The following is a 60,948-nucleotide window of genomic DNA, read 5'->3' on the forward strand; positions in this document are numbered from 1 at the left end:
GCGCACCGTATCGTTGCTCGAAAATATTTAAGCAAGTCAATGCCCAGGATGTTATCTGGCGTATGGGGGGATAGCAAAAATTGGCCAAAACTGAAAAATTTGTCAAGGCAAAGTGCAAGGGGTTTTGACAATGGGCTAAGGGAGGTTGTGCCATCAAACCCTACACATGTTATCATTTCGCCAGACAGGGGAGCCCTCGGAACCATGTTTTTTGACAAAGCGCTACGAGTAGCTCCTGTGTCGACTAAAAATTGATCAGTAGAACCCAAAATGCCCGCTGATACATATGGACCTTTCTGATCTACCGGCACTTCAACTGATTCCGTACCCCATCCTACGCAGTCCTATGCATGCACATAATCCTGATGCTCCACATTCTCACCCTCCGATATCTGATATTGATTTCGTCTATCAAAAGTATTTCGTTCATCCTGGCCACGGCCCCTCTCTTCAGCCCTTCCACGATCACCTCCGCCACCTCTCGCCCCCGTATAACTGCCCCTCGACCTACCACCTCCTCGACCACGCTGGCTACGTTGTTCACGAAGTACCGGACAATCTTCAGCCCAATGCCCAAACTCTTTACAATAAGCACATTGATCCTCCGCTATATCCGTGCGACCATACGACGTATTGCCTCCACCTCGTCTACCTCTATCATTCCCTCTATTTTGCGTTCCACGAACCTGTGCCAACATCACCTTCGTTTTCAATTCTTTCGCTTTTTTATCAACACTTTCTTTAGCCTCCAACTCCTGCCGCTCATAATACTGAGCCATAGTTAACAAAGACGCAGGGGTCGCCGTGGCCCAGGAACTTTCACTCGATTTCAATCGTTTTGCAATCTCCGGTAGGATATTAGCCACATACTTATCTACAAACAAATGCCGACCCGTATCGTCTGTTAACGATTGACCACTGTAATCATGAAACGCCTCTTCGAAGCGTGTAAAGAAATCTGAAACCGTTTCATCTGACTTTTGTTTGCACGAAGCTAACATGGTCCAATCGATCTTTTTAGATGGGACGAGCGTTTTTAATTTAATCAAAATAGCCGCCGGGAGGTCTAAAATCAACTGACATGGCTTACATGCCGGTTCCCTCTCTAAATCCGCTTCGTTTATTTCTTTCCACATTCCCCCAAGTATTGTCTCATCATTAGTTTTACGAATTAATCTCCACATATCAGGCGGAAGAATTAACCCAAAAAACAAATCTATATCGACAAGGGTCATCACACAGGACGAAATAGCCCCTTCCACCCCTTCATAGAATGCTGCCGGATTTTTACGAAGATCAGGCAAAGAATTCTTCAACGCCATAACATCTGCCCTATTCCAGGGCGTATACACCCAATTGTATATAAAATACCCCTTCGCATCCTTCGATGTTTTATCATCGTCTGTGCCATCCCCCTTTGGTGGAACATACAAAGGTGCAGCTTCACGCATAGGAGAGAACACTCTTTAGACAGCCCAGAAGACTCCGGCCCAGACTCCTTGTTCTTTTTCCGCTCGTCCCGCAATCTGGAAGTCTCATCCCGCAGCTGGATCAGTTGCTTGAAAAACGTATCAACATCTGCAACAACAAATAAACCTTTATCTAGATTCTCATGGTGAACCGATACAGCCTTAGGTTCTAATGTATCCGAATATTTACGAAATGCAGTAACAACCTCATCAGCCAAAGTAGACAAAAAACACATCAATTCTAGTTCCGTCCAGTTAACCCTTTCAGTAACAACTTCAGCCACAGTTACAAAATTTGTATCGAATTTACGGGCCCAACTACGCAAATCCGCGGATCTTTCTGCAGATAACCTGACACTCGACTTGCTCCCTTTCCCCGACTTATCCTGTTCGTCATCCTCCGAGTCCGCAGTCGGAGCCGTGGGTGGAACGTACGGAGGCGGTGATCGATCTAGTAACAAAAAATCATCAATTTCATTATTAAGGACAGGATAAAGCGGTCGACGAATAGGGAATTGACCAGTCGTTTGCAATTTACGTTCCCGTTCCTCTCTCTCTCTCTCTTTTCCTGAGCCTCCTTTTCCTCAAGCTGTAAAGCCTTATCACGAGCAGCCTTGCGCTGCTCTTTATCCGCCAAGGCAACCTCACGTTTCATTCGCTCACGCACCGCTTTCTCCCACATTCGCACACAATCAAACATATTTTGTCTAGACCTTCGTTGAAACAAACATTGCTCCACAAACTGAACCTTACGCAAATCGAACGACCCATGTAGTGGCCATTGCAATTCAGGATCTGATTTGGTGTATTTATGCCATAGTTTACTGTACATTATAGGGGGAGGCCAAATTTAATGTACATTTCACGGTTTGCTGTTCCTTCTGGAGGAGCCGGCTGTGATTCCGCTAACCTAATTGTGGTACCATTCCCAAAACAACACATCCCTCGGAGTGTGCTTAAAACAGGCATGTTCAAAAAGTATCACGAAAGCGTGATACCGTATAAAATGGCACTTACAGTACTTCACACAAATGTGCCGCTCAGAGGAAAAAAAAACAAAATTAGAGAAACATCTCTACATGCCTGCCTATGTGAAGTGCACTACACATATAGATTCAAAGTTCACAAATTCACAAATGTTAGCTAACTCAAATCAAAGTCACAGATCATAGAACTTCGGCAAGCGTCCGAGGACTACCTTACCGATCACAAATCATAGAACTTCAGTAAGCGTCCGCAGACTACCTTACCGATCACAAATCTTACCCAAAGTCTCAAAGGTCCAGATTCCAACTGCCAAGGTCTTTTAATCGAATCAGCCAAACGGCACTTTATCCAGCAACGCAGACGATCAAGAACTCAGTCGGAGACCGGCGCCACCTGGAAGGTCAGATCAGAAGGAAAGGAAAAAACACCGCGGGTGCCAAGACTCGGGTCACTCGGTGGCAGCGTACGCGCCCATGGCGAGTTTCCAAACCTTCGTCACGACCTCTCCTTCGGGCATCCGAGTCGCCGATGAGTCCCTTCGTGGTCGCCAATTTGTAGTATCGGGTTCCCAAGGCCTACATGCTCCGAAGATAACCCACTTACATTGAAAGAACTGTTGGCACGGAAACTGAAAAGTAAAAAAGAACAAGTTTATTAAGACCCCATGGGGTGGTGGTACATTCCTACAGCACCCTTCGGTAATGCAAGAAGTATCACCCCGAACATCGGTGTGACCCGTTCTTTTATACAATTTGCAGGTAATAAAAAGATAGGCGGTACAGAGTTACAGAGCGTTATGTACATATATGGTCATTTTTGGAACACAGCCAGCTCATAGGAGGGGTTACAACCCCGCTGGTCAGTTTGGTGGCACATTCCTGAGGGGTGACTGGTCAGTTGGGACTGCGCATGTACAGGCTTGACCGTTACTAAAAATAGCCTGTTGCTGGGCAAACTGGAGTGGTCAGTGGTACGGACAACGGACTAAAGGGCACGCTAGCCACGAGGCCGCTCATGATCTAAGATGGCCGCCGTAACACGCAAGATGGCGTTTCCAAGTATAGCCAAGTTAAGCGGAAAAACGTGTAGCACAGCTAAGCGCTAACCCGGCCATTGTCAAATTACGACAAGAGTATCGACCAACACTGACGACACCCTCAGCACCGCTGAAAACATGCACTTCCAGATCCACACCGATCCAAACACCACCCTCAGAGGAACCCTCATCTAAAGACCCCCGGACGCCGACCACAGTTCAGCAACTCCATCGCCGACTTCGTCAGCACGCACGCCCTCGCCTTCACGGACTACATCCACCACCCTGCTCGACAACCTCGCCAGCCTCGGACTCAGACAGCTCGTAACAACACCCACCCACACCACGGGCCACATGCTCGACCCCATCTTCACCGCAAGTCCCCATGTCTCCTTCAACCACACCACCGAACCCCACTGGACCGACCACCACTGCATCCACTTCACCTTCAGGAAGCCCACCACGCACCACAGCACCAAACTGCTGCCTCGACGATGCTGGAGCAAAGTCACTGAGGACCAGCTCACTACCACCCTCGCCCAGAACCCACCCGCCGACTCCACTGACCCCAACACCGCCGCCCGCAACCTCAGACAATGGATCGACAACTGCTCCAGCACCCTCACCCCGCTCAAGACACCCTCCAACAGCCACACCAGCAAGAAAGCCACCTGGTTCACCGAAGACCTCCAGGCCTCCAAAAGAATATGCCGAAAACTGGAGAAGAACTGGCTCCGCAAACGATCACCGGACAGCTACACAGCCCACAAGAACGCCACCCGCAGCCATCACCAACTCATCAGAGCCGCCAAAAGGGCCTCATTCAAAGACCGCCTTGACAACAACGCACACAATAGTAAGGAGCTCTTCAACATCGTGAAGGAACTCTCCAACCCCAACGACATCCCGCCTTCGCAAGACCTATGTGTCTCACTGGCTACCTTCTTCCACCGCTAGATCACCGACATCCACGACACCTTCAAAGCCACGACCGCACCCACCCCCACCACCACACGCACCAACCATCTACTCTCCTGGACAAGCATCAAGGACACCAGCGAGATCATGAAGACCATCCACTCCGGCTCACAGCTAGACACATGCCCCCACATCTTCAACAAAGCCAGCGCATCCATCGCACCCCATCTGAGCAAGGCCGTCAACATCTCCTTCGAGACAGCAACCTTTCCGGAAAGTTGAAATCACGCCAGGATCAACACCTTGCTCAAGAAACCAAAGGTGGACACCAAGGACCTCAAAAACTTCCGGCCCATCTCCCTGCTTCCATTTCCGGCTAAGGTCACCGAGAAAATTGTCAACAAACAGCTGACCCGCTACCTCGAAGACAACAACATTCTGGACCCATCCCTGTCCGGTTTCCGCAGCAACCACAGCACAGAGACAGCCCTCATCGCCGCCTCAGATGACATCAGGACCCTACTAGACAACGGAGAAACAGCAGCCCTCATCGACACGGTCTGCCACCGCACCCTACGCACACGCCTACACGGCGCCGGAATCCGAGGGAAGGTCCTGGACTGGACCACATCCTTACTCTCCGGCAGAACTCAGTGTCCGCCTCCCTCCTTCCACTCCAAGGCCACCAAGATCATCTGCGGCGTACCCCAGGGCTCGTCCCTCAGCCCGACGCTGTTGAATATCTACAAGGTACCCCTCGCCCACGTCGCCCATCAACATGACCTCATCATCAGCTCCTACGCCGACGACACCCAGCTGATCATCTCCCTCATCAACGACCCACACACAGCCAAAACCAACCTCCACAAAGGAATGAAGGCTGTCGCCGACTGCATGAGGAACAGCTGACTGAAATTGAACTCGGACAAGACGGAGGTCCTCATCCTTGGGTCCATATCTTTGGCCTGGGATTACTACTGGTAGCCGACCACACTGGGAACTGCTCCGACACCCACAGACCACGCACGCAACCTGGGGGTCATCCGCGACTCCACCCTCACCATGACTAAGCAGGTCAACACCGTCTCCTGATTCAACATCCTTCGAATGCTACGTAGGATCTTCAAGTGGATCCCCACTGAAACAAGAACAGTCACCAAGGCCCTCGTCACCAACAGGCTGGACTACGGTAATGCCCTCTACGCAGGAGCATTGGCCAAGCTCCTGAGACGGCTGCAACGCATCCAGAACACCTCAGCACGTCTGATCCTCAACATCCCCCGCCACAGTCACATCACTCCCCACCTGAGAGACCTACACTGGCTCACCGTCAACAAGAGGATAACCTTCAAGCTCCTCATCAACGCACACAAAGCCCTCCACGACAATAGACCGGAGTACCTCAACAGACGGCTCAGCTTCTACACCCCCCCCCCGCAAGCTCCGCTCTGCCGACCTCGTCCTCGCCGCTGTTCTCACCATCCAAAGAACGACAGCCGGAGGCAGATCCTTCTCCCATCTCGACGCCAAGACCTGGAACTCCCTCCCCACCAACCTACGGCAGACCCAAGACCTACTGGCCTTCAGAAGACTACTCAAGACTTGGCTCTTTGATCAGTAGCAGCACCCCGTCCACCACCTTGAGACCCTCACGGGTATGTAGTGCACTACAAGTGTCCTGATTGATTGATTGATTGATTGATTGTGTGGAAGTACACCCACCCAGTTCGGACATGAACTGATTTTAGTGTGTGAAGTAATAGGTGCATGGTGAACATCAAGCATAACCTTGGCAGGAATTGTAACCATTGTGGAGGTGAAGGGAGTAGGTAGTACAGTCACTCTGTGGAAAGACTAAATGGGAAAGAGAAAAACGACAAGCCTGATGTGAAAGGGGAGAGCCACTCACCTCGGGTGAGCGGCACCTGAACGAGGAGACCATGAACACTAACCCTCCTGCGTCCCTGACGAGCAGGACTCCACCTTTCTTTTTCTCCCTGCAGGAACCAGAACGACCAACAGGACAGAGCGCTAACCCGGATGCGGCTTTCCACGGATCCAGAGGCTTCGGAAGTGACAACCCGGAAGCGACTCGACGTGAACCCGGAAGTCCCGCCCCCAACAACAGACCGAGAAGCAGAAAAGCCGGCGACGAAGAGAGGAGAGCGTTCCAGGTAGCCGACTCGTGACAGGAGACAGCGCGTAGTGGACCCGTGAAGGAGAGTAGACGGACTGAGAGGAGTGACGACGAGGAAGCAGAGGACGTCTGGACCGAGGAGTGGTGGAGTCCTCTGGAGGTGGCTGGAGAGCGGCCGTGACTCACTGGAGAGTCACGGCGGGGCACGCGAGTACCTTGTTACTGTCTCCGTGTTCCCCCCCTTTGTAGATATATGTAAATAATTGTACAGAAACAGACCTCACGAATAGATCACCCTTGCACTATGTAAATAATTGTACAGAAACAGACCTCACGAATAGATCACCCTTGCACTATGTAAATAATTGTACAGAAACAGACCTCACGAATAGATCACCCTTGCACTGTGTATATATATTTAGTAGTCACTACACCTCTATCTTGTACCATAACCCTACACCCCACCCCTCACTTGAGCACCCTTCTTATCCCCGTTCCCCCGTCTCTTCCCTTCCGTCTGAAACCCTCCCTTCCGTTTCCGTCCTCACGGTCATTCTTATCCCCACAAGCCCCGGTGCTGGTGCTAGTACTCCACAAGTCCGTGCTGAAAAGAACTAAACCCCATTACATCTCTGTTTCCCTCCGAGGTTACACCGGAGCTCCCCCGGAAGACCAGAAGACAAGCCTCGGGAAGATCCATTTGCCGGCTGACGCAAGAACAGATTCTACGGCTTCCCGTCTCCAACCCTCTCCCTACCCCGATTGTTAATTCCACAATAAAAACAGCTACCATAGACAAGTATATACGGCCTCCACGTCTGTTATTCCGGTCCGCACCAACCCCCAGTCCACACCTCCCGAATAAAAAGCAGGCCAATACAGGGTCACCCCCACACCAGTCATTGCTTAGCTATCTAACTGGAGCAGTGGGTGCAATTGAGCACCAGATTATTACTGTTGAAGAGGCCTTAAACCCTGGTCAGACAGGATTAGGGGAGGGAGCTGAATCGGTTAACATACCAAGTGAAGGGCCTGTATTACCCATAGTTGCACCAAAGAGCCTGCAGGGAACAAACGGTTGTGTCATAAATACACCAGATAATATATCAGGGAGTGATCTAGAATCTGATAGTCAACCACCGACGAAGAGAGCTAGAAATCCCGATATCTCGACTTATATACAAGGGGATAAAGTTATAACAGACACAGCGATAACCCCTAAGGCACGAAAAAAGGTCACTAGGAAGGACAAACCACCACTGACTGGATGTTTGTTTTCCCCCATTTACAACATTCTGTGTTAATTTACGCACACAGAAGGAGGTGTTAATGTTAAAACTCAAATTGGATACTTAGGCTACCCAGGCTTTCCCTGAGAAAGGAATCCAAATACATAAAATGGGTTTGATGGAAGAAGTGCTATCTAATTGCGTAGCTAAACTTCAGTCCACCAGTAAAGAGACAACAGCAAAAATGGGGAGCCAGTCAGGCAAAATATAACAATAAGAAAGGTAATAATATTACTCCTGTTCTTTGCTCCCCAAAATACCTCCCAAAACGCCCTTAATGTGATACCCTTTGTATTCTCACCCACTACCTCGACCGCTCCAATTATGTTTAAACATTCGGTAGAGACTATTGGTAGTATTGCCTCTAGCCAGTGGTATGGATATGTGGAGGAGAGAAATACAGCACGCTAATAAGGGGGTATGTGGCATAGCATATGAGAAAGATTTTGGTTACCCCCATTTTCCCCATAGCCTGTATGGGGATTTTTTTAAATGACATTATGTTCTCAATTGACATAGGTTTTGCTAATAACCTATGTTCTTCCCTCTGTCCCTTATCAACCTACTTTCATGGGCAGAGGTATTTTCTCAACCATAGACTTTGATACCGGGGAAATCTCTGCATGATACTAATACAAAGAGTTTACCACACATGAGATCGCACTAAGCAACGATTTTCCTATTGGCATTGACGTGACCCTGCATGATAATATAAACACTAGAGGCACTTCCACGTACTTTGCGGAAAATATCACAATGAATAGACCAAATGGCTATGCACTAAAATGGGCAAATGTGAACCCAGAATTATTTACTCATAAAGTGGTCGTGAAATGTAAAGAAATGCTTTTATCGTGTTTAGATGAGAAGTCATCCCACCAGGAAATCATAGAAAATGTTTCCGTCATCACAAGCGTTATTAAGTAAACATTGTATGTGAAAGTAAGAAATAATACAAAATGTAAGCAAGGATGATTTGACAATAACTGTACAAAAGCATATTCTGAGCTTAAAAATTCTTTACATGCAACAGAAAAAAATCGGAAACAGATCAGTCTGGCTAGAAGTGATTATAAGAGGGCAATAAAAGAAAGGAAAAAGGCCCTAAAAGAGGAAGCCTGGCAGGCCTTACATGAAGCTTCCGTTAATCGCGATTCCTTTTCTTTTTGGAAGGCGGTTAACGCGCCGTTCTTAGCCGAAGGTGACAGCTACCGTAGATTGCCATCCCCGAACACGAAGTTATATAATAACTCAAAGTCAAAGGAACAGGGATCGTCACCAACTGCGGGCGAAATAGAGAACCTTGTAAGGCATACAGGTTTATCTTTCAGTTTTACTTTAAGTGAAGTCAACACGGGGGGAAGGCGGATGGGCCAGACGGCATTCCGGTAGACCTTTTTAAATCAAACTTATCTCTATGGGGTCCACTCTTGACACAGGTTTTTAGGTCTCGCCTGGAAATCGCATCCGAAGGATGCGTCCAGGCTGGAGACTTATAGCTAGCTGACACGGGGGAATGAAGGACAAGAAACTGTCACAAGCTTATCCTTGGCTGGATTGAGCTGCGTGCACGAGCTTTTTGCCTTCAGTTTCTTTTACAATGTTTCTTTTTCTTTGTGTGAGCTTGCCTTCACTTGACAATGTTTCTTTCTTGGTGTGATCGTGCTTTCACTTTCGTTTCCCGTGTTAGACCCTTTTGTTTCTCGTCTCAGACCAGAGTGTGTTTGTTCTGACTGTTAGCTTTTACTTAGGGCCATTCTTCGAACAATAAATCAATATAATGTTATGTTTCTTTCTGCCTTCATTTTCGTTTCCTTTCTTACAGCATAGCGTGTTTGTTGTTACTGACCGTGTAATAATGGGCAGTGTCACAAACACGAAATAAATAGAAGTACTGTCGTGTTTCTTTTAACACGAAATAAATAGTAGTAATATTGTGTTTCTTTCTCTGTGTGACGGCTGTTTGATAATGGGCAGTGTCACGAACACGAAATATGGGGCACAAGGCACACATTCACTTGACACGCAGCAATCAAACAGCACCAACAAGCACATTTTAAACACAGCCGTCCGACTGCGTGAAAGCAGCACCCAAGAAGGGTGGGAGTTAATGTTAGAATACAGGCGCCATTATGTGTCACAAACACGAAATAAATAGAAGTACTGTCGTGTTTCTTTGAACACGAAATAAATAGTAGTAATATTGTGTTTCTTTCTCTGTGTGACGGCTGTTTGAATAATGGGCAGTGTCATGAACACGAAATATGGGGTACAAGGCACCCATTCACTTGACACGCAGCAATCAAACAGCACCAACGAGCACATTTTAAATACAGCCGTCCGACTGCGTGAAAGCAGCACCCAAGAAGGGCGGGAGCTAATGTTAGAATACAGGCGCCATTATGGCGGGGCTCAATGCAAAGTGAGCCCATGCATATGCAGGATGTTAAAAGCAACAATGAGCGCATGTTGTTTTCGACCAGAGCGCCATTATGGCGGGGCTTAATGCAAAGTGAGGCCATGCACATGCAGCAAGTTAAAAGCAACAACGAGCTTATGTCGTTTTAGACCACAGTGTGTTTGTTTCACTGTTCACTTTCATCCAGGGCCATTCTTTGAACACGAAATAAATACAATATCATGTGTCTTTCTACCTTCACTTTCGTTTCCTGTCTTAGAGCTGAACGTGTTTATTTTTACTGACCGTTTAACAATGGGCATTTTCCAACATAAAATACATACAAGTATTATCGTGTTTCTTTCTCTGTGCGATCGTGTTTTATTTTACAAATATAAAATGTGGCATACAAGGCACACGTTTACTTTACATGCAAGAACATTAAATAAAGTAATCAGTTGCTTTTTTATTTAGCGCGGACTTCACTCGAGTGCGTAAAAGGAGCAGGCAACAGTAAGGCGATGTAACCTGTATCGTTGACTTTACTTATGGTTGTTTCTGCGTGTAATTGTGCTTTCTAGAGCGCGGGAGCCTATGTTACAACAAAGCCGCCATTATGGCGGGGCTCCAAACAAAGTGAGTGGATGTACACGCAGCAATTTAAAAGCGACAAGGACACCATGTATATGCAGCCGCTCGTTGTTTGTCTTAGAGTGCGTTTACTTTCAGTACAATATTCAAAAAAATAAAAAAACACTTTTGATGTACTGCTTCTGTCTACACTAACATTCTTTTGATTTTCTTGCCGTAAGCAGTTTGCTACAGACTTTCTTAAGCCTGCAGGTATCTACTTGCATGAATTCGTTTACACATTCTTTTCTCGCCCCTACAGTTATCGACATGGTGTTATTTATTAGATGTAAACAGTCGGAAATAACAACAGCACTTCAAAACGTGCTTTGCGGCGGCACTATGTCTGCGGCGGTGCTATGTCTGCTTGTTGTAATGAGATTTAGAAATGTTGTGCTTTGGCTTTATATTCAAAGCAAAACATTACAGTATTTAAAGTGTTCCATTATATATTAAAGGTACTGCCATTATACATAATGCAAAATAAAATAGCGCTTTTTAAATACGTCGTTGGCACCCACTTTAGAGGCCCTGATTCATATGTAAAAGAAAATGCTTTACAGTTACATGCTGCAAAATGAAATAGTACGTTTTAAAAACGTCGTCTTTACCCCCTTAAAGGCTCGTGTTTACATGTAAAAACAAAATGCTTTACAGATATAAAATACACAGCAACTAATAATTTCTGCGGCCTGTTCCTCGAAGGCCTACTTTCAAATGTCAAAGTAAATGCATGCGGCACCGGCGGACCATAGTGAGCACTTTTTGTTGTCTCTTTTATGTGTTGTAAAAAAAATGTTTCACACACAAGGTACACGTTCACTTTCAGAAAAAGTTATCATTCCTGCAGCAGGTGCTCTGACACAGAAGTGCAAGGTGGCATTGACCCACTGTATTACAGTTAAAGGTCTATATAATTATATTTAATTACATTATGTGGGTAATTTTTTTTGCTTGTATTCGGGCCATTGCACACAAGCTATTTCACACCACTATTTGTTACATGTGCCACATTGCAACGCATTTGTTAATTCTGGAGTCTAACATTTCTGAGATGGCGCCTGTACTTTCGCGTGTAATAAGTGCAAAATGTTCGGGATAGTTTTCACTGAATACAAAGCCCGTTTCAAAAACGTCGGCGTCATACTCCTTAAAGGCTCGTGTTTACATGGTAAAGAAAATGCTTTACAGATCTACGTGGCACACGTTTACTTTACACGCAGCAATTATAAATCTCGGCGGTATGTTCCTCGGAGGTCTAGTTTCAAATGTTGAAGTAAATGCATACTTGCATTAGGGCCATAACACCCAGGCTATGTCACACCACTTATGGTTCCATGTGCCACATGGCATCGCCTTCTTTGATTTTGGAGTTTAACATTTCTGAGATGGCGCTTCTACTTATGCGTGTAATGAGTGAAAAATGTTTGAAACAGTTTTCGCTGAATACAAAGCTCTATAAAACATAAGGAGGAACATTCTTAGAATAAGGCACACGTTCACTTTACATACAGCGATTAAATAACTCGGCGGGATGTTCCTGAAAGGCCTTCTCTCAAAAGTTAAAGTAAATGCATGTGGCCCATATTAAAAGCATCACAACAAAAAAATGCCGACAGCATTTTACCAAAATGTTTTACATCTATACATTTGCAATTTCATTTTGTATTATATTTTCGCATGCACTACTTTAAAAATATATCCATTTACAGAAAGCATCCTAAGACTTATAGCTAAATGAATGTATATTAGTTGTTTACTACATGTTACAAATACGAACTGAAACTCACAGCATGTATTAAAAGAAACAAAACTGTTTAAAACTGAAACTCACGGCATGCATTAAAAGAAACGAAACTGTTTAAAAAGAACAGTCACCTTTGCCCTTTTACTTTACATTGAAAAGAGCCAGACATGTTTTTTCGCACTTAGCCAACTTTCTCACTATCCTGAAGTATTTGTTAGTCCTGTGAGCCTTGCATTTTATTGCTTTTAACCTTTGCCATCTGATCACAGCCGATACTTACGTCGGGACTTTACCAGTTGCTACACAGACCCTTACTTGCTGAGAACAACAACGTACGTTCGGATACCTATTTGCTTCCTACTCGACTTCGCTACTGATCTACCAATTATTTGCATTCAAAGGTAAGCTTTTTTTTGCGTATTTCATTTAATATTATTCGCTGCTATTAATGTACAAGCATTCAATAATTTATTAAACTCGTTACTTTATTTAGTGGCCCGCAGTTTTAGTCTGACCTGATTGATATCCCGATATTTTGCATGCAGGTTTTATTTACGGGGAGGTAGTAGAGCCCTATATCAAAAACAGATACAAGGAGTGTGCTTTGTACTGTTAAATCATGTATGCGCGCTTGCAGGACTAAACGCCATGTTCAATAATATACTGATATGTTTGTGAGTGCTTCGAGAAGCTACAGTTCATTGCAAGCCATTTTTTCAGTTACATGATTGTGGGTCAATGTGGCACTATTGAGCAAAGTATTTCCGTAATGTTACTTGCATTTGTATAGGTTTGATATAATGAAGACGGAAAGGGGGTTTTCTATTGCGCAAAATATAGTAGCTTTTAAGCCTTGCCTCCATTTACTCTACCTTCTACCGTACCTAAATACTCGATGTTTTGCCTGCAAATATTATATTCGGCAAAACTGTTGTGCGGAATTATAAAATATTACACAGGGAGTGTGCTTATAATTAAGCTCATGCACACGCAGTGATTTAAAAGCAACAACGAGCCCGTTTTAAAATATAACCGCTCCTTGCCTGTCTTACAGCACCTTTCCTTAGACTACCGTATTTAAATAAAGTAATCAGTTGCATTTTTATTTAGCACGGACTTCACTCTAGTGAGTAAAAGCTGCATGCAACAGTGAGACCATGTCACCTGTAGGGCTAACTTACTCATGCTTATTTTTCTGTATTATTGTGCTTTCGATATTTTGCATGCAGGTTTTATTTACGGGGAGGTAGTAGAGCCCTATATCAAAAACAGATACAAAGAGTGTGCTTTGTACTGTTAAATCATGTATGCGCGCTTGCACGACTAAACGCCATGTTCAATAATATACTGATATGTTTGTGAGTGCTTCGAGAAGCTACAGTTCATTGCAAGCCATTTTTTCAGTTACATGATTGTGGGTCAATGTGGCACTATTGAGCAAAGTATTTCCGTAATGTTACTTGCATTTGTATAGGTTTGATATAATGAAGACGGAAAGGGGGTTTTCTATTGCGCAAAATATACTAGCTTTTAAGCCTTGCCTCCATTTACTCTACCTTCTACCGTACCTAAATACTCGATGTTTTGCCTGCAAATATTATATTCGGCAAAACTGTTGTGCGGAATTATAAAGTATTACACAGGGAGTGTGCTTATAATTAAGCCCATGCACACGCAGTGATTTAAAAGCAACAACGAGCCCGTTTTAAAATATAACCGCTCCTTGCCTGTCTTACAGCACCTTTCCTTAGACTACCGTATTTAAATAAAGTAATCAGTTGCATTTTTATTTAGCACGGACTTCACTCTAGTGCGTAAAAGCTGCATGCAACAGTGAGGCCATGTCACCTGTAGCGCCAACTTACTCATGCTTCTTTTTCTGTATTATTGTGCTTTCTACAATGCGGAAGCCCATATTAACACAGGCGCCAGTATGGCGGTGCTCAATGCAAAATAAGGCAGCAGCACGCAGCAATTAATAAGCAAGAACGAGCCCATTTTAAAAAATACAGCCGCTCGTTGTCTGTTTTATAGCGCCTTTGCTTACACCACCGTATTTAAATAAAGTAATCTGTAGCACTTTTAAATAGCGCGGGCTTCACCCAAGTGCGTGCAAGCAGCATGCAACAGTGCAGCCATGTCACCCGTAGCGTCGACTTACTAATAAACAACAACGAGCCCATTTTAAAAAATACAGCCGCTCGTTGTTTTTTTTACAGCGCCTTTACTTAGACAACCGTATTTAAATAAAGTAATCTGTAACACTTTTAGATAGTGCGGACTTCACCCAGCATTCAATAATTTATTAAACTCGTTACTCTATTTAGTGGCCCGCAGTTTTGGTCTGACCTAATTGATATCCCGATATTTTGCATGCAGGTTTTATTTACGGGGAGGTAGTAGAGCCCTATATCAAAAACAGATACAAAGAGTGTGCTTTGTACTGTTAAATCATGTATGCGCGCTTGCACGACTAAACGCCATGTTCAATAATATACTGATATGTTTGTGAGTGCTTCGAGAAGTTACAATTCATTGCAAGCCATTTTTTCAGTTACATAATTGTGGGTCAATGTAGAGTATTGAGCAAATTATTTCCGTAATGTTACTTGCATTTGTATACGTTTGATATAATGAAGACGGAAAGCGGGTTTTCTATTGCGCAAAATATAGTAGCTTTTAAGCCTTGCCTCCATTTCCTCTACCTTCTACTGTACCTAAATACTCGATGTTTTGCCTGCAAATATTATATTCGGCAAAACTGTTGTGCGGAATTATAAAGTATTACACAGGGAGTGTGCATTATTAAGCCCATGCACACGCAGTAATTTAAAAGCAACAACGAGCCCGTTTTAAAATATAACCGCTCCTTGCCTGTCTCACAGCACCTTTCCTTAGACTACCGTATTTAAATAAAGTAATCTGTAGCACTTTTAGATAGCGCGGACTTCACCTAGGTGCGTGCAAGCCGCATGCAACACTGCGGCCATGTCACCCGTAGCGTTGACTTAAACATGGTTCTTTCTGTATATTATTGTGCTCTTTGCAGCGTGGGAGCCCATATACACAGGTCGCTTGGCAAGGCTAAATGCAAAATGAGCCGATGTACACGCAGCAATCAATAAGCAATAACGAGCCCATTTTAAAATACAGCTGCTCGTTGCCTGTCTTAAAGCGCCTTTGCTTAGACCACCGTAATTAAATAAAGTAATCTGTAGCATTTTTATATAGTGCTGACTTTACTCGAGTGCGTGAAACCAGTATGCAACAGTGAGGCAATATTACAACATAGCCGGCAGTATGGCAGGACTGAAATAGATGTCAGTCTTTCTTTCAGGCCCATATAATTGCCTTTGAAATTATTAAAAATGTGCTAAGAAGAAGAAAGGAAATTCAATTAAACGCCCAATAATGGCACCTTACTCTGTAAATAAAAATACATGAAGTTTGCATATACTTTCTCCATATAACATAAGTAAACGCACGTGCTGTTCTACTAATATATGCATAAAATAACTTTTTGCATTCAAAATTCTAATGCCCGGCAACTATTAACTTTTCTTATTTCTCAAAATTACTTCTACAAAAATGCTTCTAGTAGTCGCATCTGCTGGTTAAGGGATAAAGAAATGGAAAGCAGGTGTTTTATTATCTAAAAAACTAGCATAATAAGTACTTTACTCTATGAAGTCTTCTAATGGTTCATTTTCACCTACCTACTACCGGATGCCTTTCTGCCCTTTGCCGATCACGTACACATTTTAGTCCGGCCTTAATCGTCTGCTACAACCATTAGCAGCAAGTGTTCAGGGAAGGGCCCCGGGGTATTGCTAACTGCTGTAACAGTCTTTCAGTCTTTACTGTCCTATTCTGACGTTCGTCTAAAAGCTACTCGGCGCCATAAGGCTGGCGCCCGGGCTGATTTGTTTCAATGTAACATTTCAGCCACTCTGGAACACATTGCAAACAGTTAACTATTAAGTTACCGAGCACCGCTGTTACTTAATCCGGCCCTGCTTATTCACCCACTACCCACTTCCAGACCTCCTTTTCGAATGTAAAAAAGTTCCAGTAGACATAAAATGTACATGTCCATATTCATGCATACTATTTCGCGTATGTACAAAATAAAATGTGCATTACAAAAAAAACAATCAGCAATGCGTTCCCCCTCCTCCGAATAAATCTTTTAAAGGCATGCATACACTTTCTGTCAAACACACAACTGGACGCATGTATTACTACGCAAATATAGTTGTAACATGCATATCATTAATGGCTGTATTGCGCACAGCCATTCATATGTCTTTTTACAGGAAATTACTTCTTCAACAATGCTTACATTACTAGCTGTCGCTATATTAGCAATGTGAAATGAAACAGAATGTTATAATATTCAGGAGCCAGCAAAATAATTTTGAGATCACTATATAAAGTCCATAGTTGTTTTTATTTTCACTTACCTTACTTCTTGATTCTATCTTGTAACACGTAACAATACCCTTTAACAAACAGCTCCATCCTCAATTTCTAGTTTACTAGTTTGCCGCAGCTATTTCAATAACCACTGCTGAGCACAGGCTACAGTTCATTGCTAACATTTGTATTACAATGCTAGACTTCGCTGCTCTGCTTCCTCGCTTTGCCTCTCTTCCCTCCCCCTCACTTCCTGTTATCCACTTAACTTAACCACCCCCACTTATTCTTCCCTTCTGGAATCCTTCTCCATGAAAGTGCACACAATATGCATATATACTAAAAAACGTCAATAGAAAGCCTTAGCCTGCTAAAAAATAATACATATATAACAAATTGGAATTAAAAAAGCAGTTAAACTTTCAAATTCGTACTTACCTTAGAAACGCAGCAATTTATGTATTTTGATTTTACAAATTAATTGTAATTAACATTCACACATGTTGCTTTTAATGCACCAGTAATAAAGGTGGATGAAGCAGATATTAATCAAGCGAGTATTATATTGCATGCTAAAGAATATTATTTATTATTTCGTTGCCTGCAACTCTCATTCATGAAATAAAAAAAAAAGGTGGATTGTATAACTGAGCACAAGCAGTGTGCTTAATTTTCTTTACTTATGCGTGTATGTTACTTGGCTACTAATTAATGTCATATTATATACTAATTATGTATATAGTTTTATATGTATATTGTAAATAAAATGTACGCAAGGGGTTTTATTTATTTTATTTATTGATACATCATTCAAACATCCATTAATCTTCAACCCACTTGCATTTATACATCATACTTTCATACACCATCCATTCATCTTTTCATCAATCCAACCATCCATTATGCAAACAGCCATAATGCATGCATCATGCATTTATCCATACATCTATTATGCAAACAGCCATAATGCATGCATCATGCATTTATCCATACATCTATCATGCATGTATTTATCATACATGCATCTATTTATACATCGTTAATGCACTTGCTAAACTATCCACCCACCTGCATCTATACATCATACTTACATGCTCCGTCCATTCATCTACTTATCCATCCATTAATCCATGCATTTATACATACATCATTAATGCATCCATCCATCAACTCATTCAATTATCATGCACCCATCTATCATACATGCATTCACCGATTCATGCATCTAACCATGCTGCACCATTACATTACCAATCAATTCACCCACCCATCTAATTATACAATTACCCATCTATTCTCAAGTATTTATCATACATGCATCTATTCATACATCATTCATGCATCCACTAATACATCCACCCACTTGCATTTACACATCATACTTTCATACACCATCCATTCATCTATTCATCAATCCATCCATCCATTATGCAAACAGCCATAATGCATGCATCATGCATTTATCCATACATCAATAATGCATCCACTTACGCATCCATTCATACAATCACCCATCTATCATGCATGTATTTATTATACATTTTTTTTTTTTTTTTTTAAGTAAACAAGGGGGACCCACTTAATGGCTTTGGACCATGGGTATCGGCTATTTCAAAAGAACAAAGGACCTAAGCTCAAAACAATTTCTAGAAAAATGAATAACATATGGACCACAATCGAACACCATGTACAGTTCTTCTTATACCCAGCCGGGCATAGAGTTTATTTTAGGAATGTTTGACAAGAAGTCAATTTGAATCTTTCAATGACATAACAAACATAATATTGTTTGAAGTAAGGCACAAGCCTGTACCGAACTCATCAGAATAAAGAAAAAGTTTGTGAAAAAGGGTGCAGAGGAAAGAATATTTTACATCAGGCAAAGGAAGAGTTGAGCAAAAAAGTGGTACTGCTTTAGAATTTAAATTGGCAGTATTCCCTATAGTAGAACATACACCAGTAAATCACAATAAATAACAATGTATGTCTACATAACAGTGTCGACGGCGTTTCGATCCTATGCTCTAAGATAAAAGGATCATCATCAGGACTTAATATATGCCTGGAATTAAACAATCAAGCCTGTAAAGGAAAACAGGAGAAAACAGAGAGACAAAGATATATTAGAGAACGCTACTCTGTCTTTTTTGCAAAGATATGGACAAGGAGTCAACTTCGTCACACACTACTTGGCATGCACTTTCGAAATCGCAGTGTGGTGGAGGGTGTTTGTCTTGAATGACGGCGACCAGAACAATGCGCAGTGGTTAGGATGTGCCTATTTTGTAAAAGATAGTCATTTCCGTGTGGGTGAGGAGATGACATCTTGTGATTACATGAACTGCTGGAATGACGGATACATCACAAGTCAGTGAGGCATTAGTGGAGGAGTGCAGGTCTTAAAATCATTGGACGTGAATTGTGCTAGATTAAAACAACACGGACGTACCCAGAGGTGGATTTGAAGACGCACTTTCATTTAATGTTTGGCCTCGAGGTTGCGGTACATTGACGATCGAGAGGCTGTGAAATAATGGTCATGGTTAACACTTTGGTAAAGCCCAAGCTGGTGCTCGTGAGCTATCGTGCGTCTAGCTGCAACCCTTACCTATATCTTTAACGGCCTGGAACGGCTACCCAATTCGGGCTGCCTCGTAAAGAGGAGATAAATGGAGGAACAATCTGTGGGCGAGAGGTTGTCCAATAATGTTGTCCTATAATGAGAAGGGGAGAGAAACACGGTTTCTCTCCCCTTCTCATTATAGCGGATTGTTGTATCCCCCGACCGCCGCTACAGAGCCCCTGGAACCCGAGTGAGAACGCCAAGCTAGGCGCTCATTCGACTTTAATCAGCCAATTAATGCTGCTACGGGATACAATTTTCCCTTGTCAAGGTGAGCAAGTACCCGCTCCTGCCCCTCAAGTTGAGTGTCCACATTCTGCCCAGTGCTTAATTTGGACAACCTCTCGCCCACAGATTGTTCCTCCATTTATCTCCTCTTTACGAGGCAGCCCGAATTGGGTAGCCGTTCCAGGCCGTTAAAGATATAGGTAAGGGTTGCAGCTAGACGCACGATAGCTCACGAGCACCAGCTTGGGCTTTACCAAAGTGTTAACCATGACCATTATTTCACAGCCTCTCGATCGTCAATGTACCGCAACCTCGAGGCCAAACATTAAATGAAAGTGCGTCTTCAAATCCACCTCTGGGTACGTCCGTGTTGTTTTAATCTAGCACAATTCACGTCCAATGATTTTAAGACCTGCACTCCTCCACTAATGCCTCACTGACTTGTGATGTATCCGTCATTCCAGCAGTTCATGTAATCACCCACACGGAAATGACTATCTTTTACAAAATAGGCACATCCCAACCACTGCGCATTGTTCTGGTCGCCGTCATTCAAGACAAACACCCTCCACCACACTGCGATTTCGAAAGTGCATGCCAAGTAGTGTGTGACGAAGTTGACTCCTTGTCCATATCTTTGCAAAAAAGACAGAGTAGCGTTCTCTAATATATCTTTGTCTCTCTGTTTTCTCCTGTTTTCCTTTACAGGCTTGATTGTTTAATTCCAGGCATATATTAAGTCCTGATGATGATCCTTTTATCTTAGAGCATAGGATCGAAACGCCGTCGACACTGTTATGTAGACATACATTGTTATTTATTGTGATTTACTGGTGTATGTTCTACTATAGGGAATACTGCCAATTTAAATTCTAAAGCAGTACCACTTTTTTGCTCAACTCTTCCTTTGCCTGATGTAAAATATTCTTTCCTCTGCACCCTTTTTCACAAACTTTTTCTTTATTCTGATGAGTTCGGTACAGGCTTGTGCCTTACTTCAAACAATATTATGTTTGTTATGTGATTGAAAGATTCAAATTGACTTCTTGTCAAACATTCCTAAAATAAACTCTATGCCCGGCTGGGTATAAGAAGAACTGTACATGGTGTCGGATTGTGGTCCATATGTTATTCATTTTTCTAGAAATTGTTTTGAGCTTAGGACCTTTGTTCTTTTGAAATGTATTTATTATACATGCATCTATTTATACATCGTTAATGCACTCACTAATCCATCCACCCACCTGCATCTATACATCATACTTACATGCTCCGTCCATTCATCTATTTATCCATCCATTAATCCATCATGCATACAGCCATCATGTATGCATTCATGCATTTATACATACATCATTAATGCATCCATCCATCAACTCATCCAATTATCATGCACCCATTTATCATACATGCATTCACCGATTCATGCATCTAACAATGCTGCACCATTACATTACTAATCAATTCACCCACCCATCTAATTATACAATTACCCATCTATTCTCAAGTATTTATCATACATGCATCTATTTATACATCATTCATGCATCCACTAATACATCCACCCACTTGCATTTACACATCATACTTCATGTGCCATCCATTCATCTATTCATCTGTCCATCCATCCATCATGCATATAGTTATAATGCATGCATTGATGCATTTATACATACATCAATAATGCATGCATCCATCAATCAATCCAATTATCATGCATCAATCTATCAAGCATGCATCCACCTACTATATACCCATCCTGCCTCCATACAACATTTATCAATTCCAAAAACTTACATTTTCACTGTAACTATTACTACTTGTGTTTTTAACTGGTTTTTATATATAATATAATTACATCTTCATGTAAAGTGCATCCTATATAATATAACAATAAATAAATACTTAAGAACATAATGTAGCACTATTACAGTCAACCCCAAATTTTATACGAAGCTTTTTATATACTGCATACTTTATATGAAGGCCGCTGAAATATTTCATACAACTGCTTTCAAAAGTACTAATACATTTGCATTATAAAGATTGTTACATTCTATTATTATGCTTAATGATACAGTATTATTTATAAAATGAACTTTTGTAAATTACCGACAAATAATGCTTTCTAATATTTCTTTACAGCATTTATTACGCCTACACTACACACCAAAAGAAAACAGAAGTAAAGTTCAACAATAAATACAACGTAAGTGCATTTGAATATTGTTTAATTGCTGCTTTACAACTACTTGTCATCCTAATGTATACATAAAATATTTTGCATATTACTAGAAATTCTGGTGAAAACTGTTTTCATTACTTGTACAAAAGTAGTTTATTAGGCAAATTGTTTACTGATTTCAGAAACAAATAATTTGCAACATAATTGAGTGGTCTTGTGGGGGATGGTAAGTAAATGGTGTTGTAGGCTTAAAAGTTGACTGCTACTGTAGCTATTCGGAGATGAGCACCATTAAAAGCAATGGAAATTGAGTGGTGATATAGGCATTAGGCATTGAGTGATGATATAGACAATGCAGATTGAATAGTGCTATATGCAATGTGATTGATTGATACTGTAAACATTGCAAGTTGAGTAATGATATAGTGGCAAATTAAGTGATACTGTATGCATTACATTTTTCAGCAAGCACACTCCTCCAGACATTACTGCATGCTTTCATCAGGCACACATCTTTATTTGTCACTGCATGCTTTACCAAATATACATAACACCAGTTCTCAGTACATGCTTTACCAGCCACATATACTACCAACAGTTAGTGCCTTTTTTACCAAACACAAACACCACCAGCTGGCAGTACACATTTTCACCAGGAACACACATTATTAGTTGTTAGTACATGCTTTTACCAGGCACACATCAACAAATGGCAATGCCCACTTCCAACAAGCACACACACCACCAGCCATCACAAAATGCTTTCATCAGGTATATACCAACAGCTGGCAGTGCACACTTCCACCATGCACAAACACCACTAGCCATCAGTACATGCTTTCACCAAGCAAAAACCACCAGCTGACAGTACACACTTCCACCAGACACACACACACCAGCCATCAGTATACAATTTTTACATGCACACACACCACCAAACATAAATGTATACATCATTTGTTGACATATTCAGAATTAACTATGGTAGCAATCGCAGTATGGTGCACCTTACTTTTAAATATATTTATCTAAAATGCAGCATGCCACTTTTGCAACAAAAATAAATACACATCTTTTGTGGCTTCTATTTATACACTTTTTTGGCATTTGGTGTTCAAATATTTAGCAATGCCAGTAGCTAACATATTAATGAACATGACACATATTGTATTATAAATGCAAGTATTTTGAGCTGTCAGGCGTTTTTTCATGCTATGAATAATGACCACTGACATGTTTTATTGTGTTAGAAGATGACACTGCACTCTTCCACTAGGCATACAGCACCATCTGTCATGCATGCTTTCACGAAAAAAAACATCAACAGCCTTCAGTACATGCTTTCACCAGGCACACATCAACAACTGAAACTGCATATTTCAACTAAACAGACAAACACCCAGCCATCAATGCACGATTTCTACAGGCACACAAATCACCAACTACCCATGCATGCATTATTTAAACACATTCATAATTTACTAATATAGCAATTGCAATATGGCACACCTTACTTTTACACTTATTCATGTAAAGCGCAGCATGCCACCGTTGCTACAAAAACATAAATACACATTTTTGGGCCTGCTATTTGTATACTTTTGTTGCAGTAGGTGTTCAAATATTTAGCAATGCAAATAGCTCAAACTTAATTAACATAAAACATATCGCATTCGAAATGCTAGTGTTTTAAACTGTTATGAAATTTCCATTAAAAAATAATAACCACCTATGTATGATTATTGTTTTATGGAAATGCAAAGCCTAACATTATAGTAGGAGAGAGTAATTGAAAAATATACAATTATGCTAAGGACTAATATGTAGGCAGCCTGAAAGCACCAGCATAGCTATATAGACAATAGGATGCTACTTATATATAGTTCTAAATGATACAGAATGTATTATTAATGCTGTATATAATAAAGTTTGTGCAATTGTGAACAGCAATGATCTCCAAGTAGATCTTCAAGATGCTTGATATATCATTATATAAAAAATCATCCAAAAGTTTATTATAACATCTTGGTATCATCCTGTTAAACATGTTTCTTAAAATATATGTTCTTTGACCTACATATTGTTTTAATGCTATTGTATAACAAATAAATCATATGTACATATTATTAATTATATATAACATATTACTTTGTATTACAGGTCCTGCAAAAGAAGAAGAAATCAATAAGGTAAAGATCTATTCTTCTATTGTTATTATCATTTAAAAGCCGACCTATAAATCAGAATACTATTGTTATTATTTGTACAAAATTGTAAATATACAATATATCTAGTAAGTACACACAATTTGTAAAATATTAACATACAAATAACCTTTTGTAAATATAAAATAATGCATAATAGCATACAAGCTCAATACCATCAAGGCCATGAAAAGTTTTCTATACATTCAAGAGGCAAACAATGCCTTCCAAATAGTACCTTCGCTATTATTCACAACCAAAATAAAATAGCAAATATATGGGATGCAGAAGATTTACATAATATAATGGATCTTGGAAATGCATTATATTTAGAGATGCATTCAATCAATAAACAGGATTATATGCATCCTGATGATCTGCCTAAATATATTACACATGGAAATGATATTTATGCAATTAAATTAGGAGAAGTTTACTATGGTAATATATTTACACGTTTTGATTTGATATATCCAGACATACAAGAAGCATTAAATTTAACAATAACAGCTTCTGGAGTATTGCTTTGTATGGATGTCTATGTTATATCTATTTTTAAAAATGAAGATAGCTATTTTGTATTTGATTCACATAGCCGGAATGAGACTGGAATGCCACAACATGATGGCACATGTGTACTACTTAAAAAAAAACTTTTCAAGAAGTAATTCATTATATTAAAAATTTAGCAAATAGCATAAAACCATTTAATGCAGTAGATGTCCAACTTGAATTAACGCCAATAAATATTCGAAAAATACTAAAGACATCATTTGAACGTGCTTTAAAAATAGAAGAAAAAAATTCACAGATTTTTTTGTACATAGAGCAGACATTTATGTACAACAAAATAGCAATAACAACGAAAATGTTGAAGCATCAACATCTACGTTGCAAAAAAAACATACAGAAAATACTACAAATACAGAAGTAGCAAAATCATCCTTAAATACATTATCTGAAATGGCTACTTTCATAAAAACAGCAACAAAAAGACCTTTCACCAAAAATAAAAATAGTAAACGTTGTAAGAAACAGAAAATAACTATTCTTAGCAAAGAGATAGAACTTACTGAACACTTGCAAAATATTAAAAAAGATAAAAAGAAAATCTCAAAAAATAAAACTAGTGAACAAGAGTTAATTTTAAAAGAGCAATTACTATCAAATATAACATTAGATACTAGCAAAAGTAAAGTCAGTAATGTTACTGCAAAAAAATCTGAAAATAGTCATATACAACAACTCTCTAACAAAGCATTAGATGTTAATAATATAAGCATTGTCAATAATGAGCATACAGATAGTAGCAAGCTAATAGAAGTAAATAATAGCATTTTAAATACAAAATTTCAAGAAAATGAACTACATAGCTTATATATTTGCAATATTATATTTGCTGTACTTTACAACAAATTAACATTTATGAAAAACTGGTCCATACAAGAGATACATAATATAATGCAACTTGGGGAAAAAATGTATGAAGACATGCTGATGTTTTATAATAGACAAAATATAGACATAAATGACATACCTAAATACATTAAATATAATAATACAACATATTCAATTCAGCTTAAAAAAAACAAATACATATAATTTTACAGAATGATACTTTACAAAAAAACATAACATTCGCTTTACAAAATACATTAACTACATATAATTCTGTCATAATGTTTTGTAATAACAAATACTATTGTATTCAAGTACAAGATAACAACTACTTTACTTACTATTCGAATACAACATCACAGAGTAAGGAAACGCATAATTGCACAACTATACTTTTACATACTACAACAATAACACATTTAGTGCAGCATATAACAATGCTTTCAAATAACATTTTACCCCTAAATTATGAATCAATATCACTAACTATTATACCAATTACTATTAATGCAATACTTAAAAGTTCTTTTCAAAAAGGTCAGAGGAGACTAATTACACAAAATAAAAAAGGACTTACACATATGATAATACATTATAGTGTTACATTAGCATCTGAAGCTATACCTATTATTCCTATAGATATTGAACTAAATGTTACTACCAAGAAGGATAATATTAGTTTACAGGAAACAAATAAAATAGAACATATTATAAGGCCTAATATTTTTAATGAATACTCTGAAATACAAGAACTTACTATTAGCCAAACAAAAATTAATGTTACTTCCGTTGAAAATGTGGCATTACATGTAACACAAAATACAAATATTAATCAATCAATTAGAAAGTCTATTATAGATAACTTTATTAATCAAATCCATTATGGACCTGAATATATATGCACTATTTGTAACCAAATGTGGCATAAAGAAACAGTTAGAAATATCTGCAATATAATACACAACAAGACTTTTATATTATGTAATATCAGTAACCAGCAAAGTAATTATATATGTAATACATGCTATAAGTACATTATTCAAAATAAAAGTCCACCATGTTCAGTTTATAATGGCATGAGTTTCCCTGATATACCACCTGAATTACATTTGTATGACTTAGAAGAAAGATTAATATCTCCAAGAATACCTTTTTTACAAATTAAAACACTGCCACATGGATTTCAAAAATCCTTAACAGGTGCTGTAGTAAACGTTCCAGCCGATGTTATGACCACTATTACAATATTACCAAGGCAAATAAGTGATACTATGACAATACCAATAAAATTAAAAAGAAAATTACAGTATAAATCATACACACATTATGAAAATGTAAGACCAAATATAGTTAAAAGAGCAGCTTCATGGTTAGCATACAATAGTGATTTGTTTAAAGAATATGGAGTAACTATAAATTCAGATTGGGAATATGTTCCAATTGAAACAAATAGTATACAAACATCTGATAGTAGTAATGATTCAAGTAGTACAGATAACATGCCTGTAGGCAATTTAGATACATTATTAACTAATGAAACAATAACAGACGATAACATAAATGTATTAAACTTGGCACCCGCTGAACATAATACACCACGTGGATTATATGAGGATAAAGATTCTGAATATTTAGCATTTCCTACAATATTTTGTGGGAAACGTAGAACAGCTAATGAAGATAGACATGTATCAGTACATTATAGTACAATATGTAAAGTAGAATTAAGAAGTTATGATAAGAGAGTAGCTAATAATATAACAAATCTGTTTTTCAAATTGAAAAAATTGCAAATTAAACAAATACAAGATAAAATATTTATATCACTTAGAAAACATTTTACTGATGGCAAAATATTTACAGTAAAAGACATAAAAGAAAATGTACAAACTATATTGCACTTTAATGAGGGATACAAAATATTAAAAACAATACGGAGTTCTCCTCCTTACTGGGAAAATTGCAAACGTGATTTGTTTGCTATGATAAGACAATTGGGCATTCCAACTTTTTTTTGACTTTGTCTGCAGCAGAAACAAAATGGTATCACTTAATTAATATACTGTTACGTATAAAGAAACTTAAAGAATGCACCAGAGAAGAGTTCAAAAGTATGTCTTGGGAAAGTAAATGTAGTTTAATACAACAAGATCCTATAACATGTGCACGACACTTTGATTATCAAGTAAAGAAATTATTTAACTGCATTTTATTGGACAAGAGTAATCCAATAGGTAAAATATCAGATTATTTTTACAGAGTTGAATTTCAACAAAGAGGATCACCACATATACATGCTTTACTTTGGGTAAATAATGCACCACAGTATGGCATAGACAAAGATGACAAAGTTATATCTTTTATTAACAAACATATAACTTGTCACAAAACAGAAGAAATGTCCTTTGAATGTTTACTTCCATTGCAGAAACATGGACATACTAAAAATTGTCGTATAAAACATAAAAAAATTTGCAAATATCAATACCCAAAATATCCTATGCCATGTACTAAAATATTAAAGCCATTACAATTAGATAAAAAAGATACAATTGCAAAGCAACAAATTGATATTATCTATTCTACTATGTCCTCAGAAAGCTTTCCACATTACACATATGAAGAGTTTCTACACAAAATAGAATTAACAGAAGAGCAATATATAAAATGCATACGCTTACAAATTAACAAAACAACTATATTTTTGCAAAGAACACCAGCTGAATCTTTTATTAATAATTACAATAGAATAATATTACAGGCATGGCAAGCTAACATAGATATACAATATGTCTTAGATGCATATGCTTGTGCAGTATATATTGTATCATATTTGAGTAAATCTCAGCGAGGATTAAGCAAAATAATAGCACAAGCCGCAAAAGAAGTGTCTCATAATGTAAACATTAAAGAGCAATTAAAGCATATTGGAAACAAATTTTTGAATTGCACTGAAATTAGTGCACAAGAAGCTGCTTATCTAATACTACAAATGCCATTACGGAAAAGCTCTAGATCATTTTTATTTATCAATACAAGTTTACCAGACAAACGAACTTACTTAATGAAAGACATGCATACAATTAACATGATGCCAGAAACATCAACAAAAGTACAACTTGATAATATAATTAATAAGTATAGCAAACGACCAATAACATTAGAAAAATGTACTTTGGCTGATTATGCATCTAAATATAATACGGTACCAAAGAGTAAAATAAAAAAAGTACAACGCAGTTATGATAATTTACTGTTAGAAACAAACTTTTATAGTTCTGATGATGAAGAACTTGAAATAAATGAATTAATTGCCAATGAAACTACTAAAAAATACACTTGCCGTAAAAAAAACAAAATAATACGATATCGCAAATGTAATAAAATTAATGAGCCTGAAGACTATTACAGGGAATTATTAATGCTTTTTTACCCCTGGAGAATAGAAAGTAATATAATTTCAGACAAAGATACATACTACGAAAGATACCTGGAGTTACAAATAGAAATTGATAATAATTATTCCTTATATAACAAGCAACATATAATACCCTTTGATGATGAAGAACATAATAATGACAATATACTGATATCACCAGCATCACCAGCAGAACAAATACCAATAGATGACCGTGAAATACATGCACATAATAATCATGATGTAAACTATGACTTGTCACTAGATTTAGGAGTTAGAAGTACAACAGAAGAAGATTTACTGGTAAATAATTTATTACCTGAAGAGGAATACAATTACATAATGCAAAATTTAACATCTGAGCAACTAAATTTTGTATATCACCATTTAAATTGGCTGAAAACTCAAACAACAAATTTCTTTACTTTTTGTACTGGCGGTGCAGGAGTAGGTAAAAGTTTTCCTATAACTGCACTTTTGGAAAGGGGCGACCATTCGGTCCCCCCGAACGTATGGTGGAGTACCACGATCCCCCCGGGAAGCCATCTTGGGCGGGAGGCGAGTCTCGGCTGGTATGCCCGAAGCGGCGTAGCCGGGGCGCGCCTTTTCCTGCCCTGGAGTGGGTTGTACTAGACACTGACGCGACCGGCCACGCCCTCGGAGGCAGGCGGGGGCGGGTTTACGCCCGCCCTGAAGACGGATAAAAGGAGCAACGAGCAAAGAAAGCATCCTCTTGTTCCTGTGCTCTGAAGCTGCACCTCCTCGCTGCACGTGAGCTCGAGACGGAACGAAGAGCAATTCTGAGCGTTGTAATCTTTCTTTTTGTCTTACAGAGATTCCGTCTGAGAATGCCCAAGAAAGTCGGAAAGCGGGTCAGCACTGATCAGATGCTCCGCATGCTCATGAAGGAAGTAGCCGATTTGAAGAAGCAGATGGCGGCTAAGGACGGGGAGGGAGGACCGAAACGGCCTTTGCCGGGAGCAGTCCCGGGTGGGAGAGGCAAGAGGTCCAGAAGAGGGGCACTCGGGGGGGAGACCCCGGTCCCCGAGAGCCCACGTGAGGAGCCAACCCCGGTGCCGAGAGAGGGAAATCCGATCCCCGTGGTGGTCACCCCTGTGAGCGGGGAAGATATGCCGCCCGAGTTAGCGGCACAATTGGCAGCGTGGTTGGGAAAGGATAACGAGGGCACCACGGCTGACGACGCCAGGGCAGTGATGAGGAAAATGCGGGAAGCTAGGGAGGCTGCGAAGGCATCGTCTCCTGTTATCCCGCCAGTTCCATCGGGGGAAAATGCGTCTGGTTCAGGTAAGCGGCCATTGCCGATCGCGGGGGAAGGGTCTGTACCTTCGCGGAGGGAAAAAGTGGCTCAGCATGTCCCAATGGAAATTAAGGAAAAGATTTGGGCGAATAAGTATGTGAACATTTTTTCCTTGCTTACCGATCATTATGAGATGGAGCATGTTAAGAGCCAAAAGGAGCTCATGCATCCGAGTGTTTGGCGCGCAAAAATGGCCGCCTTCAAGATTGACGAAAACATTGGTACTTGGGGCAGAGCGTGGGGCATTTTTACCTCCATTATGGGCGAGCGCAGGCCCGAGTTGCTGACCGAGTTGCCTATTTATCAATCACGTATCATGGAGTATTCCGGGGCATATGGGGGCAATCAGTGGTTTTGCTATGACAACCTGTTCAGGAAAGCTAAAGAACACGACCCAATGTTAACTTGGGATTGTTATGACTCCGTGTCTTGGCAAAAGATGGAGAGTACAGGAATGTTGAAAGTACCATTGTTAGGGAGTAACGGGGGTGAATCTTCCCGCCAATACTCGGGGACGCCCTTTCGGACAGGTACAGGTAACGAGTACCACTCGAAGCAAAATGGTAACACAGGTAAAAGGGGGATTTGTTGGAATTTCAACAGAGGGAAATGTACGAGGCCCCAGGGGTCATGCAAATTCAGACATGAGTGTGGGGGGTGTGGGCAGCCATCCCATCCTGAGTCCATGTGCAGAGCCAAAACGGGTGATAACGGTGGTAAGGGAGGCGCCAAACAGGTCTAATATAGTCCGAGGGGCGCCTTTACCTACCCCGATTGATACCATGGCAATGATTCCTTGGCTCAACGAATACCCGGATCATGCTTCCGCTGGGGTGTTGCGGAACGGGTTTTCATATGGTTTCCGCATCCCAGTGGGGGATTTTCAGGGTGCAGCACAATGTAAGAATCAACTGTCGGTCTTGCAGCATACGGCGGTGGTACAGGTGAAGATTGGGAAAGAGGTGACTCGAGGCCGTGTCGCCGGCCCATTTGATTTGCCACCGGTTGCTAACTTTGTTTGTTCCCCTTTAGGGGTGGTCCCCAAGAAGGACCCGGGTGAGTTTCGGCTGATACATAACTTATCAGCCCCACGTGGTCTTTCCGTGAATGATGCGATAGACCCGGAAGTATGTTCGGTGCGGTACGCATCTTTCGATGAGGCCGTCGCCATGTTGAATCGCCTGGGGCCCGGGGCGCTGATGGCAAAATCAGACATCGAGTCAGCGTTCCGGTTGCTCCCGGTACACCCAGACGATCAGCGTCTCCTTGGTTTCATGTTTCAGGGTCGCTATTACATGGATAGATGTATGCCAATGGGATGCTCTATATCTTGTGCCTATTTTGAAAAGTTCAGTTGTTTTTTGCAATGGGTCTTCACAAGGAAGACGGGTTTTCAACATGTTATGCATTATCTCGATGACTTTCTGTTCCTGGGGGCAGCCGGGGATCCAGAATGTGGACAGGCCTTAAATGAATTTTGTGTTTTAATGAACCATTTTGGTGTGCCATTGGCGCCAGGTAAGACTGTGGGCCCCTCGACTTGCCTCGAGTTTCTGGGGATCGAGCTCGACTCGGAGGAAGGTTGTTTTCGATTACCGAGAGAAAAAGTGTTAAAATTCAGGGCATCCCTCGAAATGTGTATTAATGAGACTAAGGTAAAACTGCATCAATTGCAACAAATGGTGGGCCAGTTGAATTTTGCCCTGAGAGTAATGCCGATGGCCCGCCCCTTTTCCCGCTCGATTGCTCAAGCCATGGTCGGCCTGAAGGAGGGCCATCACCGCACGAGGCTCTCGGCTGAGGTTCGCCAGGACATGCGCATTTGGTTGGCATTTCTGGCGGATTTCAATGGTCGAATTGTCTGGAACAAACCAGCGGTGTCCTCCGATGAGCTGGGGCTGTGGACCGATTCGGCAGGGAGTATTGGTTTTGGGGCCATATTTGGCACACAATGGTCGGCCCAAAGATGGCCGTCATGGTGGCACGAGGACGGGCTGACGAGTAACATTGCTTTTCTCGAACTTTTCCCCATTCTGGTGGCCCTGAAAACTTGGCCTGAGGGGTTTCGTGATCACTCTGTGGTGTTCTGGTCTGATAACATGACCGTGGTTGAGTGTATCAATAGTCAGGCAGCACGATGCAAATGGATTCTGAGACTGCTCAAAGAAATTGTGTTATTGTGTATGCAATTGAATGTGCTATTTAAGGCAAGACATGTGCCGGGGGTAATGAACCAAGCGGCTGATGCGCTTTCTCGTTTCCGTATGCAGGCCTTCTGGGGTTTTCTGCCCACAGCGGACCCGGTGGCGGCACCCTTTCCCGAAGCTCTCTGGTCTCTCGGTGCCCCGAACTACAAAACCTCGTGGGAGAGAGTTTAGCACCCAGGACGAGGAAGGCATATGAAGGGGCGTTCCGTTCCTATTGGGCCTTTTTGGGGGCTGCTAGGGGGGAGCTTTGGGGCCAGGAAGAGTTTGTAGTAAAATTTCTGCTGTCCTTACATCAGGCAGGCAAATCAGTAGCTACGGCCCAGAGGCATCGGGCCGCCATCTCCTTTATGGCAAAGGCTCATGGGATCCAGGACCCAACAGCGTCTTTCGTGGTGCAGAAAGCGCTGCGTGGGTGGCAACGCCTTGAGGGTCGCAGAACAGATGTGAGGCACCCGATAGGTCTGGATAGGTTGGCCCTGTTATTATCCGTACTCCCTGCAACATGTTCATCCCGGTATGAAACCGTGTTATTCCGAGCCGCTTTTGCGCTAGCATTCCATGGGGCTATGCGGGTAAGCGAACTAGTGGCGAAGAACAAGCAGGATACGATGGGGGGACTGTGCCGAGAGCACATCCAAGTCAAAGGGGAGACGATATCTGTCTCGTTTGTCAGGTCCAAAACCGATCAGGGTGCAATTGGGGACTGTATAGTCATACAGAGGATTCCCGGGTCTTCCATGTGCCCGGTTCTTTGCGTGGAGGAATATTTAGCATTGAGGGTGGCATCATGGGGGGGGACTTTGTTGAGACACGCTGATACCACCCCACTGACGAGGTTTCAGTTCCAGCGGGTGCTTGCGATGTCGATTTCGGCCGCGGGCTTGAACCCCGGCGAGTTTGGGACCCATTCCTTTCGGATAGGGGCTGCCACAGAGGCGACAGCCAGGGGTCTGAGTGTAGAGGAGGTAAAACGTGTGGGGCGTTGGTCCTCGAACTGTTATAAAAGGTATGTGCGGTTGCACATGTTGTGAAGCTGTAATGATGTACTCACGCTTCTTGTTTTGTTTGGTTTTCAGTGCGCAAGCCTACGAGGCAAGTCGGACTGTGCAGTCGACCCGACACCTGGGGACCAGCGGTCAGACATCACCAGCTGTGAAAAAGGAGGTGTGGGTCGTGGGCCACTCATACGTGAGGCGTGCCGCGGACGTATTCAAAGCAGGTGACATGATTCACGTGGCTGGGGAATACGGGTACAGTGTGTCCTTCTACGGAAAGGGCGGGCTCTGTATTGACCAGTTTCAATCCTTCTTCGAGGGTTTATTAGGGCGGACAAGGTCACCGCCGTCTATAGTCATAGTCCATCTTGGGGGCAACGATTTGGTGGCCACTGGTAGACGACTTCTTCTTGAGGCAATGCTTTCCACAGTAAGTTGGTTGGCAAGAAGAGTTCCAGGGTGCACGATTGCATGGTCCCATATGATCCCACGAAAAGTGTGGCGGGGGGCTGTTTCGGTTTCTGCTCTAAATCATTCAGTAAGGAAAATAAATAACAAAGTGAGTAGATTGTTTCGTTCAAGTACACTGCATTCTGTTTCGCATGGTTGTATCAAAGGGGACGGTATGTATTTGGGGGATGGTGTTCATTTGTCCCGGGTGGGGAATGAGTTACTCATAGGAGACCTCATAGCTTGGTTAAAGAGTTTGAAACATGACCTTTAGGCAGGAGTTGTTGTGGGGGGTCCGGATAGCCGGTCAACTATCCGGCCTGTGGCGGTAAGGTCATGATCGGTGAGCAGTAATTGGAAGATCCCTATGGGGGGGGCGTCACCCATTACGGATGGGAGCGCTCGGGGGAGGTGGCCATTGGCCCCTCAACGGGGAGGCGGTCCCGTCTAAGGATAGGCCGCCGGAAGGAAAGGAAAGGTGGTCAAGGCCCCTTCCTGGATAGGAGGGGCTACGGGCCCTCCTGGGGAATTTCCTGGGGCCAGGACATCTGCGACGGCAGATGTGTAAGTTGTGTGGGGTTCGGGAGGGGGTTTACGCTACCTTTTAGACACCTCACACGAGTCCTCGGACGACCGTTAAATGGCGTCGAGTTCATTGGGGCCCCCGTCAAGTCAAAGGGAAATTGGTAGATGCACTTGAGGTACGCCTCTGTACGGTTGGTCCCCTCACAAGTGAGGGGGGTATTTCTGGTTTAGGGATCTGACACCGGTTACGACCTTGCCGTTGGCCCTTAACGTTAGGATGTACAATTTCAAGCAAATGTTTTCTAGGATGTTAGTTCGGCTAGGAGAACCTTTGTATTAGAGATCTGTTAAGGTTAGCCAAACATCGTAATGTGGAAATGAAATTGTACATAATATGAAACTGTTATTTTAATGTTTTGATTTTGTTTCATATTTTAATAAATACGGCCGGGAGGGTCACTCCCTCCCGCCTTCCAAAAGTTCAGAACCGTTTCCGGTTTCCCATCCTTGGGGATTGTGTTGAGAGGGGGTGGCGGGTATCTCAGCCATATGGAAAGGGGCGACCATTCGGTCCCCCCGAACGTATGGTGGAGTACCACGATCCCCCCGGGAAGCCATCTTGGGCGGGAGGCGAGTCTCGGCTGGTATGCCCGAAGCGGCGTAGCCGGGGCGCGCCTTTTCCTGCCCTGGAGTGGGTTGTACTAGACACTGACGCGACCGGCCACGCCCTCGGAGGCAGGCGGGGGCGGGTTTACGCCCGCCCTGAAGACGGATAAAAGGAGCAACGAGCCAAGAAAGCATCCTCTTGTTCCTGTGCTCTGAAGCTGCACCTCCTCGCTGCACGTGAGCTCGAGACGGAACGAAGAGCAATTCTGACCCGCCCACCAGCCCCTGAGGACAGCTAGTTGTTTCGAATAAAGTTTTGATGTGGTAACGCTATTTCTTGCAGGTTGGGATGATTGTCGTAATATTTTTGAATATGCAATAAAGATGATCACTTTCAGTATGTTTTGCAAATAAAGTGTTTTGCCTAATGTTGATCAGTAATCATGCTTGTGATAAGTCATAATTGTTTTGTAATTTAGTAATTTAGGTAGATTTGTCGTATTTATTGTCGGGCGGTAAGGTCATGATCGGTGAGCAGTAATTGGAAGATCCCTATGGGGGGGGCGTCACCCATTACGGATGGGAGCGCTCGGGGGAGGTGGCCATTGGCCCCTCAACGGGGAGGCGGTCCCGTCTAAGGATAGGCCGCCAGAAGGAAAGGAAAGGTGGTCAAGGCCCCTTCCTGGATAGGAGGGGCTAAGGGCCCTCCTGGGGAATTTCCTGGGGCCAGGACATCTGCGACGGCAGATGTGTAAGTTGTGTGGGGTTCGGGAGGGGGTTTACGCTACCTTTTAGACACCTCACACGAGTCCTCGGACGACCGTTAAATGGCGTCGAGTTCATTGGGGCCCCTGTCAAGTCAAAGGGAAATTGGTAGATGCACTTGAGGTACGCCTCTGTGCGGTTGGTCCCCTCACAAGTGAGGGGGGTATTTCTGGTTTAGGGATCTGACACCGGTTACGACCTTGCCGTTGGCCCTTAACGTTAGGATGTACAATTTCAAGCAAATGTTTTCTAGGATGTTAGTTCGGCTAGGAGTACCTTTGTATTAGAGATCTGTTAAGGTTAGCCAAACATCGTAATGTGGAAATGAAATTGTACATAATATGAAACTGTTATTTTAATGTTTTGATTTTGTTTCATATTTTAATAAATACGGCCGGGAGGGTCACTCCCTCCCGCCTTCCAAAAGTTCAGAACCGTTTCCGGTTTCCCATCCTTGGGGATTGTGTTGAGAGGGGGTGGCGGGTATCTCAGCCATAATCAAACATTACTGAGATACTACAATAGTAAAGCAGGAGAAAATCCAGACAATATTCATATCTTGCTTACTGCACCAACAGGACAAGCAGCACATAATATTAGTGGACAAACATTACATAGCACATTCAGAATTCCAATCTCACAAACTTTATCATATAAACAATTAACACATGAAAATAGAGCAGCACTACAAAGCAAACTAATGCATTTAAAAGTATTAGTAATAGATGAAATTTCAATGGTAGGAACAAATATGCTCACTTTCATACACAATAGAATGCAAGAAATAAAAGCCTCAAACAATCCTTTTGGAGGAATTTCTATAATAGCTATTGGAGACTTTTACCAATTGAAACCAGTTTTTGATTCATATATATTTGAAAATTCAAGACACATGTATGCACCATTGAGTACAAACTTGTGGCAAACAAATTTCAAATTATATGAACTTACTAAAATAATGCGACAAATAAATGATTTACCATTTGCAGAAATGCTTAATAGACTAAGAATAGGTGAACATACTAATGATGATATACAAACATTAAAGACTCGAGAAATACAACCTGACTTACATATAATAAAATCAATACCATATATCATGGGTACGAATAAAGAAGTAGATGAAATTAATGATACTGTTTTACAAGAACACATGAAACACTATCCTATGTACACAACAATAGCAATAGATACAGTAGCAGGAGACCTAAGTGCAATAGCAAAAGAAGCAATACTAGAAAGATTACCTACAAATGCAACACAAACAATGAATTTGTCAAAGACATTACATATTGCCATAAAATTACGGTATGATCTAACTTCAAACATTAATGTTAATGATGGTTTAACTAATGGTGCAACAGGCATAGTTGAGTATGTAGATTGTATAGATGATATCCCAATTATTATTTGGATATTTTTTGACAATCAGAAAATAGGTCACAGACAAGACAACAAAACAAGCATCTATATCATACAAATATTTCTAATGCTTGGACACCAATATTAAAAATTTCTCGTCAATTTCAATACAGCAAAAAATGTATAACTATTATACGAAAACAATTCCCAATACGACAATCATCAGCACGTACTATACATAGAACACAAGGACAGACAATAGAACCATTATATATACATTTTAATAACATCAAAACACATCACTTACATTATGTAGCAATTAGTCGAGCAAAATCATTGAAAAATATATATTTGAAAAATTTCAATGAAAATAAGATAGCACCACACTATAAAGTACATGAAGAAATGCTACGCTTAAAAACAGACATGATATTAGAGATATCTATAACACAAATAGCACAATATAGCAAATACTTTACAATAATAACACATAACATAAGATCATTACAAAAACATTTCAAATCAATGAAAGCTGATAATAACATATTAAGTGCTGACATATTATGCTTAACTGAAATTAATATAACACACAAAACACCTAGCAATACATATAATATAGATCATTATAATTGTGTAATATTTGACAGTTTTTCCAATAAACAAACAAAACATGGAATTGCAATCTATTCCAAAAAACAAATAATTATAAATCCAATATTTACTACAACACAACAAGTTGACATTCTGACAATAACACAAACAATAAACAACACAAATTACTTAATAGTATTTGTATACAAACAACCCAAAGTGCCAACAGAAACCTTTTTAGCAATATTGACAACTACAATGAATGCATACCCACACCATAAATATATAATAATGGGTGACTTTAATATTGATTTACTTCAAACAACACACAATGCTAAATTACTTTTAAGTCACATGCTAACACATTTCAATTGCGAACAAAGAATAACAACAGCTACAACAGACTACAATTCTTTATTAGACCACATTTTTACAAATACATGCTTTATAAATTGTGGCACATTAGAATCATATTACAGTGATCACAAACCAATATGGATAGCTATTTAAATAAATGCATTACATTAGTGTCTGTATATATACAACATTATCTACCATTCTAACTTAATGCATTATATTTTACAGATGATTTCTATTGAAGAACTCAAGAACGACAGACAAGTTGATGCCAAACCATATCAAAAAGGAGTTCGTGTCAACGTTATACAATGTTCATCCAAAACTTACTACAGAAACGCCAAAAATGAGAATAAAGTATTGTACCACATGTCATTAGCAGATGAAACTGGATGTATTAAATCAACTTGTTATAACGAAGAATACTATCATCAAACAAAAGAACAAAATGGACTAATGATTCGAAATTACATTTTAAAAGATGGTATAATATTGATAACAAAAAAAACAAAAATTGCAAGAATGCCTCCACTTTCTATTTCCCAATCTCTTATCCAGGAAGCACAGTATATTTTAAATCCAATGGCACCGCCAGTGTCTCCGATTAAGGCTGTACGCGAGGCTGCCGTGAAAACACTACTAAGTGTATCTGGAACAGTAACAGAGGTAAGATGCAGTAAATTATTTTGCTACTACTATAACATTTGACATTTTTTCTCCTTTGTAATGCAAAAAAAAACCTTTAACAAAATGCCTATATATAACTGTTTGCTATGCAAATGTACTTAGAATCCTGGTATGATACATATGTATGAATAATTTGCACTGTACATGCTATCCTATATGAAAATAATATATAATATTCAATGTTATTTTCAACTGTTTTTACCAAATATCCAGAAAAAATTTAGAAATAGAGCCAATTCATACTAATTATAAGGTAAGTAAAGCGCTTTACATATGTTTGTATTTCCTAAAAAAATACATTCTAGAGAAAAAATTGAATTAGTACTCTGCCCCAAAAAAATTCTTTAACATTCAATATAGCTATCACATTGCTTACTTGCAAACAATTTCCAGAACAAAATAAACGTCTTAAGAATAACAATTAACTACCAAGTATAAGGTAAGTAAAGCGCTTTATATATGCTTGCATCTCTAATAAATATTCATTCCTAAAAACAAATTGCATTTGCAGTATTCTACTACACAAATTCTTCTTTAACGCTTACTATAGCTATAACAATGCTTACTAGCAAACAATTCTAAACAAATTATACTATTTGAGAGTAACAATTAACTACCAAGTATAAGGTAAGTAAAGCATTTTACATTTGGTAGTAATTGCTGTTAGTATAAAATGCCAAAAAATACCAATATGCAAATGCTTTCTGCATACAATTATTTTATCAAGTACAAAATACATTTTAAAACTATTTTGTACTAAAAACTTTAATACAATGTTTACAAATATACAGCAACAATCAATTTAAATTATGAGGTAAGTAAAGCACTTTAAATATGATAGTAGCACATTTATTTCAATAGTAAGGTAAGTAAGGCACTCTAAGACAATGTTTACAAATATACAGCAACAATCAATTTAAATTATAAGGTAAGTAAAGCACTTTAAATATGATAGTAGCACATTTATTTCAATACTAAGGTAAGTAAAGCACTCTAAATATGATAGTCTTAATAATACAAATACAATAAAGGCAAAACAACAAATCGCAACTAAGTATAAGGTGAGTAAATAATTTACAGATAAATATTGATTGCTTAAACACAAATGCTATTCTTTTACAAAAGTTTAATATCAAACTAATAAAGATGTGTAAAACAGATTTATTCAATCAAAAGAATACATATATATGACTGCATTAACTCAATAATAAAAAAAAACATTTTTAATATTGCAGATTGAAGATACAAGAATTATAATCGTTAAAGGACAAGAAACAAAAATAAGGAGCATCACAATAAAAGATGCTACCGACTCCGTTAAGATAAGTCTGTGGAGAGAAGCAACAGACTTTATTTTTCATCTTGGAACATATGTACAGCTGACTCATATGACTGTACACGAATTTAACGGAGAAAAAATATTGAATACGACAAGACATACCATAATACAAGTAAGTGAAATTTGTAAACTATCCAACACAAAAATGCTTTTTTTTTAACCCTTTTTTCCACAGAATAATTTTTTTTCGGGCCAGGTGACAATATGTACAAATGTATTTTTTGGATAAACTACATAAAGTTTGTATTTACTATAAAAAACGAATATAACAAACAAAAACTTACTTTAGAGCAATAAATATTTACAAATTCACAAATACCAAATTACTAATGGCCATTCATTCCTATCAGCATTAAAGCTAATAAAAATGAAACGCCATTACCAATTCAGTATTATGAATTGCAAATACAAATTTCCAACCTGCAAGGAGTGTCACTTAAACATCCTGTAGCACCCCCATAAAAAACTAAAATGCAATAGCTCAAACATATATGCAATAACAGCAAGTTTGCATATCTTACCATAAGTCTACATGCACATAATGCATGCACACTATTTTGGTATTTTACAATTAAAGAAATTTAATAGTAAAATACCAATTCAATTAGACATCTGAAAACTAGAGGCATATACATCTAAATGCCTCAAAATATAAAATAACTTAATTGTTATTTTACTAAATCAATAAAATGTCAAATACATTTTTGGTGATTCAGTAAAATAATGCCCCCAACATACCTGTGACATGTATACCAATATATAAAGACTAAAAGATTGCCACTATGTCAATAACATAAAAAGGCAACCTACAAGTACCTCTATTTATAATATTAACTTTTCATTTAATGTATGCTGCAAAAGTATGTAAATGTTTTACTACAACTTAATGTACTGCATTTATAAGACTTGCATATATTATTAACAAATAATGCAAATGTAATACAATAATTGTTTTTTACAACAATTTTTCAATAGGTTGTACAACCTCCAAAGGAAACAATTTTCGTCACCTTATATGGAGTTGAAAAAACATTACAGGAAAATACTACGATGACAGCTCAAGTAGGAACAAACGAAACTTTACAGTCAATAGACATTGTGAATATTGCTTTGATGGACTACTTAGGAATAGAACCAGATACTGAAAACTTTGAGGATGCTTTGATGGCATATTTACCCATTAAGCTAAAAGTTTTGTTTTGCAATGGATGCATAACTGATGTCCTTGAAGAAATATAAGGAAACACCAACAACAACAAAAACTTTTCTTGAAGTGCTAAGAATTGTTTTCTTGCCTGGAAAACTTGACACATGTTTATTTTCATATTTGAAGTCATTCTTGAAAAGTAATTTAAAATGACACTAATACAAAGAAAACTATTTTTGCGCATAACTGTACTTTTATATAGTGCACTTTATTGAGAGTGTAATACTTTTACAATCGTTTCTTAAAAAACTATGTTCTGAAAAAAAAACAGTAATAGAGTACAACACCATTGCAATGTTTGCACAATATATTTGTGATGTTTACAATTATACTATAGTACTAATGTATGTTTACTAGCCATAACTGTACTGTTATATGTTACATTTTAATTAGAGTGTTTGCCTTTTACAATCATTTTCTTACAAACTACCTCGTAAAACAAAAATATTTATGGCTAAAATATTTTGCACTGTTTGCACAATATATTTGTGATGTTTACACTTACCTATTTGAAATTAAAATGTACAAATGAACATTTGGTCAATTACCATTAAAAAGTTTGACTTTTTAACTAAGATATTCTTGTACTCTTTTATGCAAACAAATTTAAATACTGCATAAATAATTTTAACAACAAATACTTTATATGTAGCTTTTTATGTAAATAACAAAACTATAGCATAAAGCAAAAAACATTGCCATTTACAATAATAATAGCTCAAACTTAAATAATGCGAGACCTATTGCATTGCAAATGCTTGTTAATGCATGTTGCTCACATGGTTTTGTGTCGACCTGGTTTGATTCAATAATTGTCCCCATTTTCAAAAAGGGTAACAGGTCAATCCCAGCCTGTTACCGTCGAATTTCATTACTGGACTCTACAGTTAAGATCGTGGGGCGAGTCTTGTTGGACAGGTTACAGGATCAAAACGTACTAAGCGATATACAATATGGATTTCGCAAAGGTTTGGGTACAATCGAACAAAGGCAATAGAGCATACTAAATCTTTCTCTTATCTAGGGATAATATTCGAGCAAACTGGCACATGGTGTCAAGCAATAAAAGCAAGAAGACTGCTTTTTATTAAATCTTTGATGGCCCTACTAAATTTTTGCAGAAAATTAGGAAGACGCCCGCCTGTAGAATTGTTACAGATTTATAGGCCAAAATGCGTGGCAACTGTTAACTATGGAGCTGGCATCTGGGGGTACGAAGGGGTAAACTTACTACAGTTTGCAGAAAAAAACGTTTTTCAGGTCCCTCTTGGCAGTACCAGACCGCACATCTACATACATATGCCACCAAGAACTAGGTATGCCATACCTGTAGGACTTTATTAAGATTCAGCCAGTCCTCCTCTGGCATAGAGTCAGGACTTCAGTGGAAGCAGATTTTAATTGCCTCATTCTGAAAGACGCATTGGCAACAGAGGGAGCGAATAACATAAGGTGGTTAGCATACGTTAAAATGTTCCTGCTCAAACTAGGCTATCCTGAATATTATAGTAATACAGACACCATGCGTAACGGGTCTAGGAAAGAGCTTAAAGCTAGCTGTATGTCTTATTTGGGCGAAATTAGAATTACAACTGAACTAAAGAAACCAACGGATCAAGCTCATTACGTAATCTTGGCAGCGCCACTCATGCAACTATACATTGTATTAGCAAGAACCTCTCATAATCATCAATTACTAATACAAACACGCTTTAGACTCAACATTCTTCATAGATCTTAAAACTCTGGACCAACTGTTTAATACGGAAAGCTTAAAGTAAATGCCCATGTGACGGTGCTGCTGATCAATCCACGATTCGTATTTTGTTCTTATGTAGATTTTATTCTACTTCGAGAAAAAGATGGATTGACTCTGTTTTAAAAAGATATAGCCTGAGACAATGTTGCCCTGCTTTTATGACTTTGCAACTACTAGACGCTGAATTTACAATTGCCTCCATTACAGCTTTAACATTTTTTTTTAAATGCCGCAAATCAATGTTGATGTAATTTTAAGAACTGTGGTCTGCCATACCTATAAGGTGATTTTCATTTTATCAATCTGTGTTCTGTGCTTTTATGGTTAACTTATATAGTTACCGAATAAAGACTTTTTGGCTTCACTGTCATTCTAGGATAAATGGACTGCATAAAGGGGATATGCTTTTTATTCACTACATCTCAATGTGGCTAGTGATAAGATGGTCTTTGCTATTCATTAATGTACAAGTTACTTTCCTTCGGTAACAATGTATCTGGTAGAGATGATTCTAGCTGCAGATTCCTTAATGTAGAATTATCCCCAGGCATGAGACTGGATCCGGAAAATATTTCTTTTCCCAGAATCTCTGCGCGCCGGGGAAGGAACCGCGTGATTCTGCCCTGACGTCGTCCGTGAGCGTGACGTCAGCAAGGTCACATAAGCCCCACCCCGGCGCGCTGACATCAGTTTTCTTCTGAGAACTTTTACGCGCCACAACGCGGGCCATCACAAACCAAAAACTGTGAGAACATCGGAACAGTGTGCGAAACAGCAGACAAACAAAAAGGAAGGAAGCGAATGGAGGGGAACAGCACATTCGGGAACATGCAAGGCACCATGGCATCAAAAGCCATAGAAGGGAAGAGCAGTCCCAGCTGCTGCAAAGCAACCCCACAAATAATACAACAGTCCCCTGGAGACAGGAAAAGCATATGAAAAACTGCAGCAGACGAAGAAGCCTGCAACCACAGTCCATTAACAAGGAAAGACAGAAGAGCAACGACAATTCACCCCAAGACAACACCACTAAGGGGAGTCACGTACCCTGAAAGGAGCCAAGGATGAGGCCCAGCCAGGAGACCAACGTAGAGGACTGCCCATGAGCCAGAAACTCCAAACAAGGAAAAAGGAGAAAGCCTACCACAGGAAGCACTAGAGAGTAGGGGTGCAAGATCACCCATGAACCTACCAGTTACGTAGCAGAAAGAAGGATTGGATGCAAACCCACCAAGAAGCATCCCGCTAGGGAGGAGTGAAAGAGGGCACTTGCAAAAGACAAGGTACCCAGAGGCAGGCGAGGACGAAAGAGCAAGCTAAAGGCCCTCGCAGAACCGGGAGGAAGGGTGGGTCTTGAAGGAATCTGCAGCTAGAATCGTCTCTACCAGACACATCGTTACCGAAGGTAAATAACTTGTACATCTGATAGAGACTACTAGCCGTAGATTCCTTAACGTAGAATAGATACCCTAGCCATACCCATGGGGAGGAGGGTATACGAGAGGGCCCCCCCAGCCTGGACATAACAGGGGTCCCATTGGGGATGAATCCAACGGACAGGGCAAGGAGCCCTGTCCCCCCAGGCAAGGGGAACCCCTACAGTCAGAACACCACCGATCCCAAGGGGGATGTGGAAAGAAGAAATGAAGAGGAAGCAGAGAAAACAGGGGCAAGGCAAGAGGAGGCCGAATCACCACACACCTACACCAGACAACAAAAACCTCCATCCAGGACCAAGGCAAGGAAGAGGAAGAAAAAGGCAAGTCCCACCTCACCTAAGTTGGCAGACGTGCTCACTTTGCCACTGGATTCAAGCTAGCCTGGCTGATGACGGCTGATTAGCCAGAAACCGGTCCCAGGATGCTTGTTTCCGGTCCAGGGAAGACATGGCTTGGCAGTTCGGGCTGGTCTGTTCCCATGAGGCACAGGGTCAGACTGATTTGCATATGGCCATGTCTGAACTGGGGTGGCGGAGTGAGCTTAGGAACGATGATGGAGTAAACCCAGATCAGTTGACTGGGGGCGAGTGCTTGCAATATTCAACACTCTGTCCATCATCCCCTTTGGTTTTGCTTTTTTACAACAATAAAGTAGGCGGAAGCAGAAAGAGCAGTCCGGGGACACCAAAGTAGACCGGGCAGGGTATGCCTGAAAGAGGGAGGAACAGAAATCCATCACAGCCCCCCCCCCCCAAGACAGAGGGCCAGCAGGCGAAAAAGGCCCCTGGATACACCTCAGGAAGGGGTCCGCACACAAGACACAAAAAGGCGTGGAACCGGAGCCATGATGCCAGGCCACAGACGGCAGGGCAGGCCAGACTACCAGCGCAGCGGCCCCAGAGAAGGGTACCCGGGGGCGCCGCCAAAGGCATACCGACCCCCTAGAAGGGAATTACACCTGCAACTTACCTAAACGCCAGGGAGAGCAGAGACCCAAAGGCGACCACGACTCCCAAGCACAGAACAAGCTATATAACAGCTACCGCTACCCTACCTGGGATATGTTAGTCCCAAGACATGGGAACCCTCTTAGGAAGAAACTTTTGCAGCAGAGGACAACAGAAAGAAGGAGTAGTTTCTGTCCTGTAACTCCAGTTCTGTAGTAGGGGTATTCCGGTTATACCATAATCTAGTGAATAGTCCCGCCCAAAATAATCTCTTAAATTGTCAAAAAATGCAGATCTGCATAGACACTTAAGAGAGAATTTAAAGACAGATAATGCAGCCTATCCACAGGCTACACTGTCCAGTACTTCAACTAGAAATTCCACCAACAAAACCACAAACTGCACAGCCTGCCCAGTTTTTTCCACAGAAAAAACCTCCCTTTTACCAGTAAATGCCACTGGAATGATAGAGAGGAAGGAGTGGACAGACAAGCCCCATAGGCTGCCATTATGTGGCTTAAACAGGATACTGTGCCTTTAAGAGAACTTTCCAGAACTCTCTCAGTATCCCAGAATGCACAGCAGGTCCCACTTACTTTCAGTTCTTTTTGAAGGCGAAACATGCCAGACCTGTAGCATTCCTCACATGAATATCTTTCTCCACCGGGGAGGAGGGCGGGCGCTTATGACTAACTCCAGTTCTGTAGTAGGGATATCTCTGTTATACAGGACAGAAACTACTCCTTCTGTAGTAGGGGATCTCTGTGTATAGTCATAATCTAGTGAATAGAATGGCAAGCCCATCCCCAACCAAGCGGCGGTGGAGACTAAGAGAACAAACCACTACTATGCGAACAAATTTCACAGCGAAGCCTGCCCAACCTGAGCATCCGTCCTGGCATCAGTGTCCAGACAGTAATGCTTAGCAAAGGTATGAACAGACTTCCATGTGGCCGCTTTGCTACGTAATGTTCCCATTGCGGAAATCTGCAATGCTGTCGTGGCAGCTTTGCCCCTGGTGGAATGAGCCTTAGGCTTACCTTCTACGGTCTTATTAGCTTTTTGGTAACACAATTGTATACAGGACACAATCCACCTGGAGATGGACTGTTTAGAGGTAGCAAGACCTGTCCTGACTGATCCATAATTGATAAACAATAGGTCTGACCTACGAATATCTTTGGTTTTATCCAGATAAAATTTCAACACTCTCCTAACATCCAGGGAATGTAGAGATCGTTCCGCCGGAGAGGAAGGATTCTGAAAAAACGTAGGCAAAGTTATGGTCTGGTTAACATGGAAATCAGAAATAACCTTGGGAAGAAATTTAGGGTGAGTACGCATAACAACCTTAGCAGCATGAAATACAGTATAAGGTTCTTGGCAACACAACGCTTGAATTTCACTGACCCTGCGGGCCGATGTAATGGCCACGAGGAACGCCGCCTTCCAGGACAGGTACTGCAACAAAGCCTTATGAATCGGTTCAAAAGGCTCCTTCATCAATCTGGACAGCACCACATTCAATTCCCATGAAGGCGTAGGAAGCCGGACAGGAGGGAACACTTTCCTCAAGCCTTCCAAACAATCCTTGATCACAGGGATCTGGAAGAAGGAGGTAGGTGAAGGGGACTTCCTGTAGGCAGTAAGCGCAGCGAGATGCACCTTAATAGAATGGACATTAAGGCCAGACTGCGCCAGATGTAGAAGGTACGGAAGGATGACATCTTCCTGACATTTCGTCGGATCATAGTTCTTGGACTTGCACCAGCTGCAGAATCTCTTCCACTTGTAAGCATAAGAAGTCCTAGTGGAAGGTCGCTTCGCCTCCTTCAGTCAATCAATCAATCAATCAATCACAGCATTTATATAGCGCGCTACTCACCCGGAGGGTCTCAAGGCGCTGGGGAGGGGGTGTCCGCTACTGCTCGAACAGCCAGGTCTTGAGCTGCTTCCTGAAGGTGAGGTGGTCTTGGGTCAGGCGGAGGTGGGTCAGGAGGGAGTTCCACGTCTTGGCGGCGAGGTAGGAGAAGGATCTTCCTCCTGTGGTGGCTCTTCGGATGCAGGGGACGGTGGCGAGGGCGTGGTTGGTTGATCGAAGCTGGCGTGTGGGAGTGTAGAAGTTGAGGCGGCTGTTGAGGTATCCTGGGCCTTGGTTGTGTAGGGCTTTGTGTGCGTGGGTGAGGAGTCGGAACGTGATTCTCTTGTTGACCGGGAGCCAGTGAAGGTCTCTCAGGTGTCCGGAGATGTGGCTGTGTCGGGGGATGTCCAGGATGAGTCTTGCTGAGGTGTTCTGGATTTGCTGGAGTCTCTTCTGGAGTCTGGCAGTGGTTCCGGCATAGAGGGAGTTGCCGTAGTCCAGTCGGCTGGTGACGAGGGCCTGGGTGACCGTCTTCCTGGTCTAGGTGGGGATCCACCGGAAGATCTTACGTAGCATGCGCAGGATGTTGAAGCATGACGAGGAGACGGCGTTGACTTGTCTGGTCATGGAGAGGGATGAAGCCCAGGTTGCGTGCGTGGTCTGTCAGGGCGGGGGGCCACCAGGAGTCGTCCCAGGCGGAGGGTGAGGATCCCAGGATGAGGACTTCCGTCTTGTCTGAGTTCAGTTTCAGGCGGCTGTTCTTCATCCACTCGGCTACGTCTTTCATCCCCTCGCGTAGGCTGGCGGTGGCGGGTCGTTGGTGAGGGAGAGGATCAGCTGGGTGTCATCGGCGTAAGAGATGATATTGAGGTTGTGTTGGCGTGCGATGGCCGCAAAGGGGCTCATGTAAACATTGAAGAGGGTGGGGCTGAGCGAAGAGCCTTGAGGAACGCCGCAGATGAATTCGGTGGCTTCTGATCTGAACGGGGGAGGCGGACTCTCTGAGTCCTTCCGGCGAGGAAGGAGATGATCCATTCTAGTGCCTTCTCTTGGATTCCGGCGTTGCTGAGGCGCTGCTCTAGGGTGCGGTGGCAGACAGTGTCGAAAGCCGCGGAAAGGTCCAGGAGGATGAGGGCCGCTGTTTCCCCATTGTCGAGCAGGGCTCGGATGTTATCAGTGGCAGCGATGAGGGCGGTCTTGGTGCTGTGGTTGGCCCGGAAGCCGGACTGCGAGTGGTCGAGGGATCCATTCGTCTCGAGGAAGGTGGCCAGCTGCTTGTTGACGGTCTTCTCGATGACTTTGGCCGGAAACGGGAGGAGCGAGATGGGGGCGGTAGTTTTTGAGTTCGGTGGGGTCCGCTGATGGTTTCTTCAGTAGAGCGCTGAGTTCGGCATGCTTCCAGCTCTCCGGGAAGGTCGCTGTGTCGAAGGAGGTGTTGATGATGTCCCGCAGGTGGGGCGCGATGACGGAGTCAGCCTTGTTGAAGACGTGGTGAGGGCAGGGGTCGGTTGGAGATCCAGAGTGGATGGAGTTCATCGTGCGTAGGGTTTCCTCGGTGTTGATCGGGGTCCAGGCGCGGAGGGTGGTGGTGGGGGGTGCAGGTGCTGTCGTGGGGTGCGTTGGCTCTGTGCTGAAGCTGTTGTGTATGTCCGCGATCTTGTTGTGGAAGTAGGAGGCGAGGGAGTTGCAGAGGTCTTGTGATGGGGCGATGTCGTTGTTTCCGGCGCTGGGGTTGGAGAGCTCTTTGACTATGTTGAAGAGTTCCTTGCTGTTGTGGGCGTTGTTGCCCAGTTGTTCCTTGAATGCGGTTTTCTTGGTGGTGTGGATCAGTTGGTGGTGTTTTCGAGTGGCGAGCTTGAGGGTGGTCATGTTGTCTGGTGTTGGGTCTCTGCGCCAGGCTCTCTCGAGGGCTCGGTAGTTCCTCTTGGAGCTCTTGAGTTCGTCAGTGAACCATGGTGCTTTCTTACTGCCGGGTCTGCTGGGCGGGGTCCTCAGTGGGGCAAGGTCGTCTGCGCAGTTGCTGATCCACTTCGTGAGGTTGTTGGCAGCCTGGCTGGGGTTCGCTGAGCTGGCGGGGGGGTCCTGGCTCAAGGAAGCAGCGAGCTGGTCGGCTGTGATCTTGTTCCATCTTCTGCGTGCAACCTGTTGCTGGTGGTGGTGGATCGTGTTCTTCCTGTAGTTGAAGTGGACGCAGCTGTGGTCCGTCCAGTGGAGTCCGGTGGCGTGGCTGAAGGTGATGTCCTTGCTGGAGGAGAAGACGGGGCCGAGTATGTGTCAGGCGTAGTGAGTGGGGGTGGTCACCAGCTGCTTCAGACCGAAGGTGGAAAGGTTGTCCAGCAGGGTGGCGGTGTTGCGGTCGTTGTTGTTCTCCAGGTGGAAGTTGAGGTCCCCGAGGAGGATGTAGTCAGCGGAGGCGAGAGCGTGCGGGCTGATGAAGTCGGCGATGTCTTCGCTGAATTGTGTGCATGGTCCCGGGGGTCTGTAGATGAGGGTGCCTCTGAGGGTGGTCTTGGGGTCGGTGTGGATCTGGAAGTGCAGGTGTTCGGCGGTTGTGAGGGTGTCGTCGGAGTTGCTTGTGATGCGGATGGTGTTCCTGTGGATGATGGCGATGCCTCCTCCGGTCTGGTTGCCGCGGTCCCTCCGGATGATCTTGTAACCGTCTGGGATGGCGATGGCGATGTCGGGCGCTGAGGAGGCGTTCATCCAGGTTTCCGTGAGGAAGGCGACATCTGGTGATGTTGTGTCGAGGAGGTTCCAGAGCTCCACGGCGTGTCTGTGGACGGAGCGGGTGTTGAGCAGGATGCACTTCAGGTGTTTGCTGCTGGTTCTCGGCTTGGTGGGTGCGGGTGCGGTGCAGGTACGGATGCAGGAGAACTTGCAGGAGTGGCAGCTGAAGGGTCCGTGGGTGCGCCTCGGGGTGGCTCGGTAGCATCCAGGGATCCCGCCGGTGTTGAGTGCGATGAGTTCGGTGGCGTCGTAGGTCAGTCGGGTCGTCTTGCGTCGGTGGGGGCCAGGGGTCCTGGCACTGGGCGCGGTCCAGGCGCGGTCCAGGCGCGGACGGGCGCAAACGGGCTTACCTTTGGCGCGCCTTCGGAGCACAATCGGCGCGCCCGCTGCGCGTCAACGCTGCGGGTACGCACGGCGCCATTTATGGCCAAGTGGGAGGGAGGGAGGAGTGAGAGGGAGGAGCAGCTGGGAGGCGGGAGCGGGGAGGGCACAGAAGGAAAAGGGGGCGTGGCCGCACGCACGGCGGTGGGAGGCGGGGAGCGGGGCGGGGGGCACAGGGGCAGAGAGGGAAACGGCACTGATCTTACAATATGGGAGACAGTATTAGAACTGGCAATCAAAACAAACAATATGGGGGACAGTACAGTATAATGCCAAAAAACGAAAGAAAAGCAGTCAATCACAATTACAAGCATGTTACTACGGCGGGGTCGTCGGGCGGGTTCAGCGAGGCTGAGGTCGGCAGCGGGGAGGGACACACACGCTACAGCTGGTGGCCGTGCGGCGCGGGGGTGTCCTGAGGACAGGTCACCCTGTCCATACAATCTTCTGGTAGATTCAAATGGCCATATTGCACTATCTCAGGAGCCATGCCGCCAAACTCAAAGACGAGAGGTTGGGGTGCACCATCTGCCCCCCGAACTTCGTGAGAAGGTCCGGCTTGCACGGCAGCCGAATGTGAGGAAGGAGAGACCGGTGAAGCAGGTCCGTGAACCACCACTGTCAGGGCCATTCCGGTGCGATCAGGATCATCCGCGCCCTGGACTGGGATAGCTTGATGAGAACCGCCGGAATCAGCGGAATGGGTGGAAAAGCGTACAGAAAGCTGTTCGACCAGTCGATCCATAGCGCATTCCCCAGTGTCCCCTGCTGGTAGTACCTGGAGGCGAAGTCTCGGCATTTGCTGTTTTCGGCGGTGGCAAACAGCTCTACGTCTGGAGTCCCCCACCTTGCGAAGACTTCTCCTAGTACTTTGTCGTTTATGACCTATTCGTGGTTTTCCTGAATCAGTCTGCTCAGTGCGTCTGCCTGAACATTCTGCAAACCTGGTAGATGGGTAGCCGTTATCGTCAGTCCTCTGGCTAGAAGCCAGCGCCAGATCGTCTGTGCCTCCTGCGAGAGAGTGCGCGAACTCGAACCCCCCTGCTTGTTGAGGTAATACATCGTGGTCGTATTGCCCATCTGTACAAGCAGAGAGTTGGTCTGAAAGGACGGAAGAAAGGCCTTCAGTGCCAAGTGAACAGCTCTGAGTTCCAGGAAATTGATGTGATAAGTGGACTCCGTCTGGGACCACGTTCCTTGTATCTGTAGGTCTCCGGAGTGCGCCCCCCATCCGTGGAGAGATGCATCCATCACGATAGTCTGAGTGGGAATGTCATTGTGAAAGGGAACCCCTCTGAGGAGATTCTCCGCTGAACACCACCACTTCAGAGACTGAAGAGCATTCAGAGACAGTCGTATCTTGTCGTCCCAAGATCCTTTCCTCGGATCCCACTGGTCCTCCAAGCACTCATGCAGTGGTCTCATGTGCAGCCGTGCGTGAGGCGTGAGGAAGATACAAGAGGCCTTCGACCCCAGTAGAGAAGACACCGTCCTCACTGTTGTAGATGGAGCGGTCATAAGAGCCTGAGCCTTCCGAAGGATCGACAGTCGTCGCTCATCCGAAGGAGACACGCTTGCTGAAAGCGTATTAAAAGGCTCCCAAGTACTGTATGCACTGGACCGGAGTCGGGACAGACTTGGACATGTTGACGTGCAACCCCAGCTTGTTCAAGAGAACGCACGTCTTCCTGAAATGCGATTGAGCTTCCGAGAAGGAGGATGCTTTGATCGTCTACCCGTACCTGGACGACTGGTTGAACACCTTGTTCTTCCTCAGGTGTGCTGCTACCACTGCCATGCACTTCGAGAATGTCCTGGGCGCTGACTTCAGCCCGAATGGCAGCACTGTGTACTGATAATGATTGGCGCCGACTTGGAATCGCAGGAACTTCCTGTGCTTGTGTGCAAAGGGCACATGAAAGTACGCATCATGTAGGTCTATGGCACACAGCCAATCCCCTTGCTGCAGCTGAGGATAAATCTGATGCAACGACAGCATGCAGAACTTCTCTTCCACTTGTTTGCTTGTCGCAATTCCAGAATGGGCCTGAACTCGTTCTTGTCCTTCTTGCGAACCAGAAAGAACCGCGAGGACAGACCTCTTCCTCTTTGGGACAGAGGTACGTCTTCTATCGCCCTTTTCCTTAACAGGGTATCTGCCTCCGCCTGGAGCTCGAGCAGCTGAAACTGCGAGCCGACCGGTGGAATTGCTGGAGGCGGGCTCGTGAACCGAAGACTGTATCCATAGCAAACAATATTCAGCACCCACTTGTCCCGAGCAATTTTTTCTGGCAGAGTGGAGAAACATTAAACGCTTCCCCCCACCGGAGTGGCTAACGGATGCAGGGGAAGTAAAGGCTCAGGGCCGAGACCCGGCCAGGCCTTTGGTCGCTGTAGCCGACTTGTGGCCGCCTCTACCTTTCTGGCGCTTCTGGAAGGGCCTTCGGAACTGCTGCTGCTGTTGCTGCTGCTGTCCCGAAGCCTGCAAAAAACACAGTTGATGGACAGAATGCAGAACAATGTCTTACATTCACCCCAGTACAAAGATCTGGGCCTAAATCCATTGTTTTTTGCACTCCACACCACCCTAGGTCAAACACTGGCTATATGCAAATCAGGCTTGACCCTGTGCCTCATGGGAACAGTCCAGCCCGAACTACCAAGCCATGTCTTTCCTAGACCGGAATCAAGCATTCAAGGACTGGTTTCTGGCTATCAGCCTTCTTCAGCCTGATTAGCTTGACTCCAGTGATGTGGAGAGCCTGGGACTCACGTCTGAGCATACCCAGCCCACGAAGGATTTAGGCCCAGATCTTTGTACTGGGGTGAATGTAAGACATTGTTCTGCATTCTGTCCATCAACTGTGTTTTTTGCAATTTTCGTCCCGAAGCCTGGCCACGCCCTCTGCCCTGTCCACCGAACCGTCTCTGGAACGGGCGGTAAGATTTCTTAGTATCCTTGGGCTTTTCCAGACCCACAGCCGTGAGCGTCTCGGCCTCCACCTTCAAGCGGGCCATTTCGTCATCTGCATGTTTTCCAAACAGGGTTTCGCCAGAGAATGGTACATTGGCAACCCTTTGTTGCGCTTCAGGCTTCAGTGACGTGAGACTGAGCCAGGCGTGTCGTCGGTGGTTAACTCCATGGCAGTAACCATGCGCCGCCAGGAGGGAAGAATCAGCTGTAGCACTGATGACCTGATTCACCACCAACATCCCTTCATTCAACACCTCTTGGAAATCTTCTCTCTTGTCGCGAGGTAGGTGTTCTACAAACTGCTGGAGGGGTCCCAGAGGGCTCGGTCATACCGCCCTAATAAGGCAGTGACACTCGCCGCCTTCATGGAAGTTGCCGATGTCCCACTGACCTTCCGCCCCGCCGAGTCCAGCCATCTAGATTCTTTATCTGGCGGGACTGTCGACGTCGGAGTGGTGGCATGCTGCCTCCGAGCCGCCGTCACTATCACAGAGTCTGGCAGAGGATCCACCCTCAGAAAAGCCGGATCCGAGTCGGGAGCCCGGTACTTCTTCTGGAGTCTCGAGGGGGCAGCCTTAGCCACCGCCGGGGTGAGTAACAGTTCCATGGCCGGCTCCTCCAAGCCCGGCACCAGCGGCAGTAATGGCAGAGACAGTTGTTTCTGGTGCAGCGTCTCGAAGATCACCGATGTTTTGGAAGTGGGCACCGTCAACGTGATGCCCAACTTCGCTGCACCCCTCAACAGGACATCATGGAAAGACACAAGATCGTCAACCGGTGACACCCTTGTCCCCGGAGACTCCGACAACGTCGGTGAATAGTCCCTGGTCTCTGAAGATCCCGTATGCGAACAGGACCTGCGCCTTCTGTGGCGACGTCTCGACCGCGTCGATGACCTGTTGTGGCTCCGCAATCGCTCCCTCCTCCTGGAACGAGATCGCGACCTCCCAGTTTTCGGACGCTCCACAGGCCTCCGCAGAGGCGCGACACCGACCTTGGCGGAACAACAGGAGGTACGTCCGGCCGAGGGACAGCATGACGAGGAGGAAGTGTTGGGAGCCGTGGCAGTGATGGCGGAAGTGGCGGAAGAGGAGGATTGCTGGGAGGAGCCTCCTTAGGTAGAGGAGGGGGAGGTGGGGGCGTCTTCGGCCGAGGTGCATAAACCACCAAGTACACCGAGCCTAGTGACTTCTTCGGGGGAGGGGACTGCGAACCAGCCCCTCCAGTCGGTGACCTACGTCTTCGGCGTCCTCCCCCAGATCCAGCGTGACTTCTGGCGCCAGAACTCCTTCTGCGCCGCTTAGGAGAGTTGGAAAGCCTCCGAGACGCTGATCTCTTTCTTCTCGATGCAGAGCGTCGCTCCGGCGTCGAACGCCGCCTCCGCGACGTTGAGCTTCTCCGCTCCGGCGTCGAACACCGCCTCCGCGACGTCGAATGCTTCGTCCTCGACGCCGAACGCCGCCTCCGCGACGTTGAACGTCCTCTCCTCGACGACGAGCGTAGATTCCTTCTCGACGTCGATCGCTTCCTCGAGGTCCTCGACGTAGAGAATCCCCTCGACGCCGACCGTCTCCTCGACGGCGACCCGCGGTGTCGCCTCGACGGCGAGCGCCGACGCCTGCCGCTCTCTCTCCCGGCGTCGATATCTCGACGCTGACGTCGAAGAATCCGTCGACGGTGAACTCTGCGGCGTCCTACCCAGGCCCTTCGACGTCGATCCTCCATGCCGTCTCGACCCAGAGCCCTGGGGAGATGGGGAACACACCCTCGTCATCCCTCTCTACGTCGTCGTTGATGCAATCGACGCCGACGGAGACCGGGTGTGTTTGCTGGGCTTCCTGCCCCTGGGGAGCCCCCCGAAGGCCTCAGCAGGGGCAGAGGGAGCCTTCCCAGCCTGCCCAGACCCACCTGCAGCCTGCAGTCATCTCTCCTCTAGGCCTTGCAGCCTGCTCTTCAGCCTTTCCCTCAGGGTCCTTGCTGAAAAGTTCTTGCAGATGTCACATTCTTCAGGGGCATGTGCAGCAGGGAGACAGAGGATGCAGACGTCGTGTGGATCAGACTTGGACTTCTTCCTTCCACATTCTGGGCACTTGTCGAAGAGAGCAGGCATTTTAGAGCCCTAAAAAGCCTGAACAAATACACAGAAGTGAAGAAAAACACCAAGCACACAAAACAGAAACACTTTTAAACACCAAAAGTGCACAAAAAAATCCAATAAACCCTTGAAAAGGGAGAGCTCAATGCTCCAGGGTCCTTCTAGCAGGAGCCGGAAAAAAGAACTGAAAGTGGGACCTGCTGTGCATTCTGGGATACTGAGAGTGTTCTGGAAAGTTCTCTTAAAGGCACAGTATCCTGTTTAAGCCACATAATGGCAGCCTATGGGGCTTGTCTGTCCACTCCTTCCTCTCTATCATTCCAGTGGCTTTTACTGGTAAAAGGGAGTTTTTTTCTGTGGAAAAAAACTGGGCAGGCTGTGCAGTTTGTGGTTTTGTTGGTGGAATTTCTAGTTGAAGTACTGGACAGTGTAGCCTGTGGATAGGCTGCATTATCTGTCTTTAAATTCTCTCTTAAGTGTCTATGCAGATCTGCATTTTTTGACAATTTAAGAGATTATTTTTGATTGCTCCGGGGTCCACGCACATGGGCGAGACTATTCACTAGATTAGGACTATACACAGAGATCCCCTACTACAGAACCACAGGAAAAAAGCCCCGCAGAAGGCTTGTCAAGCAGCCAAGAGAAAACGACAGACGGCTAATCTCAGGGCCAATCTGGTGCAGATAATCCAAGCAAAAGAAACTGCAAAAAGGGCCGGCCAGCAGCCTACAGAGCCACAGTCCCAATAAAAGAGGACTTGTAGGCGCATGAATCACACAGATCACACAACTGGGGCGACCCGCTCCAATGAAAGAACAGCGCCCAAGAACCAGATCAACCTACCGATCACTGAGGAGGAGAAGGAGGAGGAGGAGAAGGAGAAGGAGGAGGAGGAAGAGGAGAAGGAGGAGGAGGAGGAGGAGGAGAAGGAAGAGGATGAGGAGGCCAAAGCCCCGCCAAGAACCTCTGGATGGCCGAGTCTGTCGGCGCGTGGAAGAGAGTGCCATCGAAGGGAAGATCCACCAGCCGTTCCCGAACATTTTCCGGGAACACACTGTCCCGGATCAAATCATGGCGGCGAAGGGCAACCGAAGACGCAATGGCACGACCCAGCACCTCCAAGATGTCCAGAGCGGAGCGAAAAATAAATGCCACCAGCACCCTCCTGAGAAGCTGCAAATCCAAGGGACTCCACAGAGTCCCACAAGCAAGAGGTGGCCCTCGCCAGCACACATAAGGTGTTAATAGACCGCACAGCCACACAGGTCGAGGCAAACATATTGCGCCCCAAGAATGGTGGAGACAATAGGGACGTCAGGGAGGGGAAGGCGGTCAGCAAAAGGGGCCCACTGGCAGAGGGGTGGAGGGAAAGGCACACCGGGTCACACGGTCCTGGATGGTGCCGGTGCAGAAGGTGTTAGGGCACCGGATCCCCCGTGGCGGGGCACCCCCAAGCTCCCATCAGAAAAGAACAAAGCGAACCCTCAAAGGGAAGCAGCAGCTCCCTCCCACCAGAGCCCTGGTGAAGGACCTCTAAAAGATGATCCACGGGAAAATGAGCAGCAGGATCACCCAAGCGCAAATTCCCACAGCCGTGGAAACAGCGCAAGCGAAGGCCGCACCCGCCTCCGTGGGGCCCCGCGGTGGGGAAAGGAGCTCCTCTGTCGGCGACGGCTGCAAGCTAAGGCGGCCATCCCCTAAGCCAATCGGAGTGGAGAAGGCCAGGTCTGGAAGGGAGAAATAGGCACCGAGGAATGGGGGACCTGTGGTTCCTCCGGCGAAAACCATAGCCGGAGTGACGGTGAAGAGCCGGCCTTGGATGACACCGGGGAAAAGGCCACGACACGGCGGCCCGTCTCTGGCGAGGACGACACCAGCAAGCACCCAACCTCTGGGGAAGAGGGGACGTCCTAAGACGAATCCACGACCTGACGCCTGTCTGGTGCCCTACAATCCGCAGCCTGGAGCAGGGCGCCGTCGTCCGGCGTCACCGGAGACGCTGGACAGGCCTTCACCACATCACACAGCACTGGAGACCAGGGTGGGGCCGGAGCCCGGGCTGCTAAGGGACGGCGCCGGAACAGCGCCTGCTCAACCTCCAATGAGGCAGCCGCCTGCGTGGAGGGACGAGGAGCACCCAGGGAGTAGGAAGGAGCCCCCTGCCAGCCTCAACCCATTAGTGATGTCCCAGGAGGGGAAGGAGGAGGAGGAGCAGCAGCAAGCGAGGCCTGCAAAGCAGGGCATATGCCTCCATCTGGGCTCTCGACGCCCCCTCACTGGGAAACGGTGGATAAGGGGACGATACGTAGGGCCGCATCACCCGCGGAGAGCCCACGCCCCCAACAGGCCGGAAACCAGCCCTCTGGGACAAACTGCGACATTTACTGACAGGAGAGCGACGCTCTTGCGGCACAGGAGAGGGATATGGGCGACGGCGATCATGACTGCTTTGAAAACTTTCTGCAGAAGCTGATCGAGGTAACGAAGCCGACCTGGACATGCGAGCCGAGCGAAGCTTCATCCGGCGTTTCCGCAGCGACTTTGGCTACAACCGTTGACACGCCTCGCAGTCAGTAGAGCCGTGATCTTCCCCCAAACACCACATGCAAATGAGGTGAGGGTCCGTCGCCGACATTAGGCGTCCACAAGACGAACACGTTTTAAAGCCCGAAGGCATTTGCACTCTGGGCTTTTCCCTTCGCTATTGCGTAGTGACTTGTGGGAACAAACAGGCCCAGAGCACAAACTGGATCCGCGTTGCAAGCGGAAAAGGAAAAAACTGATGTCAGCACGCCGGGGTGGGGCTTATGTGACCTCACTGACGTCACGCCAGAGGACGACGTCAGGGCGAAGTCACGCGGTGCCGCCCCCGGCTCGCAAAGATGCTGGGAAAAGAAACATTTTCCGGATCCAGTCTCACGCTTGGGGATAATTCTACGTTAAGGAATCTGCGGCTAGTAGTCTCTATCATATAATGAATGTACAGGATGTGGTCCATAAAACTGGGGGATCGCAAGGTGTAGAAGTCACATATCATCTTCCATAGCTCTCTGTGCTATTCTCCTCGCAATGCGCTCAAACTTACACATGACAGACATGCTAAACATATATGTGAAGGCTTTAGATCTGATGTCACTTCTTGTGATGCCACTTCCTGTAAAGTCATGGCTTGTGTTGCCACTTTCTATGATGTCAATTCCTGTAATGCCATGTGTCATGTCATGCGCCGTGATGTCGCGTGCCGTAATGTTGCATGCCAAAAGGTTGCGCGTCTTTATGTCGTGCGCCGTCATGTCACTTGCATACTGCCGAACTAGGATAGTCTTTCTTTAGGACTCGTGCCCTGGAGAAAGGCAATGCTTTCTTCCACACTTTGTTAATAGAATCACAAATTTGCCAAGGCCAAGGGCGCACTTACACACGTTCCATGAAGGGCAGAGAGAAGCTGTGTCCATGAGCCCCGGGTAGGAATAGTTTGAGAGTGCAGGTTGCATGGGCTGTCTCAGTGCAGTGCCCGTCTAACTGAGCTCCCACCCAAGTTTAGAGTAAAACATGAACAAAGTGAAAAAAACTCCTGCATTTCCGCACCAGCACCCTGGTCGAGAGGGCAAGGACTAGACCAGCAGCTTTGGAGGTGGGGGCAGAAGGTGCTGTGAGGGAAAGTAGGAGCTTGGACTGCATTACTCCTCTAGGGAATTGGAGGGTCAGGAGCTGTGCACTTTCTCCAAAAGAGATGTTGCAGTGATGGTACCAGTACTTGGAAGAGAAGGCATACAAGAGTGGCAAGGGGAACTGCCAAAAACAAAGCAAAGAGGGTACACGAGGGAGGGAGAGGTCAATAACTATGCCATCATACTGCACGTGTGGGTGGAATTGTATAGGTGTAAAAATAGCGCCCGCATCCTGTACACTGTTGGGGTGTAGAGCTGTGCCTGCATCCTTGGAAAAAAGGCATACATTGTGACTGTGCCAACACTGTATCTACACAGAGAGAGCACATGAAGTGGAAAAATTAATGGAGGCACAGAAGAAAAGGCAGTATGCAACACAAACCCCTGTGCATCAGGATGTACAAAAAGACAGACCGGGTCATGAGGAGCTGGATGGTGAAGAAGAAGGCGACGGAGCCTGCGAGGCAAGCCTTCGGTGCCGCCCCGGCGCCGACTCCACCTCGTCCAAGACAGGCTCTGACTCTGGGGAAAGAAGCGAAGGCGAGCCTCCGGCGTTGACCCAACCTCTGGAGGAGCGGCTGCCTTCCCAGAATCCCGGGGCGTGCTCAAGGCAGGGCCATGAGCACCGGCAACCACCTGCGTCGCCACAGGGAGCCCCGCTGGGCTTTGCGGCGCTGCAGAGGCGCCATGAGACGTAGAGGGGGACCTGGGTGGGCCGCGCCCTAACGACTCCATGAGGACCATAGACGGTGACCCAACCGGGCCGTGCCCCAACAACACCACATCTCCAACGTTCCTGGGTGGCAAGGGCCCAATTGGTGCTGGGGGAGAACCCGCCGGTGAGTCCGTCGGGGCCCCCCAGGAACGGGAGAGGACCCAAGGGAGGACCAAAGAGCCGCGGCATATGCCTCTATCTGAAAGAAACACGTTAGTGTTAGATTCCTTACCTTAGAATATCCCCAGGCGTCAGTCTGGATCCGGAAACTTTTGCGTAGCAGTACCCCTGCGCGTCGGTAGGCGTCGTCTGCAGGCGTCCCCTGCGGCTCCGCGTCCGTCGTCGGCGTCGTGCGCGTGATGACGTCGCTGGAGTATATAGACGCCGCCTTCGCGCGCTGACGTCAGTTCTTCTTTTTTCCGCGCCAGTGGACGCAGATCTGAAGAGCAGTACTCCGGTTTTTTGACCAAGTTTTTTCGTTGATTATTTCTCTAATTGTGCCTGATAGGATGCCTGGGTTCAAGCACTGTGATGACTGTGAGCGCACGATGTCGGTCACAGACCATCACCGCCTCTGTCTCCGGTGTCTGGGCCCCGACCATGACGTGGACTCCTGTGTCGACTGCCGGGCCCTCACCAACAAGGCTAGGCGGGAGCGGTCCCGCAAGCTGCTGGAGCTCCGGGTGTCGGCCCCACGTCGGGACCGGGAGCGGTCCCGGTCCGGCCGGAGGTCGAGAGAGCGTTCGAGGGAGCGGTCGCGGAGCCGCGCCGAGCGTTCCGGAAGTCGACACCACTCGTCAGGCTCATCAGGTAAGAAGCACAAGAAGTCGGGGCGTCGTCATCGTACCCCCGACTCCCCCCGACGCTCGCGCGATGCGGCCGGG

General features: G+C 44.4%; 1 protein-coding gene across 1 annotated transcript; it reads left to right on the plus strand.

Moving 5' to 3' along the window:
- Positions 1-24,201: 24,201 nt before the first annotated feature.
- On the plus strand, positions 24,202-41,552 carry LOC147673851 (uncharacterized). The gene is made up of 4 exons (XM_086946424.1): positions 24,202-24,252; positions 38,488-38,925; positions 40,182-40,397; positions 41,261-41,552. The coding sequence occupies exons 2-4, from the start codon at positions 38,488-38,490 to the stop codon at positions 41,522-41,524; spliced, it is 918 nt and encodes a 305-aa protein (XP_086802550.1). The 5' UTR covers positions 24,202-24,252; the 3' UTR covers positions 41,525-41,552.
- Positions 41,553-60,948: the final 19,396 nt, after the last annotated feature.

This window comes from Lissotriton vulgaris, chromosome 12 (genome assembly GCF_964263255.1).
Source record: "Lissotriton vulgaris chromosome 12, aLisVul1.2, whole genome shotgun sequence".
Lineage (NCBI taxonomy): Eukaryota > Metazoa > Chordata > Amphibia > Caudata > Salamandridae > Lissotriton > Lissotriton vulgaris.

Coding starts and splice junctions, on each gene's coding strand:
- LOC147673851 (XM_086946424.1), top strand. CDS start 38,488: ATGATTTCTATTGAAGAACTCAAGAACGACAGACAAGTTGATGCCAAA. Junction 38,926..40,181: donor TATCTGGAACAGTAACAGAG/GTAAGATGCAGT, acceptor TTAATATTGCAG/ATTGAAGATACAAGAATTAT. Junction 40,398..41,260: donor CAAGACATACCATAATACAA/GTAAGTGAAATT, acceptor ATTTTTCAATAG/GTTGTACAACCTCCAAAGGA.